General features: G+C 35.4%; 2 protein-coding genes and 1 long non-coding RNA gene across 3 annotated transcripts in view; all 3 read left to right on the plus strand.

The window, feature by feature from the left end:
• The first annotated feature begins 1,462 nt into the window (after positions 1-1,462).
• Positions 1,463-27,417, plus strand: LOC141518975 (vomeronasal type-2 receptor 26-like). Its single transcript, XM_074231398.1, has 6 exons — positions 1,463-1,707; positions 2,833-3,124; positions 9,557-10,363; positions 17,057-17,275; positions 19,177-19,300; positions 26,394-27,417. Exons 1-6 carry the CDS (start codon positions 1,463-1,465, stop codon positions 27,299-27,301), a joined length of 2,595 nt encoding a protein of 864 aa, XP_074087499.1. The 3' UTR covers positions 27,302-27,417.
• Positions 27,418-36,354: 8,937 nt separating this feature from the next.
• Positions 36,355-58,915, plus strand: part of LOC141519421 (vomeronasal type-2 receptor 26-like) — a 55,528-nt gene continuing 32,967 nt past the window's right edge. The window contains exons 1-5 of the mRNA XM_074231663.1: positions 36,355-36,599; positions 37,690-37,896; positions 37,960-38,176; positions 44,981-45,169; positions 49,397-49,460. Of these exons, the coding sequence (XP_074087764.1) occupies positions 36,355-36,599; positions 37,690-37,896; positions 37,960-38,176; positions 44,981-45,169; positions 49,397-49,460 (922 nt within the window). The remainder of the gene's footprint in view (positions 36,600-37,689; positions 37,897-37,959; positions 38,177-44,980; positions 45,170-49,396; positions 49,461-58,915) is intronic.
• On the plus strand, positions 51,891-58,710 carry LOC141518977 (uncharacterized). Its single transcript, XR_012477326.1, has 3 exons — positions 51,891-51,948; positions 56,785-57,002; positions 58,529-58,710. It is a non-coding gene; the product is annotated as an uncharacterized LOC141518977 (long non-coding RNA).

A 58,915-nucleotide genomic window follows, 5' to 3' on the forward strand; every position in this document is an offset into this window, starting at 1 on the left:
ACTGAACATAATTGAATATGTTCTATTTTTACCAGACTGTTCACTGCCATGGGGAAAGGGAGAGAAGGGAAGGTAGAAGAAAAGTGAAAAACTCAAAAACTTGCAAAGTGATCAATGTTAACAAAAAAACCCCTACTTTTGCATGCAATTGGAAAAGTAAAATAAACTTTGAATTAAAAATAAAAGTAAAAATAAATAAAATGGTAGTGGCAACTTTTGAAGTATTATTGAGATCCATTTATTCTTTTTTTGTGGTGTTGGGAGAACCTGGGGAAGAGCTAAGTGACAAGGGGTCATCCCCCATTGGAAAATTGATGGGAACACAGAGAACTGAGGCTATTGTATCAGAGTTGTGAATAAAATTATCAAAGAAAGCCCACAATGTGGAGACCATTCATTTATTAGGGTGAGACATGGTAATGTCAGTATAATCCTTGAAATAGTATTTGGCTATGATGCATGTTTAAAGAAGGTAAATAATTTAACTTATCAACTTTGAGAATGAAGAGTATGAATGCACTTCAAGTAACCTTGTTCAGTAAGAGTATACATGCTGTTATTTAAAGTCTCTCTCTCTCTCTCTGTCTCAAAATTTTGGCTACTTTTCTGTCCACAAGATTTTCAATAATGAGGTTATAGTCAGACTGCTAAAAAATGATTTAGCAAGCTAAATACTTTCTTGACAATTCTCTTTGGATTATTATTATTCATTCAGTTAGAAATGGTTCAATGTGCACATCTAATCACCAAACATAATGACATCAAGGCCAGAAAAAATGCATTTCATTATGGATACTTGTGGGCCTAGATCTTGTCACTATGATAGTTTCTTCTCTTGTCATGTCACATTGACCTCTGACTGATACAAAATCTGGTAATTTTGTGTCATTGCACAAAATTTAATATAGGGAGAATTTCAGCAGTACCGTACTACAAGGTCAATGCAACCTAATTTAAGGGAGATCAGAGAATCTTGTAGATATTTTAGAGCCTATGGAATGTATGAAACCTCCAGAAATTAAAGTTAGGGAAAGTATTTCACAATCATATTTTTCACAGGTGTTTTTGAAGTTCTGAAGAACAAGGATGCAGGTGCAGACTTGCTGATCAGGAAAGACCTCAGAGGCCCTCACTCAAAATATTTTTCACTTACACACAAGAGACATGAAGATGGAGGGCCTCTTCTTATCCATCCACAGGGAACAGAGAGATTAACAACCAGAAGGCAAAACTTTCCTATAAATAATCCCTGTTATGTCTAGCTTTTACCTTTGTCCTAAATAGAGTTCCATTTTATTGCTTCATATTCTATTTCCCATGAAAGAAGGGGTTTGAAACCTGAGCATTTCTTATAAAAGAAAAATCCTTAGCAAAATATATTCCTTTGGATGCATGGACAATGACCCCCAATCAGCTTACACCATCCTACTCTTTGACTCATTAGAAATTTAGACTATTTGCCATGGACCACAATCAACTAAGGTTCTTGTTCCTTACATTATGTGTGGTCCTAATTTTGCCTTTAGTACATTTTGAGTATCACATAGGGAAAAGTCCATGTGAAATAAACAGAGCTTACAATCCCACATATAGAAAAGAAGGTGACCTAGTCTTAGGGGGCTTCTTCTCCTTGCTTCAGAAGGCAGAATATAAAGTTCAAAAGAAAGACTTCAAATTTTTTCCTACCCTTACATCTGCAAACACAGGGTAAGCTATTTTATTATTTTTTCTGATTAATGAAATAGTCATCCATATTTCTGAGTGATTGTTTTGTTGGTAGTATTGTATTTTATTTAGACTTGCTTAATAGACTGAGTTCAGAATCAATTACTGTTTTCAAATAAGGGGAGAAATATTTCTTATTGTATGCATACCTGATGAAAAAGTTCTCTAGTTCACTTATGAATGCTATCCTCTGATGAGCTTTGCATAAGGGGAGCTTCTATGACTTACAGCACAATTTGGGAAAATAAACTAAAGATAGCCATCTTAGGCATTAGAAAAGAAAATTCATTAAGAATACTGCACTGAGTCCAGAGTTTTATCCAATATGCCTAAAGACAATTAGCTATCAGAAGAAAAAGACAAAATATTTATCTTTTTTTCATATTGGTTGATTGACTTTAGGAGCACATTGTTAAACTATGTCATTTTTGCCTTCTATGATTATAAGAATGAGATTAAACTATATCTAACTTATCAGTTAATCTAAAATTTACAGTGTCCAGGATAGTCACATAAATGAGAGGAATGAAAGGTACTTAAATTGCCCGCACTTTGCAATCATTTTATGTCTAGGAAATATTAATTCTAAGTTAGTTTATAATAAATAAAAAAATCAGAAGAATATGTGCAGGCCATGAGTTTGAGATAATAATGTCATGAATTGCTTTAATTCATATCATTTTATTGCTGACTATGTTAGAGAAAATCATTTATACTACTAATCCCACATCTGATTAAAGAGTTAATTAATTACATATTAATAATTAATATTCTGATTAATGAGACTAATTAATTAGTCTAATAACTAAAATGTGACATCAATTTTTTAAATAGGTGAGTTTTTTTTAATAATCTCTTAGAAGATATTTAGTGTTTAATTTTACAAATAGGGACAGTATTGGTCATGGTTACTCATGGTTGTTGATAAAATGATTTGCCCAGGCAACACTGTTGGGGGATGTTTGAGGCAGCATTAAAGAAAGGGGTTCCTGATTCCATATTCAAATTTAATGTATTATGACACATTGTTGTGTCCATGAACATAGAATATTGCCTATTTTATTGTTTTTTTTTGTTTTGTTTTGTTACATTTTCCTCTCACTTCAGGTTGGTGTTCGAAAATTATCAACCTTTCTTTGCTTTCCAATTTGCTGTGAATGAGATCAACAAGAACCCTCATTTGCTGAGCAACATCACTTTGGGATACCAGGTGGTCAGCAACTTCCAAAACAACCAACTAGCTGTGGAAAGCTCCATAATATGGATGGCAGGGAAAGGTCCAATCATCCTTAACTATGATTGTAGTGAGCAGTCCAATTCAGTGGCTGTCATTGGAGGCACGACATCTACACAGTCCATATCCATGGCCACCATTCTAAATCTTTATAAAGTTCCACAGGTAAGGGGATCCAATGCTGTCACTCATTTTCATACAAAATATTATTTAAAAAAACAGAAAATCTTCATCATCTGTTCAGTCCAGTGTTAGAGATTTGACTTTCATTTCTGCAGAAGTTCCAGGGACAGAACTCACAAAAAGCAATGCAAAAAGGGGATTCAGTCCATTTCCTCAGGGAACTTCTTCTGTCCTCTAGATGAAGACTTGCTAAATTAGATGAACTCTCATGGCTTTTAACAAATTCAAATTTGCTTCTAATTTTTCTTAATAATTGTAAGGAACTTTGATGACTTGATTTTATCTAACATTTATCTATTCAGGATTTTATTTTTCCAGGGATTCATGTCAACAAATTTTTTTATTCATTTCCAAATCTTCCAGTTCCAAATTTCCTCCCTTCCTCCCACCCAAGTCCCCTCATTTAGAAAGCAAGCAATTTGATGTAGGTTATAAGTATGTTGTCATGCAAAACTTTTCCATAATCATCATGTTATGAAAGAAAATATACATCCCCAGCCCATTAATTGGGGACTAACTGGGCAAATTATAGAAAATTAATGTGATAGAACAGAAGTGTGCTAAAAGAAATCATGAAGGACAGTACTACAGAGTAGCCCAGAAATACCTGCATGAACTGATGTTGAGTGAAGTGAGCAGAACCAGAAGAACATTGTCCACACTAATAGCCATGCTGTGTGATGACCAACCATGCTCTTGTTTATTTCAGCAGTACAATAATCAAAGAAAACTGCAAAAGAATCGTGTTGGAAAACATTACCCATATTTAGAGATAAAACTGTGGAGTGTACATGTAGACCAAAACTTACGGCTACCAATTGTTAAAAGAAGTCTGATGTATTCTGCTTTTGTTTTTCTGCATTTTGATTAGATTATTCTCCAACAATATAACAAATTTAGATCTATGATTAGAATCATTATACATGTATGACCTATGTGGAATTGTTTTCTCTCCAGAAAGGGGGAGGGAAGGAAAAGAGGGAGAAAAATGTAAAAATTCTAAAGCTTTCAAAAAATTGTTTCTTGAAAAACTACCATACCATATCACTTGAAAATTAAATAAATTAAATATCAAATTAAAATAAAGAAAATATGTGTTCCTCAAAAATAAGACATAAAGAAAAATAAATATGCAAAAAAATTCTTCATTCTATTTTCAGATAGTAACAGCTGTTTCTCTGGGAAAATGTTCATCAAAAGGGTAGTATGCATACTTTGTTCTAGGTTATGTCCCTTCTTTTTTTATTATCCCAAGTTCCAGGTCCACTTTTCTCTGGTACTGATGCCATACTGACTCGAACAAATAGGAGTTATTTCAGTTGTGCTTGCCATTTTATTTTAGTGGGTCCTGTGGAGGAGTTAGGGAACGGGGTTTACAATTTGTCTGACCCAAACAGGAGCTAGGTTATGGTATGCTGGGATACACTCCCTCCTAGGGATCCACAAGTGTTCAGATCTTTCAAGGTGATATTCATTAAAATAATGTGTTTCCTGCTCTCCTAGCATATGCACTCATCTGAGAATGATAAGAACATTTTTTTCGGTCCTGGAATTGGAACAGTTGTCCATGCTACCCTGCCCTAGAAAACTCTGGTGAGCTACTTCTGCTTCTGTTTCTTGAGATGGTGATCCAGCGTAGTGATCGAAATGCATTTATGAGCAAAGCAACGAGGTCTGCCTCAGAGATAGTAAAGTGACTTGTAATTCCCTTCTGATCTGTAGGCTGAGAGTTTGGGAGGAAACCATTGTCCACTGGCATGGGATAGACACTTCCTGCTGACCATCTTAATTGTCTTGTGAATCCATGGGCTGAAAGGTCTGGAAAAGTCCACTATTTCCTCTGAGGTCATAGATCCCAAGGCCTACTCCTGGATTGTTGGGAGCCTGTCAGCCTGGTTTGTCTTATTCTGCACTGCACTCTTCTCTAATTCTAGTGAAATAGATTTTACCTGTCAAACTGCAAAGTTGTCTTGGGCTTTATGTTTTTATTCTGCCTTCATCTGCCCTCTAGAATGTGTTTAGAGTCATTACTTAAAGCTATTTGGAGGAGTTTGGTGGGGGGAGTTCTGGTAAATCCCTTTCTCACTTTGCCATTTTGGCTCTTCCTCCTCTGACAATTTTATTTGAAATAAATAGTTCTCTTCCTCTTCTCAAATAATCCCCAGGTACAAGCTCTTTCCTTTTCATTTTAAAACGGCTTTGGGAATTTTTTTCAAAAAGGATGAGCCATTTGTCTTCACCAGTTTCTGGTAACTAGCAGCATGTAATTTTGTGTTTACAATGATCTTCCCATTTTGACTGAGAATTTGCTTCCTGTATGTATCTGGGCTTGATTGGCCAAATATATGACAGTATCCTTCTATTCAATCCATTTTTCCTATTTTTAATTTTTTTCAATTATGTGAAACAATAATTTTCAACATTTATTTTTGTAAAATATTCATTCTCTCACACTTTCTTCCCCCCTCACCATAGGTTTACAAGTAATCTGATCTAGTTCATTCATGTATAGGTATGTTACCCTTATTCAAATGAGTCAATTTCCCGAAAGATTCAGAAAGAAAAGAGAAACCATGGAAAGGAAGAAGCAATAGTCAAATTTAGAAAGGTGAAATGAGTAGGGTTTGATCTGCAATCAAATTTAAAATTCGAAATTCACATTTTTTTGGATGAGGTTGTAATTTTAAATAGGAGGTCTTTTAGAGTTGTTATGTATCACTGTACTGCTGAAAAGATATAAAACGACCAGTTGATCATCACACATTGCTGTTATTTTATTCAGCATTAGGAAACAAGGGAAACAAATATCTATTAAAGGTTTCATTTCTCAAATATGTATAAAATTCTGTATAATTTTCAAGTAGAAAGTCTTTCCATATTGATATGTCATTAAACATAGGCACAATCTGACATGCAAAGAAGGGCTCATAGCTATTTATAGAAATTTGAAAATTATGATAAATCGCTTTAAATTGGAGAAAAGCTGTAGAATGACACAATTGAGGAGTCACTTAACTTTTTTTAAACATTTTTTTCCATTTATTTACACATTACTAAAATATTCTTGTTGTAAGAGTAAACATAATACCACATCCCCCAACAAAAGTATAAAACCTCATCAGAAATTAAGTGAAAAGAAAGAGAAAAAAATATTCAGTCTGTGTTCTGATACCATCAACTCTGTCTTGGGTGAATTGCATTCTTGATCATAAATTCATCAAAGAAGTTTCTTCCAGTTTTTCCATAGTTGCTGATGCTGATTGTAATTCCCTCCATCCATTCCTCCCTACCACCACCATCTATTATATTTTCTCTTTCCTTTCACTCTGTCCCTCTTCTAAAATGTGCTGTTAGGGCAGCTGTGTGCTACAGTGGGCAGAGCAGCAGCCTTGGGGCCAAGAAGCCCCAAGCCTACATCCCACCTCAGAGACCCAGCAACCACCTGACCTCATAGTCCCAGACAGGCCACCCAATCCCACCACCATGCAAAAAAGAAAATGTGTTATATATGATTATCCTCTAATGTCCATTGTGCCAACTAGATGCCCCCTAATTGTTTTAAAAGCAGATCATTAGCAAGTATAATTAGAAAAATAAAATTAAAATTAATGCATTCCTTAAGCCTGTATAATTTAAGAACAGTATAATGCTTCAGCATAATACTTCAGACAGATAAATTGATTATGGAAAAACAATTCCCTAAGAATACTGAAAGAGAACTGTGCAGCAAAACTTCTTAAAAGTACAGATTTGGGTTTTTGAAATTATCACTGTAATGAAGACTATCTTTCAATATCACTGACTAGCTCAGGTATAGAGACACAAAAATGTGCAGGTCACAGGAAACTTAGATTTGTTTGGCCAATTTCCTTTCCAAAAATGAGATCAAAGATAATGTGTATTTTCAGTTTTACTAAATATATTCATAAGGCATATGCATGAAGTGAATCTTTAATATTACAACTTAATGTTTGGTTTTATTGGTTCTATTGTTTTCTAATTACTTTTACTTGTGTGTCTTGTTTATTTTACTGTGGGTGGCCTATTATTTGATTTACTATGTGTTCCACTGTGGGTGGCAAACTGATTTACTTTTATTTGATATATTTTCATGTTCCCTTAAGGAACAGGGAGTATGTGCTGTAGCTTATGTGGACTTCTAGTCACTGGCATGACCTATCAAATGTGACTTGGTTTTGGGTTATTTCTATTACAAATATTTTTGTTGTTCTTACTGTTGTTTTTAAGCACATATTTCCTACACTTAATATTATTTTTCATAAACTCCTGCTACTGTTCCTGTCTTGTCTGCTCTCCTGTCATGTGTATGCTGCCTTCTGTAGCAGTGTTCTCAGTTTTTGCATCATAATATCTCAGGTCATCTCAGGTACCCATAGAGGAGAAAGTATACTTTGCATTTTTTATTTTATAAGTAATAATTTCAATTTCAAGTGGTACATGTCACTTCCTTCCCACGTCCTCATTCCAGCAGAGCAACATTTGAGAGAGATTTACATATGCAACAATAAATAAATATTTCAGTTTATGAAATCTTTCTCTAGAGGTAGATAAGATTTTTCTTCATCAGTCCTTCTTATGTGACTTCAATGTATGATTACTCAGAATCACTTAGTGACTCAATAATTGTATTTGGAACATGCTTGCATTGTATTCAATCTTCTCTTCGATTTAATCTTAGCCCTCTGCAGCATTTCATGGCAGTTTCTCCATGTTTTTTTTCACTAACATCAATTTGTTTGTTTTTTCTTATACCTCAGTAATCCAATGTATCACAATAATAAATCCAATATCACAAAAATAATCCATTATATCACAATTTATTCATTTGTTCGCCATTGATGGACAACTATTGAATTTGAATTCTGTGCAATCCCAAAGACAGCGGCTGCAAATACTTTAGAATTTATAAACTTGTTTCAGTTTGTCATAATTACTTAATAATGTACCTAATTATTAGTATAGCTGGGTCAAATTGTACTGATTCTTTTATAGCTTTCAGTGTAATTTCCAGTAACTCCTCAAAATGGTCAGCTCACTTCACAATTCCAGCAACAGTATATTAGTGTCCCAATTTTTCCACTTCCTTCCCACATTCCTTTTTATCCATTTGATAGGGAGGGTAAAGAATCTCAGAGTTATTTTCCTGTATATTTCTCTAATCAATAAAAGAAGCTATGTTCTTGGCATATTGAAATCAGGACCATCCCCAAACTATTGATGACGGAATGTGCTTTCTGACTGGAGCTCTAAGACAGCATCACTTAAAATTACACTGCTGAGATCACGCTTACTATTATTGCTGGCTATATTCGTGTATTATAATCATAGATCTGAGACTAACTGCTTGTTACAAGTAGATGTGTCTTAAGTTCTCACTTTTCCACCAAGCAAGATGAAAGATGTTAGAATGAAGCTTTATTCTCTGAATCAGTTGTCTATGGGCTGGAGTGGAAGGGAAGAACAGTTCAGAAGGACATCATCTTGGGCACCTTTATCAGGGTATTCTTTCTGACTTGGTGACTGGGGTATGCCTTAAGTTACATTCCTGCACTATATATTTTATCTTATCTCTAGAAAATTGTAGAAGAAGGATAAACCAATGACAGTATATAAAACTTTCTCTTGCATTTCTTTCTTCTGACACTAGTAGATTATTTTGGGTTCAGATCAGACATTTGTGAGCTCAGTGAATATAGAGGAGTGAATCTTTCCTTAATCAATAGTGTTCTCACTAATAGTGTAAAGCCAATCTTGACAATAGATTTCAGCATGAGATCTCCATCACCATCTCTGATAGGGTTAGGACTAGAACAAATTTCCTCCTTGAACAAGCAGTAGGAAATAATTCTTAGTTTAAAGGAAATATTATTCTTTCTGGAATTATGTGAGGAATGGGAAATATGCAACAGAAAGACTGGATAAAGGAAATGGGGAGATGAGAAACAGCAGGCATCTATCTAGGCACCGAGAATTATCTAATCGTTGCATGAAGGAGACTCTAAGCATGTCCTTCTTAAATAAACACAAGAGAAATAGGAAGAAGTAAGTCGTTATTCCAAAGAGGCTGATTAAGGTACACAGTTACATAATAAGACACTAATGGATAGTATGTTCTAAAAGTGGACTTTTTAGGAGGGAGCTCAGATTTCAATCATTGGAAGCTTTCAAACACAGATTTAGTAATTGCTTGATGGAGGTATTGGAGAAGGGATTCTTCTTCAGGTAAAGTTTCAGAAATTCTTTCCTATCAGTGTAATTGTGTGACATGAAACTATAAATCAAAATCAAAAGCTATGGTTTATTGCCTGCTCTGTGTAAGTGATTAATATATTTGTTTATGGTAATGTGAAGAAACACAAATGACTATTCCAGTCTTCTTTATTTTTCTTGTAGATAAGCTATGGTCCATTTGATCTTCTCCTGACTGATAAGCTCCAGTATCCATATATCTATCAGATGGGCATCAAGGATTCCACGCTTCACCTTGCATTTGTACAAATGATGCTACATTTTGGCTGGACTTGGGTAGGACTAATTCTTGCAGACACCATAAGAGGGGAAAGTTTCTTCAGGGATCTGCAAGTAGAGATGGCCAGGAATAGCCTCTGTGTGGGATTTATGGAAATAATTTCAAGCACATTTGACCTTTATTCGGGTGAAAAGTATAGCATCCTTTCTAGGACCATTGCATCATCATCCAATGTGATTTTCACCTATGGAGATTCAGATTTCCTTCAGCATCTTTTGGTTACATTGGTTGAATATATCCTATATGGAAAGGTGTTGGTGACCACTTTTTCCTGGGAATTTTTTAGTGATCAACAGCCTGAACAGTTTATTAATTTACATGGAACAATAATACTTTCTCCTCCCCAGAAGGAGATTCCTGGTTTCATAGATTTTGTAGAAAGCCTGAATCAAAGTGTGATGTCTGAGAACATTTTTCTAAAAGCATTCTGGGAGGCAGTCTTGGGTTGCAAATTTTCAGAAAACAATAATCTAGATATGTTCATTCCTATTTGCCAAGAAGGTCTTTCCTTGGCTGATGTACAGGCTCCAGATTTTAATCTGATCATAAGAGAACTGAGTCTTAATGTTTACAATGCAGTATATGTAGTTGCCTATGCTGTGCAGGAGCTGTTCCAGACTGAGGTAAGGGAGACATCAGAACTTGCAAAAAACTCAGAACTCTCTTACAAGGTAAGATTTCTTTTTGATTCCTATGCTTAGCAGAGAGTACACACAACTTCCTATTGTTAATTATATGTTGTATGAATGATGCAGGAATGGTGAGAGTCTGCAATATGTTTTATTTCCTACCATTGCTCCTGGTATGTTTCTTAGTTTGTGCTTATAAGGAATCGTGGTTAAAAAAAAACAATGAAAGAGGCATTTATTTCAACTGATACAGCAATCATGGTGAAGTTGTTCCTTTTATACATCTCTCTGAGTTTTGGTAACTTCTTAAGGTCTCTTAAGACCTAGTAATGGTATTGATGGGAGAGCAGCTATCTATAGTTTTAGAACTATTTGGGCAGAGTTCCAAATTGTTCTCCACATTGTTTCGCTGAGTTCCCCACTGCACCATCAATGCATTGGTGTCCCAGATAAAGCATATCTCATTCAGTACTGATCATTTTCGTTTTTTGTCATCTTGTACAGTTTGATAGATGTGAAGTAGTTCCTCTCACTTGTTTAAATTTACATTTCCCTGATCAATAATGATTTCAAGCATTTTTTCATGTGAATAAAGATACCTTCACTTTCTCCATCTGATAACATACATTTTGACTATTTATAAGTAGGGCGACAATTTGAATTCTAATAAATTTGACTCAGTTTGCTATATTTTAGAAATGTGTTCTTTGTCAAGAACACTGTTTGTAAAAAAGACATTCCCACCATACTGATTCCTGTTTAATCATGGTTTCATTGTTTTTCTTTGCATAAGATCTTTTTAATTGATTGAAATCAAAATTATCCATTTTGTATTTTATAATGTTCTCCATCTTTTCTTTGATCATTAGCTTCTTCCATTTCCATATATCTGACAAAAAAATTATTCCTTGAAATTCTAACTGGTTTAGCTTAAAATATCACCCTTTATGGCCAAATTCGGACCTCATTGGACCTTATAGTGGTATAGAGTATGAGATGTTGGTCTATGCCAAATGTCTGCCATATTATTTCCCATTTTCCCAGAATTTTTTTTTTAAAGGAGTGAGTTCATTTCTGACAAGCTGAAAACTTTGGTTTTATCAAACATTTGATTGCTATAGTAATCTGCTATTCTTTCTTATGTGCCCGTACAACTCTGTTGAGCTAGAACTCTATTATTTATTCATTTTATCTCTCAATATTCTTCTTTTTGTTCCACTGTATGAATTTAGCTGTTTTTTCTATATCGATAAAATATTTTCTTTTGAAATTTGATTGATCTGGTTCTAATTCAGTAATTAAATGTAGACAAAATTATCATTTTTTCTATTAGCTCAGTCTAAGCATGAGCAACTGACACCTGTCCAGATATTTAGATATGATTTTATTTGTGCAATTATTGTTTTACATTTTTTTTCACATAGTCCCTGAGTCTGCCATTACTTTGAATGGAATTTCTCTTTGTATCTCTTGATGCTGACTCTTATTAGTTATATACAGAAGTGGTGATGACATTTGTCTTTATTATATATCCTGCAACTTTGGTGGAGTTTCTAATGTTTTCAAGGAACTCTTTTAGATAATTTTCTAGGATTCTCTAAATAAACTGTCATATATGAAAAGAATGAGAGTTGTATTTCTTCATTACATATTCTAATTGTAAATTTATTTTTCTTCTTTAGTGTTGAGGTTAATATTTCTAATGAATTACTGAATAAAAGTGGTGACAAAGATATCCTTGATTCAAAATTGATCTGATTGGGAATATTTCTAGCTTCCCTTCATTAGATGTAATGACTGGATTTTAGATAGATTCTGTTTATTGTTTTAAGGAACACTCCATTTATTCCTACTCTAGTGTTTTGAAAGGAATGTGTGTTTTATTTTGGCAAAAGCTTTTTCAACATCTATTGAAATAATGATATGTTTTCTGTTAGACTTTTTAATTATGGTCAGTGAATCTGGTCATTTTAATAATATTGAAGCAACCCAGCAATTCTCGTATAATTTGAACTTGATTATTGTGTATTATGCTTGTGAAAACATGCTGGAATCACAATGATAATATTTTATTTAAAATTTTTGCACTCACATGCATTGTGGAATTTGGTCAATAATTTTCTTTATCTGTTTTGCCTCTTTCTGGCTTAGTCATCAGCACATTAATGGTTTCATAGAACGAATTTAGCAAAACTGCATCACATGTTATTTCAAATAACTTAAAATAATTTGAAAAAAAATTGTGCCTTTGATATTTGGGAGAATTTGCTTGTGAATCCATCTTACAGAGGATATTTTTACTTAAGGACTTCAGTGATGGCTTTTTCTATTTATTTTTCTGTGATGGGATATTTAAATATTTAATTTCCTCTTCCTTTGACCTTGGTATTGGATTTTTAGTAAATATTTATCCATTTCACTTTTTTATCAAATTTATGGTCATACAGGTGGGCAAAAAGTATCGATATCATTCCTTTTTTTCTTCCTCATTGGTAATGAATTCAGCTTTTCTTTTTTTGATACTGGTAATGTGATTTTCTTTATTCCTAATCAAATTAAACAAACTTTTATCTATTTTATTGTTTTTTGAAAAAAACCAACAGTTTCATTTGTTACCTTAGTAGCTTTTTACTTTCAATTTTTTAATTTTTTTCATTTTCATAATTTAAAATTTGAGGAATTATTTGCTTTGTCTGCAGTTTTTTTGGTCATATGCAATTCCTTGTAATCCTCTTTCTCTATTTAATTCATGGATGCACTTGAAGATGTAGAAGTTCCCACAATAACTGCTTTGACTGAATTTCACAACTTTTGCTATATTGTCTCATTGTTTTGAATGAAATTTCAATATTTTGATGATTTCATGTTTGAAACTCTCAGTCTTTTAAATTAGATTATTTAGTTTACAATAAATTTTATGTCTATTTCTCTTTGACCCTTTATTGCAAGCAAATTAATCGAATCAATTTCTAAAAAGAATACATTTAATATTTCTTCCTTTATGCATTTGGTCATGAGGTTTTAATGCTCTAAAACAAGGTCAATTTTTGTGCCACAGAGAGAAGAAAAAGTATATTCCTAGGAATCTGCATTCAGTTTTTTCCAGAGTTCTATCATATCTGACTTTTCTTATATTCCATTCACCTCCTTAATTTCTTTCTTCTTGATGTAATGATTACATTTATCTAAATCTGAGAGTCAGAGTTTAAAGACCCCAACCAGTGTAGTTCTGATATATATGTCTTCGTGTAACTCATTTATTTTCTCCCTAACAATTTGGATGTTATCCCACTTAGTACACACATCTACTATTAAAATCACCTCGTGGTCAATGATACCTTTTAGAGAATGTGCTTTCCTTACTTATCCCTTTGAATGAGATCTATCTTGCAATTTCTTTTTTTTGAGGTAAGAGTTGCTACTGCTGCATTTTCACTTCAGGTGAAGCATAATATATTCTGCTCAGGGTTTTATCTCTACTCTGTCTGTGTCTCTCTGCTTCACATGTATGTCATTTAGCAGTATATCATAGGTTTCTGGTTATTCATCCACTCTGCTATCTGCTTGCATTTTTTGGGAGAGTTCATCTCCATTCATATTCACTATTATAATAACTAACTCTTCATTAGCCTTGATTCTATCTCACCCTTACTTATACTTTTTTACTCCCTTCATCCTTATTCCTCCTTATCAGTATTTTGCTTTTGCATGTCAGTGCCCTCAATTTGTTCCCCATCAACCAGTCACCTTCCATTTTCCCCCTCTTTCCCTATTCCCTTGCACACTTTTCCCCTTCTAATCTTTAAAGTGAAAAGTAAATTTCTGAACCAATTCAGTGTTTGTATCATTCACTCTTTAAGCCAAATCTGATAAGAGGAAGATTCAAATTGCAATTACCCAGCTCTCTTCTTCCCCTTTGCTGCAATAGATCATTTTGGCACTAGATGTGAAGTAATTTACTGCATTCTGACTCTCCCTTCCTCCAATCTCATCATAATCCCTATTTTAATGTCTTCTCTTTTAAAAATCATTCTATCAAAATCAACTGATGTCCATACTTTCAACCTAAGTACATTTCCTCTAGAGAGTTATGATTCTCAACAGCTTTGAGATGTACGCAAAAAACCAGTTTAATCTTATTGAATAGCAGTCATTTTTCCCCTCCTCTTTACCTTTTCATATATCTCTTGAGTCTTCTATATGAAAATAGTTGTTTTTTTCAGGGGGGGGGTGTCAGCTCTGGTCCTTTTTTTTCAGAAAAGTTTACAATCCACCTATTTCATTAACTATCCATATTTCCCCCTTAAAAGAGTGTGCACAGTTTTACTGGTACTTGATTCCTAGGTGCAATTCAAATCCCCTTGACTTTCAGAATATCAGATACCAGGCCCTTCAATCCTTAACATTACCATAGGAAGGTCCTTTGTAATTCTGATTGTGGTTCTTCAGTATTTGAATTGCTTCTTTGTGGTTGCATGCAGTATTTTCTCCTTTGTCTGAAACTTTTGAGTATCCTACAGTTTTCCTGGGCAGTTTCATTTTGGATCCATAGAGCAGCTGATCTGCAGATTCTTTCCATGACATTTTACCCTCTGATTCCAGGATATTGGGGCAGTTCTTTTTTTAAAAAATTTCCATCCACATGCATATGTAGACTTTTTAGGTTTTAATAAGGTTCTAATTCTAGCTATGAATTTTTTAAGCTATAAATTTCCTTCCACCCTCCCTTCCCATCCCCCTACCCTCAACTGTGATCAGGCAGGTTAACATTGGACACACATAATTTTGATAAAGGTTTACAGATTAGTTATTTTCAATATGAGGAATTAGGATTAAGGGAAAGAGAAACATAAGAGATAACTTTGATAAAGTGCTCTTCACATTCTGATGGGTTGGACTTTTTTGCTTTTTATTTTGTTTTATTTTCTTTCCTCTGGATAGAGGTAACATTGTCTATGGCTGGTCTAATATGGTTGTTTTCGTACTCTGAACTGCTGAGAGGAGCTGCTTCTATCAAATTTATTCACCTCACAATGTTGTTGTTAATGTGTACATTGTTTTCTTGTTTCTACTCCCTTCACTCAGCATCACATCCCTTAAGTCATTCCATGCTTTTCTAGAGTCCGACCATTTATGGTTTCTTATATAACAGTAGTATTCCATAGTATTCATGTACCATAACTTGTTTAGCCATTCCCCAACTGATGTGTATCCCCTCAATTTCCAATTCTTTGCTACTACAAAAAAGAGCTACTATCAATATTTTGGAATAAGTAGGAATTTTCCATTTTTTAAAATAATTTCTTCTGGATTTTGATCTAGAATTGGAATCCCTGGATCAAAGGGTATGAACAACTTTATTGCTCTTTGGCTATCATTCCATATTAATCACTAGAAATGTTGGATTCATTTACAACTCCACTAGAAATGCATCAATGTCCCAGTCCTCAAACAATCTCTCCTACATTGATCATTTTCCCTTTTTCTCATCTTGACCAATCTGGTAGGTGTGAGGTGATACCTCTTTATGGTTTTAATTTGCATTTCTCTAATGAATAATTATTTGGGGTATTTTTTTCCCAGAATTACACATAACTTTAATTTCTTCATTTGAAAACTCTCTTTTTATATCCTATGACTATTTATCAATTGGAGAAGTCAGGGAAGTTCTTGATAATTTTCTGTGAAATGGAGTCCAGGTCCCTTTTTTGATCATGGCTTTCAGATAGTACAATTATTTTTAAATTACCTCTCATGTATCACTTTTCTGCATCAGTAAATTTACCAATAAGTTATTTTGCATTTTCTTATATGTTTTTCAATTTTGTTTAATACATTCTTCATTTATTCGGAAATGATTAGCTTCAATTAATCCAACTCTTTTCCTCTGGGAGGGATTTTTTTTTCATTTTGGCTTTCCATTTCCTTTATTATTTGATCGATTCTATTTTTAAAATAGCTGCTATTTTTTCTAATTGCTCAACTGTATTTTTAATCATTTGTTTTCTTCTTTTAATTTTTGTGTTAATTTTTGTTAATTTTCTCTTACATTTCTTTCCACATTTTTTCCAGTTGCTTTTAAATTCCTTTCTGAGCTCTTCAAAGAAGTCTTTCTGGGCTGGAGCCCAACCTCCTTTAGAGGTTCACATGTAACCACTTCTGCTCTTCTTTTCTGAGCTTGTGTTTGTCCCATTCTTCTCTCCAAGGTACCATTCAATGATTCCTGGGGTGGGAATCTGTTCTCTGCCCTGTTCTCAACAATGATTTCCTGTGACAAATCTTGCTTGAAGATGTTCCCTTCTTTTTGCATTCTTTTGTGTATTCTGTCAATCCAAAATCTTTTAAGAGGCTTGATTCATGTAAGTTCTGGGAAAAGTGCCAAAGACTTTATAACAGAACCTGGCTTCTCTCTGTGATCTTGAGTCATGAACAAAAGTTTTCGTTAAGAATTGAGATTGCAAGTGATCCAAGAAATTTGGAAAATAAGAAGAAATGTCTCCTGAGGGAAGTTCAATACTGCTAATTCCTGAGTATCTGCGGATTCTGTGATTCTTCTGTTGAGCAATGTTTGCAACAGATAATGAGAAAATAAGTGCAGAACGATAAGTGGAGCTTAAGAAGAAAAAATAGAAAAAACGAGAGAATGTTAATTTATGATAGTGCCAAAATAATTTTCTGTTGATAATCAAATCTGGGTTATAGGCATAAATACTCCTTCCTTTGTCTTTGCTTTAGCTCCACCATTTTCTGAAGTGTAAAGTTCCTGTGAGTAGTGCCAGTGATGAGCTATGTGGAGATAGAGTCCCTGTGGCTGCTGAGTCATATGAGATTCTGAATTTTAAATCTTTTCCTAATGATATTGTGACACTGGTGAAAGTGGGTGAATTCCTCCCTTATGGTGAGGGATTCAGGATTAATCAAGAATCCATTGAATGGCCAGGAGATTTCTCTCAGGTAAGGGGACAAGTAATAATGTGCATTTTATCATTTTGCCTTCTTAGAATCCTGCACAGTGTTGTTTCTTTTTTAGCACCAGGAAATTCTCCATCGACATTAAAAATGACTGTGAGAGGGGTGGCTGGGTGGCACACTGGATAAAGCACTGGCCCTGGAGTCAGGAGTACCTGGGTTCAAATACAGTGTCAAATTACCTAGCTGTGTGGCCTTGGGGAAGCCACTTAAACCCCATTGCCTTACAAAAACCTAAAAAAACAAAACAAACAAACCCCACAAAAGTAATGTCTGGGACAAGGAGCTAGTATCTATTCAATCTTAATGTTCTGAGTAAGAGAGAACTCTGATTTCCCTATTTTCAATCCTACTTTTAGAATATTTCCAAGTTACAAAAAGTTCTGTGTATTCCACATTTAGAGAATCTTGAAATACATCAGTTGCATTTGTTGAAATTTGAAATATAACAAGGAATGCATAGTGGAGAAAAAAATTTACCAAATGAGACATATTACATGAAAAACTCTCCAATTTCTGGAATCCTGCAATTATATAAATATTTATCTTAAAATTTTACTCAGTTCTTTTCACAAAAAATGAAGACAAAAATTTGTATCATCTTGGATAAATCAAATGTACATAAACTTCTGATGATGTTTAAATTATTTTTGTTTTAGGTTTTTGTTTTTCGTTTTTGCAAAGCAAATGGGGTTAAGTGGCTTGCCCAAGGGCACACAGCTAGGCAATCATTAAGTGTCTGAGACCGGCTTTGAACTCAGGTACTCCTGACTACAGGGCTGGTGCTTTATCCACTGCACCACCTAGCAGCCCCTGATGTTTAAATTATTAAAACATTTTATACTTGTACGTTTTTTAGAAAGTTCTACATAAACTATTCAAATTAATGTCTCTAATATATTTTTCTGTTTTGATTTGTAAATAGAAATTCTTGTTGTATTAATTAAACATAATAAAATATAAATAAATAAATAGATAAATAAAAGATTTATCCTATGATTTGTCCCCAAATATGACAATGACTTTTAGAGACCCAATTTAAATTGTGGTTATGTAAAACATGGGTTTATGCAGTTTCATTTGCCTATGTTATTTGATAATCCCACCCCAGTCTTCATAGTTGTCTCCAGTGGAGGCTAAAAATGTAAATAAACAAAGAATAGTCAATGGGATCACCTGATACTTAATTAAACCTGTTTACTGTCATTATTACTGTCATTATTAGAATTTATATTATAGAAAGTCAGCATTCTCTAAAACTTTCAGGACTATGCAAATCCAAAACAACTGGAGTTTTGAGTGGAAGATTAAAAAATATATTCCCCTTGATTTATTTCAGCTTTACCTGTTTACAAATGAAGTGAAGTGTGGCAGCTAGGTGGCGCAGTAGATAGAGCACTGACCCTGGAGTCAGGAGTACCTGAGTTCAAATGAGGCCTCAGATATTTAATATTTACCTAGGTGTGTGGTCTTAGCCAAGCCACTTAACCCCATTTGCCTTGCAAAAACCTAAAGATAAATACATACATACATACATACATCAATAAACAAATAAAGATGGAGTGAAATTTAGAGATATACTGGTACTTCAGCTGTAGAAAAATATGTAAGTTAGAAATAGATTAAAGATAGATTTAAAAAAATTAACAAAATAATCTCAGGAAAAACAAAAGGTTTAATTTTGCCCAAGGGAGGATTTTGTGCAGGTTAAGTGGTCAACAGTCTCCACTGAAGAATAGATTAACCTTGCTCTGTTGAATTGCAAAAAAGTTTGTAATAAATGTCTTGCCTAGTAAAGAAATGAATTCCTTCTGGACTCAGCCTATCTATCTTTTAGCACTTGTTCTTACAGTGACTTTTTCTCCCTTTCTATGAGAGAAACATAGACTCCGATTGCCATATGCACCCCAAGCTGTGGTACTGGATTGAAGAAGACCATTCGTGAAAATGAGCCCATCTGCTGCTTTGACTGTGACCCGTGCCCTGAGGGACATATTTCCAATCAGACAGGTGATTTCCTACAGATGCACAGTACTTCTCTGAGAATAATAGACCTAATATTTTTTAAGGGGTTCAAGGAATCTTAACCTGGAGTGACTTTTACTTACCAAAATGATATTTCCTGAAATATAATAATACAGTACTCATTCAATCACTTTCATTCATTGAACTTTTAAGACATTCCTGTAACTAACAGGAGCACCCTCTGGTTCTATTTAACAATAATATATCCAATGAGAATCCAATAGTATTTTACTACTTTTGGATTTAATAATTCTTCCCTGCTTTTATAATGTACTCTAAACTCTGTATGTGCAAGAGAGCTTAATCTAATTTTTTTCCCTAAAATTCTTAGCCCACAAGGGAAATATTAATAAGCCAAAATATAAAATCTAAGCAATAACTAAGTACATTTGAATTTTGATTGAGAATAGGAATAGGCGTCCTGCTGGTGGAAGTATCTTCATGAAAATAATTTCTTTGCCGTTGCTGGGTTTATTGGTTTTTTTCTTTTGGACAAGTTGCTTTCCTAGCGGTCAACCAAGATTTGCCCCAAAACAATGTATAAGGGTGGAACCAGGATGACAGGCAGGAATTCTCATAAGCCCTCCTTCAGACCACTTCAAATACCTGTAAAATGATGATTTCAACTAAATTCTAGAGTGGCAGAACCCACAGAAAGACTGAATGAAACAATTTTCAGTCCAAGACAATTTTGAAGCTCTGTGGGAAGGGTCTATTAAACATGGTTAGTACAAGCCCACAGTATAGTGGAAACCATCTCCAGCCATCCAGAATAGCTCACAAGTGTGTCTCTGGCGGTGACTGGGTCTATGGCAATAACAGGGCAATTTCCTGACCTTTCAGTTCAGAGTTTGCCAAGGACAATTCATCAGGAAATCTCTGCCACACCAGAGTGAGAGCAGAACCCAGTCCACTGCAGGCTTCAGAGGAGACTCAGTCCTAGAACCAGCAGCAAAGTAAAAAAAAAAAAGAATCAGGCGTACACCTGGGGAGCTGTCAGGCAAGAAGTCAACTTGCAGCTGGTTCCAAAGCACTCAACCCATGGATTGTAAGGGGTTGGGGGAGGACTGCAGAGTCTTCTTTTCTTTCTATCCCCGAGGCACAACTCTGTTACTTTGCCCATTCTCATATCCAGGTCACAGTCTGGGGTGCTAGTCTCAGGGAAAGAAACTTTACTGACATATGAGAGAAGGGACCCAGGGCAGAGTTCCCTGGAGAACTCTGGGGCAGAGGGGTGTGCTATGGTCATCCAACAGAGTATAGGCCACGAAAGCAGTTAGAGTTACTCAAAAGTCTTTGAAGGAATTGAGGTCCCTGGAAACACTTAAAAATACCCTCAAATGCTTGACAAAGTGCATCTTCCACACTTGAAGCAGAGCCCCCACCTTAACAAAAGAATTAAAATCAAGACTTAAGAAATTAGCAAACAACAGAAGAAAAAAATCTGACCATAGACAATTACTTTATCCCTGTGACCTATGGAGGATCAAATTACCCACTCAGAACATAAGAAGATCAAAATTTCTATATAGAAATTGTCCAATAGAAATAGGAATTGGACTCATGCTGTGAAAGAGCCCCAAAAGATTTTGAGAGTCAAGTGAGGGAAGTAGGGGAATAATTGTGAAGAGTATTTAGTCTGATGCAGGTAAATCATGAAAATCAAGTCAGCCAAGAAGATACAACAAAATCCTAAAGCAAACAACATCATAAAAGCCAGTTTGGTTTAAATGGAAAAAGTAGTCCAAAAGACCAAGAGCCGAAGAATTCCTTACAGAGCAGAATTGGATAGATGGAAAAAAGAGATACAGAAACTGTTTGAAGAAAACAATTCCATCAAATGTAGAATGGAGCTAAGGGAAGTAAATCACTTTGTGGGAAATCAAGAAACAATAATACAAAATCAACAGAATGAAAAAAATAGAAGAAAATATAAGATATCTGATTTGAAAAACTACTGATCTGGAAACCAGAAAGAAAATTTAAAAATTATTAGACTACCTGAAAGTCATAACCAAAAAAGACCTTTCACTTCATTTTTCAAGAAATTCTCCATGAAAAATGACTTGATTTCCAAAAAGCAGAGGGTAAAATAGGAAATGAAAGAATCCACCAATCACCTACTAAAATATATCCCCAAATGAAAACTGTCAGGAATACTATAGTCAAATTTCAAAGCTTCCAAGTTACGGAGAACATATTAGAAGCAGTCAGATAGAAATGATACAATTATCTTGAAGCTACAGTCAGATAATGCAAGATTTAGCAGCTTCTACATTAAGGACAGGTAGGGCTTGAAATGTAACATGCTGGAAGGCAAAAAGACTTGGATCACAGCCAAGAATCAACTCTTCAGTAAAATTAAACTTATTCTTTCAAGGGGTGAAAATGGATATTTGATGAATTAGTGAGCTTTCAAAATTACCTATTGAAATGACTAGAGCTGACCAGAAAATACAATCTTCAAGCTCATGACTCAGTTAAAGCTTATTTAGAGGGAATGGTAAAGACAAATTAGGAAGGACTTAATGATATTGAACTTCTTGAGAAAATTATACTAATTGCTCATATGAACATCTCATTTATTAGGGCAGTTAGAAGGAGACTATATAGAGAAGTCACAGGAGCGAGTTGAATTTGAAGGTATAATACATTCAAAAGATGGAGTTGATAGATGTGAAAGGAATGTTGGGAGTTAGGGAAAGGAGAGAGAGAATGGGGTAAGTTATTTCATGTAAAATTCGCAAGGACAAGCTTTTTTAATGGAATGGAATGGGGGAATGGAATTAGGAGTGAAAGATAATTTATTCTCCTTGGAAGTGGCTCAGAGTGGAAATAAGATGCACACTCATTTGGAAATAGAAATGTATCTTAACCAAGAAGAAAATAGGGGAGGAAAGGGATGATGGAAATGTGACAAAGGGCTTGGAGTGGCAGTGGTTCTTTGTTAGAAGATAGGGAAGGTCTAAGGAGTAGATAGTTGGATACATCAAAGTTTTGGGGGTGGAAAGAGTAAAAGAAGGGAGAAAAGACAGTCAATGGGGGTGGGGAGAAATAGAATGGAGGGAAATAAAGTTAGCAATAGCAACTGTGTGAAAAATGTTGAATCAATTTCTCTCATGGCCTTTGGGTAAACAATATTTTCCATCCCCCCCCCCAAAATGTAAAAAATCTGACATCTCCCACATTCCTGATCTCTCTGCAATTGGGATCCAGTGTCAAAGCTGAGAGGTCTGGTCCAGATTTCTTATCTAATTTGCATACTAAATTTGAACTTATTGTTTTAGTGTCCTGTCTTCATCTGTTTCGTGACTTGCATTTTCCATTATAATATTACTTTACTTTAGTCTCTTGATGATGGCTACTATATCATTAATGTCAATCCAGGAGCATAGACTATTTTTACAGTCATTTAATTCGACATTTAATTCTTTAAAGAGATTTTTGCAACTGAATCAATAGGATTTTGAACAGTTCCAAGCATAGTGATATTTTATGCACTTAGCATTATTTTAATCGAATTTCCATTCCTCTTATAACCTCTTGGATTTCTCATTATGATTTTTATCAATTTGCTGATTTAATAAGATTGCAGATTTCTAGGTAGGTAAGTAAAATATTGTATCAATAAAAATAGTGAAAATCTTCTCAGTTCTTTTACTTTCTTTACATTTTAATGTTCTTACCATCATTCTGCCACTATACCAGTTATAAGGAGGAGATTTGTTATTTTAAATTCATTTTAATAGTTATTGGGAATGATCATAGTATTGTAGTGAATGCCTGTACATTAACTGTTTGTTACATAAATATATAATATTATACTATAAAAGTCCCATTTAACATTTATTTTTGCATTATTTTCATAATGAATAATTATATTTTGATAAAGTTTTTCTCAAATTTATGAGATAATTTTTGCTTTATTGATATTTTAAATTTAAGGTCAATCATTTTATGATCGACAATATATGCATGTATAATATAAATTGATCTTGGAGATGATCAATTCTGTCTTAGATAAATCACTTTAGAATATTTGACAGAAAATTCATGAAATTTTTCAATAAATATTTAGCATGATATTAAATGATGTTGCCTATGTTTTATGCTTCTGTACTTAAGGAATTATGTTTCATTTGCCTCATAAAATGATTCTGTAACTGTTGGCAAGTGATGGAGGTATGTAGAAAAAGAAGGGCATGCCATAAGTACCATTTTAAGATTCCTATGAGTGATAAGCAACACAAATTCCTGGGAATTTGTGTAAGTAGTCTGAACTGATTCATCAAAAACTTGCATGCCCCAAACTATGCTTTGTAGTTTCAACGACTATTGTGGGGCACTTCCTGCAGCCATGGGTCCCAACACAGGAAGTATATAGGTTGGCTTCTGAGTCCCCCAGTTCATTCCCTTTGGAATTCTAAAATTATTGTGATTTCTATTTATTTCTCCAAGGGCCTTCCCATAGCCACATTGGCAGTTTTCTCATGCTGCCACAGGGTGGAGTCACCCAATATGTTACTTTTCCTTACACACTTTTTTTTTTTGCAGGAGCAGTAAGCAAATCAACGATCCTTCCCAGAAGGTGATAAAAATCAGTTACTTTGACAACTACCTTGTACATATTTTCTTCCTATGTTGAAATGCAAGATTCTTGAGGGCAGCCTTTGTTTTTTTTTTATTCCTTTCTAAATTCTTTATAATAGGATTGTGGTATTGGTTCTAACCGATGCTGTAGTAATAGCCCCTTCCTTGAGTGATTCCTTTACAATTATACAAAATTCACATCTGATATCAAATTATTTAAGAGATTTAGTTGATCTTCTCATAGTCTTGTATTTAATACATTTTAGGAATTATTTGTATTTCAAAGGTTCTTTGAATTGACTAAAAGAAGGGTATCCCCTCCATTAAATCCACAGCAATGGCTAGATTTGCTACTCTGAACTTTTTGAGAAGAGAATTATTCCAATGGCAGCTGATTCAATGTTACTTATTAAATAACTCAGAGAAACATATTTTCCCACTACCTTTCACTCGTAATTATTTATGTTTCAGTTGTTGGTCCAATGTAATAAACATAAATATAATTAAAAATAAAAAATTTTAAATTTATTAATAGTCAGACAAATAATAAAAGGAACCTGCTCCTATGAAAAAATCTAATCATCCCTGAAGTTGAAGTAATTCATAAATACACAATAACATTATAACACTAAAGAGTTGCAAATATGAAAAATTTTTGAAATCCCCAGTAACTATTTTGTGAAACTTAGAAAATCATTGTCATTTGTGAACAAAATATTTTTTGAATTAAAAAACAGTCAATATCTTTATGGAACATACAATATTTGACAATTGTTTGAATTCCATAAACTGAAATATGTACCATAAAACCACAAGGATTTTTAGTACTGAGGTTACATTAAAAGAGACACATGAAACAGTTTTTTATGTAATTATTATTAATTCAAGGAAAAGGATAGAATTATGATTGTCAGTGTGTCATGTCTATTGTAAAAAAAGAAATTGGGGGCCGGAGCCAAGATACTGACACATCATGAACTTTCACATTTATAAGAGCTGTTAGAAGGAGCATATATAGACAGGAAATAGGAAGGAGCAGAATGTAATGGTATAATATAGTAAAAAAGAGGGAGTCAATGGGTAATAAAGGAAAGTACTGGGAGGAATGGAAAGGAGATGAAGAAGAAGCTAAGAAATTTCACATAAGGGTCAAGAAAAAGTTTTTTCAATGGAGTGGAATGGGGAAAGGTGAGGGGATTGAGTGAGCCTTCATTCTCATCATAAATGGCTCAAAGAGGAAATAACATACACACTTAATAAGGTGAGTAAATCTATCTTACCCTAGAGAGAAATGAGAAGAAAGGGCTGGGATAAGTGGAAATTGGGGGAGGGAAGGGGGGAATAGGTGATAGAAAAGAGAGAAGATGGATGGAGCGGGTACTCAGATTCAACACATTTTTGGACAAGGCCAGGATGAAAAGAAAGAGAGAATAGAATAAATGAGAGTGGGGTGGATGGAGGTACAGCTAGTAATATGATAAAGAAGGCAAATCACCCCAGAGACAGAAGCATTAGAATCTGAGCACATAGTGAAGTACATTTTTTTTTCTCTCTCTATTCTTGAGGTTTCTCATTTTTGTTTTTTTTGGAGGGGGTTTTGTTTATACATAGAACACATTAAATATCCATCAGTGTGTAACATGGAAACAATATAAAGACTAACAGACTGCCTTCTATGGGGAGGGGGGAAGGTATGGTGGTGGGGAAAATTGTAAATTTCAAACCTTTACGAAAAGGATAGGTAGATTCTACTATTGTATATCATTGGAAAACAAATAAAATGTTAAATTACTGAAAAATAAACACTCAGGGGGTACTGAACTCCTAGGATCTCAGTTTCAGAATACCAAACTTGATGCTGACACCTGATTAGTTCAATCCCATCACATCTTAGAAATTATGAGTGCAAGAGACCCACTAGCTTGAATTTACCTCAGTGGCTGGGTCTGTAGGCATGCGTTACCACACCAGGTAAATTAGCAATATTAGTATTAGAATTACAATTATTTCAAGATAAATTTAAAGATCTGTATTCCACAGTTACCACACATGGTATTACTACACAAAATACTTCATTCAACTGTCAAAGTAATCTTCCTAATGTAAAGAACTGACAATGTAGGCAACAGCCCCTCCATCCAATTGACTCCAAGAAAATTTTTTTTTCTAAAATGTGTCACCCAAGCGATCATTGTAAGAGACTTAACATTGGAATGGCTTAGAGATATTTAAATTTTTATTTGTCAAACATTTGAAAGAGAATAAATATGCTTCTCAAATTATTGTATTCAAATGTAAAGAAATGCAGACACTGAGATATGTATTCATCTTTTACATCCTCTAAAATTCTTGTTCTTGTGACTCAGAACACTGAACACAAAATGAGTCTGAGCTCAATGTGGAATGTCTAACAGTGTGCCTTACTGAAGGAGGAAAGCTGATCAACATGGGATTTACTGAGATTTTTTTGTTTTACTTTTGGTTGCAGATGCAGAGCAGTGTCTGCAGTGCCCTGAACATCAGTACCCAAGTCAGGAGAAGGACAGATGCCTTGACAAGACTAGGACCTTTCTGGCCTATGAAGAACCTCTGGGCATGACTCTGGCCTGGGCAGCTCTCTGCTTCTCTCTGCTCACTGCTCTGCTCCTGGGAGTCTTTGTGAAGCACAGGGATACCCCCATAGTCAAAGCCAATAACCGCAGCCTCAGCTACATTCTGCTCATCTCCCTCATCCTCTGCTTCCTCTGCTCCTTGCTCTTCATTGGCCGCCCAAACTCTGCCACTTGTCTCCTGAGACAAACCACATTTGCAGTTGTTTTTACAGTGGCCATTGCCTCCATTTTAGCTAAAACTATCACGGTGGTTCTGGCTTTTAGGGCCACACAGCCACGGAGCACGCTCCAGAGGTGGCTGAGCCCCAAAGCATCTTATTCTCTCATTGCTATATGTTCTCTAATTCAAATATGTCTTTGTGTCATCTGGCTTGGGACATATCCCCCATTCCCTGAGATGGACAATGACTCTGAGCCTGGCTTCATTATCATTCAGTGTAATGAGGGCTCCATTCTTGCCTTCTACTGTGTGCTGAGCTACATGGCTTTGCTGGCCTTTGGGAGCTTCACCCTAGCTTTCTTGGCCAGGAATCTGCCAGATACTTTCAACGAAGCAAAGTTCCTCACATTCAGCATGATTGTATTCTGTAGTGTCTGGATTTCCTTTCTGCCCACATATCAGAGCACCAAGGGCAAGGCCATGGTGGCCGTGGAGATCTTCTCCATATTGGCCTCCAGTGCTGGGATTCTCGCCTTCATCTTTGCTCCCAAGTGCTATGTGATCCTTCTGAGGCCAGATCGGAATACCCTGGAGATGCTTAAAAAGAAAGCTTATGTTTCCTGAAAAGTCAATACTTTTCTAAATCTACATGATCAAAAATTCTTCCATATCATTGAAATAAATATCATTCATGTCAGATATCCAACACCCTTCTCTGTCAAAAAGTTATGCTCATATCAGAAAAAAACCCACACTCCTCAATGACCATAGTAATATCAGAGTTCTAGGAATATCCTTACATTCCTTCACTTGAGACTCTTACTCTCAATTAGGTTGAGGTGAGAGCACCTTGAGTCTCCACTCTAAAACTCTACCCAACTTAATTTTATCACAGGTAATAACTCTCCTGTGGGCTTGCATAGGGATTTAGGTCATCCAGAGTGAGATGAGTTTTCCTGTTCATACTGCTGAGGCAGTTGCTTTCTTGTGAGGAGGGCTCACTTCCCATATAAGCCCTTGGCTTTTGTCCTCTTGAAAATATAGAAAGGTCCCAGTATAAAATGCAGTTCAAGTTTTTTCCTAAGTTTTCTTGTCAGACATCTAGGTACTAAGATTTGGGTGGACCACAGCTGGGGCTAGTGATCCTGTTATCTTCATTAAAGACACCTTTTCCCTCTTATGAGGTTTGATTCATTTGATTCATTCAATAAGCCAGCATATGTACACAGTAGTCAGTTAATAAATAGAGAATGACTAACTTTTGGACCCTAATGACAAAGTTCCAGAGATTTAAGTAGTAACAGTTTAGCAAAGGAAAGTGAGTACAGCAAAAAGATTGAGATAATAGTGAGAATTAAATGGGTTGTACTGAATCCTATTCTCTACCATTTCAGAAGGTCATTTCATTAATTACTGGGTTTATTTGCATAAATGATTATCTCAAAGATAACCAGTATTGCAATGATAGTAAATGAAATACTTCATCATTTAATTCATTGGTCATTTGGTAATCTCTAACTCATGACCTGCACATGGTCTTTGATAGTGGATTTTATTTTTCCTAAAGATAAAAGAATTGAAAGTTCCATGCAATAAAAGAACCTTTCACTGGTAAGATTTCCCTGGTACTTGTGGACATTGTAAAGCTTATATTATTTAGGTTTTAGATATATTTTAATCGTACGTTTATAATTATAGAACCCTAATATGGAGTGAATTAGTCAAAGTGCTCTTAAAACCTATAAGAGGTTTTAAGCAATCATAAACATTTTGTCCTTTTCTGCTGCAAACACCCATCAGGCAGATGAGGCTTCAAATTATACATTAGATGAAATTTTGAACTAAGTGGAGTATTCTGAATTCATTTTTTTTCTGGTACCTAAGATCATCAACATTAATATCTTCCCCCCAGTTTGTAGTATAAAGAACTTTTTCATCAGGTATGAGTACAATAAGAATATTGCCTCCCTTGATTTCATTACAATACCAGATTATGAACTAGGTCCATTCTGTGAGAATAAATAAAACATAAATCTACTAACATAATCATTAATAAGAAATATGGATGATTTTTGCAGGAATCAGAAAAACAAAATTAAACAATTATGGTATGGCTACAGAATTCAAGGAAGGATGAAATTTAGTCTTCCTTGAGAACTTTACTTTTCTGACTTCACAAACAAGGAAATAAGACACCTATAACTAGGTCTCCTTTTCTATATGTGGGACTGTAAATTCGCTCTATCTGATATGGACTTTTCACCATCTGGTACTCAAAAAATCCAGAAAGAAATGTAAGATCTAACATAATCAAGGGAACAAGACCCACAGTTTATCAAAGCCCATGGCCAATATGCTAAATATCTAAAGAGTCATTGAGTTGGATAGTGTAAGGTGACTGGGAGTCATTGTTCATGCATCTATAGGAATATTTGTGGTTGATAAGTAATTTTCTTTCCTAATAGATTTTCAAGCTTCAAACTTTCCCTCTCATTTCAGAAATAGAGCATGGAGTAATAAAACCAAGCTCTGCTTAGGAAAAAGGCAAAAGTTAGAGCAGAGATTATTTTTAGGGACTTTTTGCTCTCGTTATTACGCTCTTTGATCCGTATGGATGGATGAACGGATGAATGCAGTTTCATAGTTCTTTAGTACAAGTGAAAAATGTCTTGATCACTCAGTGAATGACTGTTTAGCAATTCCATGCCTGCAGCCTTCATCTTCAAAACTTTGAAAATTCAAGTGCAAAAAGATGATTTTGAAACTTCTTCTCTGCCTTCAATTTCTGGAGCCTTCACACCTTTGGTAGCTTTTGAGTTGCCCACAAGATGCTCTGATCTCTCTCAAGGAAGATTTCATTAACCTTCTAGATTACTGCTTCAAGTCTCCCAAAGCTAAATGTCAGCAGTGATTCAAAATTTCCAGATGTTGCATCAGTCAGAGCACAATGTCCTGTGACAAAAGTAGATGGTGTAAATGGTAGTGTTAAGACCCGTTAAGTCCTCAGACTGGAATGAATTTTCTACTTTTCTGGCCTTGATGACATTAAGTTTAGTGAATAGATTTCCACACTATACTATAGGTAACTGAATGAATATTAATAATCAAAAGAGAGCTCTCAATATATTTCAGGTGAGAAATATCATTTTTATAATCTATTACCTCATTAGTGAAACTTGTGACCACGAACAGAGTTCTAGTTTTGAGAAGGATAAGTAAAAGGATGTCATAACATACCCATCCAAGTTTATTTGGAATTCACTTAAACCCTTCTCTCAGAATGTTGCTATCACTAGACTAAAATCAAGATTAAATAATTTATCTGCAATAAACATTCATCATCCCCAGTATCACAAGCTATAACTACAATTTTATTTATTTATTTTTTTAATGTTATTTTATTTTTTCAGTTACATGCAAAAATATAGTTCAACATACATCTTTTTGCTAAGCTTTTGAATTTGAATTTGACATTTTACTACCTCTTTACCTTTGTTTCACCCTTCCCATGACAACAAATGATCTGACATAGGTTATGCATATGATATCGTGCTGAGCATATTTGACATATTGGTTATCACTACTACAGGGTAGCCAGATGGCACAACGGGGAGAGCGCAGATTTGAATTCAGGAGGACCTGAATTCAAATGTGACCTCAGACACATAGAAACTTTGGACAAGTCACTTATCACTGATTGCCTACATCTAATGCAATGTCCAGTCATCATGATTCTTATACGGCTACTAAATGCAGGAGGCTCTAAAGTTGAAAGTGAGATTTAGGCCTTAACAAAACCCCCCTCTTCATGAAATCCAATTCTCATCCTTGTGATGACATCAAATACCTAATGACTTCTTGAAAAATGAAGGGAAAACATTATTTTTATCCCCTTCTTAACATGTAATGCAACTTCCTCAAATTTATTCAATGCATTTAATAAATGGTTATGTTTTTAATGATTTTCCCTTCTTATAGCTTTTCTTGTATGTTTTCAACATCTGTTTAATATATATTTATATGAAAACAGCAATTCTAAATCATTTTGCTGTTTTTTATTATAGAGCTTGAATTAGATTTATAATCTTATAGCAACCCAAGCATCCAGTTTTATATAGAAATGGATGGAGGTAGTAAAAATAAGTCAAAGATTCTCCACAGACGTTGAGCTTTGGAAGTTCTTATGGTGAAGTGTTCTCCATTGTTCAGCCTTTTTTCCAGTTGGATTGATGACTCAAAGGGTAGTTTGTTGACTTTTCATCCCCAATGAACACTCTCCCTTCCTTCTCTGGCTCACATTTTCATCCTAGCCTTATAGCTCCTAAATGAAAATATTCTCTTCAGTGTCCTACCGTATCTCATAGCCCCAATTCAAAATCTATTTTTTTCTCATATTATTTTGTGGGAAGGGGAGTGTCTTGGGTAGGAGGACACACATTAAACAAAAGTCCTGAGACTCAATTCAATCTTTCCATTAAGGAAAAAAAAATAATTGAACCAAAAGCATCTTAGGAAGCAAGTTTAGCAAATCTTAGTGGATGAGATAGTAAACTTAGAAGTCGGTTTCTTAAGCATAATTTCTAGCTATTTTACAAACCTCATTCTCTGCATGAAATCCTAACATGCTCTGAGGAAGAAAAGTACATTGCATACTTCCACAACTTCTTGCAAGAAAATAGGAAGTGTTAAATATCTTTAAGGTATAAATCTCATGAAAGAACCTAGCAAAGTTCTGCATCTGAGTTACTTCTTCTTTTGTTCTTGTTTCAAAGTACCAGCAGTAGAGAAAGTTTAGCATCTGTCCAATAATCAGATTTCAGAGAGGAATGAAGAGAAATTCGGAAAGTTTAGACTAAGAAATTACCCCAAATGATTCTGTAGATCTTAAGATGTTTAGGGATCTTTGAATCCATCAATCAATCACCAAATATTTAAAAATATTAAATAAAGAGTTGGAGAAAGGAACTCAAATTGGAATGAATATTTGTGATCCTCTGGCCCAAATGTTTCTTTTTACAGAGAGAAGCAGAGATCAAATATACAGAAGTAAAATTTAAACACTGACTCAATAACTTCAAATCTGGATTCTTTCCATTTTACCATATTGTCTCTCCAGGGGCCCTTACTTGAAAAAAAGATTCATTGTGTCCAAGTTTTCTCACCCTATTTTGAGTTTTCTTGCCAAAGATTCTACAATGATTGGTCATATCATTCTCCAGTTAATTTGACAAATGAGGAAATAGAGGAAATATGGGTTAAGTTACTTGTTTCAGCTAATTCTAATTGTATCTAAGGGAAGATTTGATTTCCGGTCTTCTTGAAGTTAGGTTTGGTGCTCTGTCCACTGTGACATCTAGCTGTCCCTAAAAAATTATTTTCTTTTTCTTGGTCTCATGTTATAATGTTAGGATTTCATAGGTCAATGAATGTTCCAAGGACATGCTATTGATAAAGGATGACACCAGGATGCGAAATAGTTCCTTTTTTCAGAGCACTACACTTTCCATCCATTTCCTCTTTACAGAGCGTAGCAGAATTTCAAATTGATGGCCCTTTTTAATATTTTTTATAGAAGATGTCTCTCTTCTATATCCAGAAGAAATTTTTTAAAATGTGAAAACTCCTATATGCTTCAAAATATTCCTAGTAGCTCTTTTTGTAGTGTCATAGAATTCGAAGTTGAGGGTATACTACACAATCGGAGAGTGGCTAAACAAGTCATGCCCTCTGAATACTATCACATATCATTGTTCTATAAGAAGTCATAAATAATTGGACTTGAAAAGCATGGAATTATTTATAGGATCTGATGCTGAGTGAAGGGAGCAAAACCAAGAGAACAATGTTCACATTAATAAAAATATTGTGCCCATCAGTTGGGCAATAGCTAAACATGTTATGGAATATGAATACTATGGAATACTATTCTTGTATTAGAAACCATAAAGGGTCAGACTCTAGAGAAGCATGAAATGATTTACAGGATCTGATGCTGAGCAAAGGGAGCAGAACCAAGCAAACAACATTATGAGATGAGTAATGTTGATGGAAAAAACTCCTCTCAGCAGTCAAGAGAGCTAGGACAACTGTATTTTATTAGTTATGGAGTACATTATCCCCAAACAGAGGGAGAAAGACAAAATAAAAAGAAAACAGATAGAAAAAAACCCTTTCATATCTGATGAACACTATAAAAATTATCTCTTATGAATCACTTTCCCTTAATCCTAATTCCTTATCCCTAAAATGACTAATTTGTAAACATGTTTAACAATATATATATATATATATATGTATATGAAATGATAACCTGACTCTTCCTTGGGGAGGGGAGAGGGAAGGGAGGGTGTAGGGAAATTTTTAACTTGGACAAATGCCCGGTAATATGGATTAAAATTAATAAATAAATTTTAAAAAACCAAAAATAAAATAACAGCAGTGTGAGATGAGCTCCCTTGATGGAATCAGATCCTCTCTGCAGTTCAGGGAAGTCGGACAAACTGATTATACCTGTTATAGACAATGTTATCCTCACCCAGTGACAGAAAAACGACAAAAACAAAACAACAAAATAACCCCCCCCAACAATTCAGAACCTCATGAACACTTTATAAGAATTATCTCTAATGTATCTCTTTATCTAAATCTTCATTCATCAAAACAAATGTAATCAAGCAGTAAAAATGTTTATCAAACATATATATATATATATGTACAATGCTAACCTAACTGTTCACTGTTGAGTGGAGGGGGCAGGTGGGAAGGGAGGATCAAAGGGAATTTTGTAACTTAAAAATATACATGTGGATGAAAAAAGCAAATATAATTTTTTAAAGGATGAATGAAAAGGGGAAGGAAAAACAAATGAAGAAAACTCATATTAGTAGACACCATTAAATTGTATATAACCCTATAATGGAAATTATAACTTGTGCAAAATAAAAAAGAATATTTCTATCTGACACTGACAAAAGGGTAACAAGAGAATGAGAAAAAAAGGAAAAAAAACAAAGATAGAAGGGAACAATAGCACAATTTTATTAAGGCCAAGGATCTTCTTCATTGTGAATAATGAGAAAGAACTTGAGAAGTTTTGATTCCTCGAGGATTTTCAGAATCTTCAGGGTCTTTCTGCCTGAGCATAGAAGCATGTGAGAAACCCAGCCCTGTAGGTCAAAATTAAAAAACTTCCATGTCCATCATGGTTGTACCCATAGTGCTCTGATATATGGCCAGAAAGTGTATCCAGATATTGCAGAACACCAGTATATTGAAAGACAGGATCTTGGCTTTGCTGAAAGTGTCAGGTAGGTTCCTGGTCAAGAAAACCAGTATGAAGCTCCTGAAAGCTGCAAATTTATATAGCTTAGCTCACAATAGAAGGTAAGGATAGAGCTCTTATTACAGTGAATGACAAGGACACTAGGCTCAAAGTATATATCCATCTCAAGGAATGGTGGGTATGTCCCAAGGCATTTGCCACAGAGACAAATTTGGACTAAATAACAAAAAAAAATTGGAGAATAAGATACTGTGCAGCACAGACACTTCTTGAGTCTTCTCCCTTGCTATATGACTAAAAATCAGAACCACAATAATGCTTTTAGTTAAAATGGAGGCAATGGACGTTGGAAACACAACTGCAAATGTGCATTTTTCAGGAGAACAGTGGTGATATCCTGAATGAAGAGCATGGAGCAGTGGAAGTAGAGGGTGAGGAAGATAATCAGAGTATATATGAGTGAACGGAGCAAAACCAAGAAAAGATTGTATACATTACCAACAACATTGTGAGATGATCAACCATAATGGATACAGCTCCTCTCAGTAGGTTCACATGCAAAGGAGGGAAAACTAAACTATAGGATCTGAATTGCAGAGCAGTGAATACTATATTGACTTTTTAATGCTTCTTTTATGTTTTCTCTAGGTGGTGTGGTTAGAGCACTTACCTTGGACTCAGCAGGACTGAATTTTGAATTTGACCACACTTACATACTATGTAACCTTTGGCAAAACAGTCCAGGGACATTTCCAGTCATCCTCATTCATATCTGAGCACTGGAACAGATGGTTCTGGAGGAGAAAGTGAGTTTGGTGAATTAGCACAGTACCCTCTCACTGAATTCCAATTCATGAGCTTGTCATGGTCTCACCTCTATGACATCATAGGTTTTGAGAATGAAGGACTACTATTATTCATTCTCGTGCTTTTTCTTCTTTCTTCATAGTTGTAATTTCTCTTCTACAACACGATTCATGTGGAAATATATTGAACACAAGTGAACATGTTCTATTTTTACCAGACTGTTCACTGTCATGGGGAAAGTGAGAGAAGGGACGGTAGAGGAAAAACCAAGCAGTTATATTTTGCAAAGTGATCAGTGTTAAAAAAAAAAAAAAAACAACAACTACTTTTGCAGGCAATTGGAAAAGTAAAATAAACTTTGAATTAAAAATAAAAGCAAAACTAAATAAAATGGTGTTGGCAACTTTTGAAGTACTATTGAGATACATTTATTCTTTATTGTGATGTTGGGAGAAACTGGAGAAGAGCTTAAGTGACAAGGGGTCATCCCCATTGGAAAATTGATGAGAACACAGAGACCTGAGAACCCCAGGATAGACTAACTTATCAGAGTTGTGATCACAAATTATTAAGGAAAAGGCCACAGTGTCGAGTCCACTGATTTATTATAGTGAGCCAAGTGTTAATGTCACTATATTCACTGATATCATTTCTGTATCTGAAGCATGTTTAAAGATGATAAATTATTTAACTCCATGTTAACTTTGACAATGAAGAGTGTGAATGCACTCCAACTGAATTTGTACAGTTATAGTATAACATGCTGTTATTTGAAGTTTCCCTCAAAAGTACGACTGCCTTTTGAACCATAAGATTTATCCTAATGAGGTTACAGGTAGATTGTGAAAAATGTGATGTAGCAAGCTAAATACTTTACTGAGAATTCCCTTTGGATCATTATCATTATGATTATGATTATCATTCATTCAGTTATAAATGGTTTAATGTGCACATCTAATCACCAAACTTAATATCATTAAGACCAGAAAAAATTCTTTTCATTATGCATACTTGTAGGGCTAGGTCTTGACCCCTTAACCACTTCACAGATTTAGTATAGGGAGAATGTAAGTAGTAGTATAGTACAAGGTCAAGATCAGTGAAACCTACTTAAAGGGAGATCAGAGGGTCTTATGGATAATTGAGAGTTCAGGTATGAACCCTCCAGAAATTGAAGGTAGGGAAGGTGTTTAACAGTCATATTTTTTTTTAATCTCTGTTTTTGAAGTTCTGAAGAAGGGAGGTGCAGACTTGATGAACAGGAAAGTCCCTCACTCAAAATATTTTTCACTTACACACAAGAGACATGAAGATGTAGGCCCTCTCTTTCTCCATCTACAGGGAACAACAAGAATTAATAACCAAAGGGCCAAAGTTTGCCATAAGTAATCCCCGTTCTTTTTAGATTTTGCCTTTGTACTTAACAGGGGTCTGTTGTATTGCTTCACTTTCTATTTCCCACAAGAGGGACTGTCTGAAACTTGAGCATCCTTTATGAAAGAAAATTCCTTAGCAAAGATGGACAATGAGTCCCAATCACCTTACACTATCTTATTCTTTGGCTTATTAGAAATTTAGGATCTTGGATATGGGCCTGGATAACCTAAGGGTCTCGCTCGCAAGATTATGTGTGATCCTACTTTTGCCTCCAGTACATTTTGAGTATCAGATGGGGAAAAGTCTACGTCCAATAGAAAGAGCTTACAATCCAACATATAGAAAAGAAGGAGACCTAATCTTAGTAGGCTTCTTCTCCTTGCTGAAGAAGACAGAGGATAAAGTGCAAAAGGAAGACTTCAAATACTTTCCTATGATGATATATCCAAATATAGAGTAAGCAATTTTTTTTCTTTTTCTGGTTAATGAAATAGTCATCCATATTTCTGAGTGGTTGGCCTGCCAGTTCAGTTGCATTTTACGTAGACTTGCAGTATAGACTGAGTTCAGAATCAATTACTGTATCCAAATAAGGGAGGACTTATTTCTTATTGTATGCATACCTGATGAAAAAGTTCTCTAGTTCACTTATGAATGCTCTCCTCTGAGGAGCTCTGCATAAGGGGAGCTTCTGTGACTTTATAGCACAAATTGGGGAAATAAACTAAAGTTACCTATCATAGATATCATAAAAGAAAATGAATTCAGAATCTTCCACTTAGTCCAGAATTTCACCCAATCTTTGTAAAGGGAGTAGTAATCACTTTGTCTGATTGGTTGATTGAGTTTAGGAGTACATTGTTAAGCCACACCATATTTAAGAACTATAATTGGGAACATGATATTTAACTATAACTAAAATATCAGATAATCTAAAGTTTACAATGACCAAGATTGACACATAAATCGGGCCACTGAAAGATTTTAAATTGTATGGAATTTTCAACCATTTTATGTCTAGGTAATATTAAATCTAGGGCAATTTTCATGAATTTAAAAAGCAGAAGACTGTGCAGGCCATGAGCTAGAGATTACCAAATGACAAATGAATGGTGTCATGAATTCTTTTAATTCATATCATTGTAATACTGCCTACGTTAGAAATAATCATTTATCCAAATAATCCCTCATCTGATTAATGAGAGTCCTAGTCATATTCCAATGCCTAAAATGGGATAATAAAATTTTATATATGTATGTAGTGTTTTTTTTTGAAGACTAACAAAAAGCACTTTATTTGGAAGGCAAACAGGTTATTACAATGATGATGGCAGAGATCATGATGTTAAACGCTCATTACAAAATGCTTCAGAGGGATAGCAGAGAATCTTCCCTTTATTTCGCACCCTGAATTTCAAAATAAAATAATGTCCGCATACCATCTGAAATATAAAAATCTGTTTGTCCTCAAGCTGATGTCATTTCTATTCAAGGGAGCCATGAAGTGAAAGATTCAGCCAACAAAGTTCATGACCACAGGCTGTAGGATGGCGCTGGCCAAGAGGAAGTCAGCAAAAGCTCGTTCTGGAGCGATGCCCTGGAAATCTCCCTTGTTCTGTGGGTTGATCCGTACCCTCGGGCACGCCGCCAGGACGAAGCTCCCCACCCAGGAGATGAAGCGGGAGAGGACGGACCTGAAGGGAAGGTGCCCACGAGGGGGCAGTAGCCGCACTGCAGCGCTGCTCGGCAGGAGGTAGAGCAGGTAGGTGTGCAGGAGCTTCAGGCGCTGCGGCGCGGCGCTCACGTGGTCCTGCAGGAGGCGCGAGATCACCGACGCCACGGAGGCCCGCGTGGCTGTGCCTTCCTGCCCGCGGCCGGACCCCGCCACCCTGGGAGCCGCGCTGCGCCCACGCATGCGCACTAACGAGAACCGAGGCCGCCGTGCCGACGCTCGCGAGTCTTGGAGTCTGCGCAGTAGCCCCGAGGAGCTCCCCGCCCGCCCCGCCACGGCATTCCCGCCCGGCGCAGGCGCGGTAGAGTTCCCCGTCTACCCTATGTATGTAGTTTCAATAAGATCTTTGAAGAGGTTTACTGTTTCATTTTGCAGTTGGAGACGGTGATGCTCCTGGTGGTGAAATGATTTGCCGAGCCAACACTGTTGGGGAATGTTTGGGGTAACTTTTTAACCAGGAGTTCCTGACTCCGTATTAAATTTAATGTACTACACATTGTTGTGTCCATGCATAAAGAATATTGCCTGTTCCATTGTTCTTTGTATTTTTTGTTTTGTTACAGTTTCCTCTCATTTGGCGTCTCTTTCCCAACATTATCAACCTTTCCTGGCTTTCCTATTTGCTGTGAATGAGATCCACATGGACCCTCACTTGCTGAGCAACACACCCTTGGGGTGCCAGGTGGTCCCCAACCTCCACAGCCAGCACCGAGCTGTGGAAAGCTCCACAATACGGATGTCAGGGCAAGATTCAGTCATCCTTAACGGTCACTGTGGCGAGCAGGCCGATGCAGGGGCTGGCCTTGGAGGCAAGGCCGCTAGGCTGGCCACGTCCATGGCCACCATTCGAAAACTTTATAAAATTCCACAGGTAAGTGAGCCCAAAACTGTCACCCGTATTCTTCCAAAATATTTAACAACAAAACATCTTTATTATCTATTCTGGCTCAGAGTTAGCGACTTGGTTTTCCTTTATCCAGCAATTCCAGGCACAGATTTCATAAAAGGGAATCCAAAAAGGGGAAAACAATCGATTCCCTCAGGGAGCTTCTGTCCTCTATTGCAATATTGTTGAGCCAAATTATAATCTTTCCAAACAGACTTCTAATTCTTCTTTATACGTGTATAGTAGTTTGATGACTTGGTTTTATTTAATAATTATTTATTCAATATTTTATTTTTCCTGTGATTCATGTCAACAGCTTTTTTACTATTCATTTCCAAATCTTTGGGTTCCAAATTCTTTCCCTTCTGCCCACCCCAAGTCCCCTCATTGAGAAAGCAAACCATTTTGGTAATAAGGGTGTAGTCATGCAAAGCAATTCAAGAATAGTCATGTTATGACAGAAAACATCCATATTTTGGGGGCTATCACTGAGCAAATTGCAGTTTATTGATGTGATGGAACAGTACTGTTCTAAAAAAAATCATGTGGAACAGAGTAGCCTAGAAATACCTGCATGAACTGATGCTGAGTGAAGTGAGCAGAACCAGAAGAAGAAAGTTCAGCCGAACAGTAATACTGGATGATGACCAACCATGTTCTTGCTCGTTTCAGAATTATAATAAAAAAAAGAAAATTCTACAAGACTTGTGATGGAAAACACCATGTATATTTACATTAGAATTTATGCAGTTTACAAGGAGTTCAAAATTTAGCGTTTTCAACTTTTAAAAGTTGTATTATGTTTTTTCCTCTCTATGTTTTCTCCATTTTGATTTGATTATTCTCTCACAATATAACTAATATGGATCAATGTCTAGCATCATTATACATACATGAAGTACATTGAATTGCTTTTGCTACTGAAACAGGAGAGGGAAGGAAAAGTGGGAGAAAGATATAAAACTTCAAATCTTTCAAAAATGTTTCTTGAAAACTACCATTCCTTGTAGATTTAAAAATAAGGAAATAATATATTAAAGTTAAATAAAGAAAATATATATTCCCATATAATAAAATTAAAGAAAAATAAAATATAAAAAAATATGCTTCAATGGGTATTCAGATACCAGTAGCTATTTAGTCCAGGGAAAATGTACTTCATAAAATCTTCTTCAGACTTTGCTACAGTTCAAGTCCCTTCGGTCATCTTTAGTATAGAATTCTAGGTCCACTTCTTTGTGTTAGTTATTTCATATTGACTGGACTAAATGGGAGTTATTTCAGTTATACTTGAATTTCGATATAAATGGGGCCTATGGAGGTGTTAGGGAATTGGGGTTGCAAATTGTCTGACAAAAACAGGAGAGTTAGATTAGTGTGCTGGGGTCCACTCTACCCTGGGGATCCACAAGTTTTAAAGATCTTTCAAGGTGATATTAGTTAAAATGATGTGTTTGCTGCTCTCCTACCATATGCATTTGTTTGTGAATGATGAGAAACATTCTTTCCTGTCCTGGAATTGTAAGAATTGTCCCTCCTACCTTGCCCTAGTAAACTCTGGTGAGTTGCTTCTTTTGTTCCTTGAGATGATGATCCAGAGTTGTGATCCAGATCCATTTATCAGCAAAGCAACAAGGTCGGGCCTTAAAGATAGTAAAGAGACCCTTGTAATCTCTTTCTTACCTATGGGCTGAAAGCTTGGGAAGATGCTATTGTTCCCTGGCATGGGACACACCTTTCCTGATGACCTTCTCAACTGTCTTGCCATCCATGGGCTGCAAGCTCTGGAAACCTCCACTATTGTCTCCCAGGAAATGAATTCCAAGGGCTGCTCCTGGATTACTGGGAGCCAGTCTGAACTGATTTGTCTTGTACAGCACTAAAGTCTTCTCTTGCTCTTATCAGATTTTAGTTGTCAAATTGATCTCCAATCAAACTGCAGAGTTCTCTTTCTGTTTGAAGTTGGAAATTTTGAAGAGAAGTCTTTTAGAATTATCTCTCTTTTATTACTATATTGCTGAAAAGAGATAAATCTATGCTAGCTGATCATCATAAAATATTGGTGTTAAGGTTGCTACAAGGCAGTTCAGCTTCCAACTGTCTGATAACAGCACAGGTCCTGCAGTTATCCAGCAAGCAGGCAGGAAGGGTCCTAATCCCAAACAAAGTCTGAACCCTGGGAACACTAGGGCAAAAGACATGATCCAATTGGAAACAAACCATTGTATAATTAGAACCTGGACATAAAAGAGACATAAAAATCTGCAAAGGCAAGATCTTGACTGCATAGCGTATAGCTTGACCAAGGACAAGTCAGGGGTAAGAACCCAGGCCCAGAATAAAAAGACTGGGTCTAGACTCCCTCTACCCCAGATTTAGAGCTCAGACAATCAAAGGAAGGAAAAACTTAAAAGGATGTTTACTATAGAAAGTGACTATGCCATCTCAGAAAAAGAAAACAGTGAACAATAACCCACAGGGCTAGTCTCAAAAGAGCCTATGAATTGGACTCAAATCCAAAAGATCCCTGAAGAGCTTAAAAAAGAATGTAAAACAAAATAAGAGGGGCAGCTAGGTGAGGAATTGGATAGAGCACTGGCCCTGGAGTCAGGAGGACCTGAGTTCAAATCTAGTTCACATACTTAAAAGTTATCTAGCCATATGATCTTGGGCAAGTTGCTTAACCCCACTGCCTTGCAAAAAAAAAAAAAAGAGAGGAAAAAGAAAAATGGAGAAAAGAAATGAGAGTCATGTAGAAAAATTATGAAAAATTGACCAAAGAAATCAACTCCTTTAAAAGTAAAAATAACTCAGTGTGGCTAGGTTGCACAATGGACAGAGCACCATCCCTGGATTCAGGAGTACCTGAGTCCAAATCCAGCTTCAGTCACTTAATACTTACGTTGCTGTGTGGCTTTGGGCAAGCCATTTAACCCCACTTACCTTGCAAAATCCTTAAAATAAAAGAATCTTGTATTCCCACATAAGAAGACAACATATACAAGGTAGTGGTCATCAGGGTAGAGTATTTTTATTTTTATTTGAGAAGGCAGAGGTATAGTTGATGAAATCATAGTGCACCTGAGTGACATCATTTTTTGAGAATGGTAGTTGATTTGCTTACCACTATCAAAAAAGGCCAAGTAAGGAGTTAGTTGACGGTGTTCTGTAGCAGCATGATAAAAATGACATGGGTGATCTAGGAAGGGTGCAGGAGGCATCTATGAGTCATGAAGAGTGTAGAGCCCTGAAGCTTTGGATGGATGTTGGGGGAGCCAGCTAACATGCTGCATGGGTTGATCTCCAGGTCTGCAGGTACTGCTACACAGTACTCCATGTTGCAACTAGCAAGCTTAACTTTGGGGAACAAATGTTTGCGTAACCAGGTATTACTGATTAGATAATTGCAAAGAATTTCTTTTTCCAGGGATCTGTGTGACACGTCCCTCTTAGAAATCCTAAAATAGCAACTGAAGTGTTGCAGCTGATTTTTTTTCTTGGTTTCAGTTGTGCCCTGTGAGGAATTGCAACTTAGACTCGGGAATGCAGGTTTTGGAAAGAAAATAGAAATTTATTAAAGAAAGTGACAGCATATCAGGAAAAGGATAAAAATTTAGAAAGAGTTTTAAGAGAAGACCACATGGATTGCTTATCAAATTTCGGCCAGGCCAGCTGGCCAGGGTTCCACAGGAGATTAGAAGATTCGAAGAGGCCACCTCCCACCTTCTCTCCCAGAGTCCATGGGAGGGGGTGGTGACCTGGGCATGATCCAAGTCCCTCTTTGGAGATTTTGCACCTTGGGGAGGACTCTCTTTTTGGGTGGTCTTCTATGAACTGTGCTCCCTGGCTGCCCCACCAAAAGAGAATGGAACCCAAATCAGGTTGAAGGTCAGGCCCTCTGGTTTAGCCTAAATTAAATGATAAAAGAAGATTCCCTTTACACTGGGAGCAAAAGATTTACAAAGTTTGTCTCCAACTGATCTCATTATTCCCAGGCCTAGTATTTTCTACATCAAAAGCAAACTCTTGTTTTCCTACAGTTCTCCCTCCCTTGTCAGCAGTGACCAGGCACATTTTATGAGGCAAATAAAGCCCTCAGATCCCTTTAGGGACACAAAGGGCAGAATATCAGTTTAATCATACTCATGGAAAGTAAAATGTGGAGCTTGTGCTAAGTGATATGAAGGATTGTCCAAATTGGTTTTGAATGGTGTGAACCCAAGTCACCCCCAAATTGAAAATTATGAAGCCAATCATGATGGGAACTACCTAGAAGAACGTATAGAAATTGAGAGCCATTGCTCAGGGCTGAGTCACCTTTCTGTAATTTCTAACCTATTCACTTTATTCCCAATGCTAACCTGCACTATTCAGAGAGAGAGAGACAGAATTTTTCCCCCCAGATCAACCTGATACTTGTGATTTTGTTCCCACTACCTTCTTTTCCCCATGGCAGACTCCCAGCACAATCCTGGCTCCTCCCTGTAGTATTTCTTTCTGCCCTTTCTCCTTCAGTTTTCCCTGTCACCTACAAACATACCCAGATATAATGAGGAGCACATCTATTAAACCAGGCAAAGTTTCAAAATGTTCCAAGTGATTAGACCTGCAACACTGAAAACTAATATATTAAAGTAAAGGGAAATGGAAAGGGGGCATTTTCTGACTCAACAATACTGCTTTTCAAAATCATCCTCCCAGGTCTTCTTGCTTCCAATGGGTCCTCTTTCTAATTCACTCTCAAAATATTTCATAAATCACAGAACTGACCTTACAGTCCCTATGCCTCCAGGGAAAATGCAAATTACATTTGAAGTCCCTGATGATTAGCTGCAACCTACCTTTCCAGCAACAGCATACAGCATTCTACCTTCACTTATTCTACAACCTCGACAAATAGACCCTTTTTTTTGTATTTGAAAATTAGTCTCCTAGTCGAGAAAGCCCTCTCTCCTGTCCTTTGCCTCTTTGAATCTCTAATTTCCTTCAAATCACAGTTTAGCCATCAGCTTCTACAAGAAGTCATTTTTGATGACCTGAGATGCTCTGTACTCACTTATAAACGTTTCCTTATACAATATGTATGAACATGTAATCTCTGCCCTGTAGGGCAGGAGCTGATTTGTCTTCTTCATATAGCCCAGCCTATAGCACAGAACTAGGCTCCTAGACTACACTTAATTAGTGCTTCTAGAATGAACAAATAGGGTAAAAGACCAGCTCTCATTTTCACTCTACCTAATCCACATCCTTTGTCATTCTCTGAGGCTTTCACAGAATCAGCCTCTGCAAACCTTTCCCTCTTCTTGACTTCTCCATTACTATTGTTCACACTGCTATTGTCCCAGTTAGTCATGCTTCCAGCTCTGTCATTCCCAAGTCACTACTCTCATTCACTCCACTTAACCAACCAGTGGTGAAATATGACCATTTCTGTCTCTTATTTATCCTTTTTTCATATTGGTTGACTGACTTTAGCAGCACATTTTCAAACTACGTAATTTTTGCCTTCTATGATTATAAGAATAACATTGAACTATGTCTAATTTATCAGTTAATCTAAAATTACAATGTCCAAGAGAGTCACATAAATCAGATGAATGAAAGGTACTTAAATAGCCTGAAGTTTGCAATCATTTTATGTCTAGGAAATATTAATTCTAAGGCAGTTTCCAATAAATGAAAAAATCAGAAAATTATGAGCAGTCCATGAGTTAGTGATTATAATCTCATGAATTGCTTTAATGCATATCATTGTAATGCTGCCTATTTTAGAGATAATCATTTACTCAATTAATCCCACATCTGATTAATGAGAATCCTGTAATCTAATGACTAAAATTTTTTAAATAGCTGAGTTCTTTTATTAATGTCTTAGAAGATGTTTAGTGTTTCATTTTAGAGATAGGGACAGTATTGGTCATGGTTGCTCATAGTTGTTCATAAAATGATTTGCTGAGGCAACATTGCTGGGGGATGTTTGAGGCAGTATTAAAGAAAGGGGTTCCTGATCCCATATTCAAATTTAATGTATTATGACACATTGTTTTGTCCATGAACATAGCATATTGCCTATTTAATTGGGTTTTTTTTGTTACATTTTCCTCTCACTTCAGGTTACTTTTTGAAAATTACCAACCTTTCTTTGCTTTCCAATTTGCTGTGAATGAGATCAACAAGAACCCTCATTTGCTGAGCAACATCACTTTGGGATACCAGGTGGTCAGCAACTTCCAAAAGAACCAACTAGATGTGGAAAGCTCCATAATATGGATGGCAGGGGAAGGTCTAATCATCCTTAACTATGATTGTAGTGAGCAGTCCAATTCAGTGGCTGTGATTGGAGGCATGACATCTACGCAGTCCATATCCTTGGCCACCATTCTAAATCTTTATAAAATTCCACAGGTAAGGGGATCCAATGCTGTCACTCATTTTCATGCAAAATATTATTTAAAAAAACAGAAAATCTTCATCATCTGTTCAGTCCAGTGTTAGAGATTTGGCCTTCATTTCTCCAGATGTTCCAGGGACAGAAATCACAAAAAGCATATGTAAAAAGGGGAAAAAGTGCATTTCCTCAGGGAACTTCTTTTATCCAGTAGATGAGGAATTGCTGAATTGGTTGAACTCTCATGGCTTTTAACCAAATTCAAATTTGCTTCTAATTTTTCTTAATAATTGTAAGGAACTTTGATGACTTGATTTTATCTAACATTTATCTATTCAGTATTTTATTTTTCCAGGGATTCATGTCAACAATTTTTTTTATTCATTTCCAAATTTCCTCCCTTCTTCCCACCTAAGTCCCCTCATTTAGAAAGCGAGCAATTAGATGTAGGTTATAAGTATATTGTCATGGAAAACTTTTCCATAATCATCATGTTATGAAAGAAAATATACAACCCCAGCCTATTAATTAGGGACTAACTGGGCAAATTATAGAAAACTAATGTGATAGAACAGAAGTGTTATAAGAGAAATCATGAAGAATGGTACTACAGAGTAGCCCGGAAATACCTGCATGAACTGATCTTGATTGAAATGAGTAGAACCAGAAGAAAAATGTCCACACTAATAGCAATGCTGGGTGATGACTGACCATGCTCTTGTTTATTTCAGTAGTACAATAATCAAAGAAAACTGCAAAAGATTCGTGTTGGAAAACATTACCCATATTCAGAGATAAAACTGTGGAGTGTAAGTGTAGACCAAAATTTATTGCTACCAACTTTTAAAAGATGTCTGATGTATATTATTCTCTCACAATATAACAAATTTAGATCTATGTTTAGAATCATTATACATGTATGCCCTATGTTGAATTGCTTTCTCTTCAGAAAGGGGGAGGGAAGGATAAGAGGGAAAAAATACAAAACTCTAAATCTTTCAAAAAATTGTTTCTTGAAAACTACCATTCCATGTCATTGTAAAAATAAATAAATTAAATATCAAATTAAAATAAAGAAAATATATCTTCCTCAAAAATAAGACATCAAGAAAAATAGAAATGCAAAAAAAAAAATCCTTCAGTCTATATTCAGATACCAACAACTGTTTCTCTGGAAAAATCGTCATCAAAAGGGTAGTAACCATACTTTGCTGTAGGTGATGTCCCCTTTTCAGGAGTTATTTCAGTTGTACTTGCCATTTTCTTTAATGGGTCCTATGGAGGAGTTAGGGAACTGGGTTTGCAAATTGTCTGACCCAAACAGGAGTTAGGTCATGGTATGCTGGGATACACTCCCGCCTAGGGATCCACAAGTGTTCAGACCTTTCAAGGTGATATTCGTTAAAATAATGTGTTTTCTGCTCTCCTACCATATGCAATCATCTGAGAATGATAAGAACATTTTTTTTTTCTGTCCTGGAATTGGAACAGTTGTCCATGCTACCCTGCACTAGAAAACTCTGGTGAGCTACTTCTGCTTCTGTTCCTTGAGATTGTGATCCAGGGTAGTGATCCAGATGCATTTATGAGCAAAGCAAAGCAACAAGGTCAGCCTCAGAGATAGTAAAGTGGCTTGTAATACCGTTTCTGTTCTGTAGGTTGAGAGTTTGGGAAAAAAACCATTGTCCACTGGCATGGGATAGATACTTCATGCTAACCACCGCGATTGTCTTGTGAATCCATGGGCTGAAAGGTCTATTTCCTCTGAGGTCATAGATCCCAAGGCCTGCTCTGAGATTGTTGGGAGCCTGTCAGCCTGGTTTGTCTTATTCTTCATTGCACTCTTCTCTCATTCTAGTGAAATAGATTTTGCCTGTCAAACTGCAAAGTTGTCTTGGGCTTTATGATTTTATTCTGCCTTCATCTGCCCTCTAGAATGTGTTTAGAGTCATTACTTAGAGCTATTTGGAGGTTTTTGGTGGGGGAGTTCTGGTAATCCCTTTCTCACTTTGCCATTTTGGCTCTTCCTCCTCTGACAACTTTAGTTGAAATAAATATTTCTCTTCCTCATGTCAAATAATCCCCAGGTACACGCTCTTTCCTTTTCATTTTAAAGCGGGTTTGGGAATTATTTTCAAAAAGGACGAGCCATTTGTCTTCACCAGTTTCTGGTAACTAGCAGCATGTAATTCTGTGTTTACAATGATCTTCCCATTTTTGACTGAGAATTTGCTTCCTGTATGAATCTGGGCTTGATTTGCCAAGCATATGACAGTATCCTTTTATTCAATCCATTTTTCCTATTTTTTAATTTTTTTCAATTATGTGAAATAATAGTTTTCAACATTTATTTTTCTAAAATATTCATTCTCTCACACTTTCTTCCCCCCACCCTATGTTTGCAAGTAATCTGATTTAGGCCATGTATAGGTATGTTACCCTTATTAAACTGAGTCAAAGTGCAAAAAGAATCAGAAAGAAAAGAGAAACCATGAAAAGGAAGAAGCAATAGTCAAATTTAGAAAGGTGAAATGAGTAGGGTTTGATCTGCAATCAAATTCAAAATTCCAAATTCCAGATTTTTCTGGATGAGGTTGTCATTTTAAATAGGAGGTCTTTTAGAGTGATTAGGTATCATTGCACTGCTGAAAAGAGATAAATCTCTCACAGTTTATCATCACACATTGTTGTCACATCACTCAGAATTGGGAAACAAGGGAAACAAATATCTATTAAAGGTTTCATTTCTCAAATATGTATAAAATTCAGTAAAATTTTCAAGTAGAAAGTCTTCCCATATTGATATGTCATTAAGCATATGCACAATCTGACATGCAAAGAAGGGGTCATAGCTGTCTATAGTAATTTGAAAATTATGATAAATCAATTTAAATTGGAGAAATGCTGTAGAATGACACAATTGAGGAGTCACTTAACTTTTTTTTAACATTTTCTTCAATTTATTTACACATTACTAAAATATTCTTGTTGTAAGACTAAACATAATAACACATCACCCAACAAAATTATAAAACGTCATCAGAAATTAAGTGAAAAGAAAGAGAAAAAAAAATTCAGTCTGTGTTCTGATATCTTCAGCTTTGTCTTGGGTGCATTGCATTCTTGATCATAAATTCATCAAAGAAGTTTCTTCCAGTTTTTCCATAGTTGCTAAAGCTGATTGTAATTCCCTCCACCCATTCCTCCCTACCACCACCATCTATTATATTTTCTCTTTCCTTTCACACTGTCCCTCTTCTAAAATGTGCTGTTGGGGCAGCTGTGTGCTACAGTGGACAGAGCAGCAGCCTTGGGGCCAAGAAGACCCAAGCCTACATGCCACGTCAGAGACCATGCAACCACCTAACCCAATAGTCCTAGACAGCACGCCCAATACCACCACCATGCAAAGATGAAAATGCGTTATATATAATTATCCTCTCCTATCCATTGTCCCAACTAGATGCCCCCTAATTGTTTTAAAAGCAGATCATTAGCAATTATAATTAGAAAAATAAAATTAAAATTAATGCAATCCTTAAGCCTGTATAATTTAAGAACAGTATACCACTTCAGCATAATACTTCAGAGAGATAAATTGATTATGGAAAAACAATTCCCTAAAAATACTGAAAGAGAACTGTGCAGCAAAACTTCTTAAATGTACAGATTTGGGTTTTTAAAATTATCACTGTAATGAAGACTAACTTTCAATATCACTGACTGTCTCAGGTATAGAGACACAAAAATGTGCAGGTCACAGGAAACTGAGATTTGTTTGGCCAATTTCCTTTCCAAAAATGAGAACAAAGATAATGTGTATTTCCAGTTTTACTCAATATATTCATAAGGCATAAACATGAAGTGAATCTTTAATATTAAAATTTAATGTTTGGTTTTATTGGTTCTATTGTTTTCTAATTTCTTTTACTTGTGTGTCTTGCTTATTTTACTGTGGGTGGCCTATTATTTGATTTACTAGGCCTTCCACTGTTGGTGGCAAACTGATTTACTTTTATTTCATATATTTTCATGTTCCCTTAAGGAACAGGGAGTACGTGCTGTAGCTTATGTGGACTTCTAGTCACTGGCATGGTCTCTCCAATGTGACTTGGTTTTGGGTTATTTCTGTTACAAATAGTTTTGTTGTTCTTACTGTTGTTTTTAAGCACATATTTCCTACACTTAATATTATTTTTCATAAACTCCTGCTACAGTTCCTGTCTTGTCTGCTCTCCTGTCAGGTGTATGCTGCCTCCTGTAGCAGTGTTCTCAGTTTTTGCATCATGATATCTCAGGTCATCTCAGGTACCCATAGAGGAGAAAGTATACTTTGCATTTTTTATTTTATAAGTAATCATTTCAATTACAAGTGCTACATGTCTGTCCGGGGTCTTCTTCCCCGGACTCCTGAGTGAGCTCCTCAGTGGGCACTGCTTCAGGCGTCCCTGGTGTTTTCCCTCCCCCGGGGATCAGTGAGGAGGGACTCAGGCAGACACTTCTTCAGGAGGCATATGTTTTATTAGGTGCAGAGGGATCCCCCGAATAGCTCAGGGCGATGGCTAATATAGGGAGTTCGTTCTGGGCTGCCACCCTGATCCGCCCTGAGGGCAGAACCTACCACCCGATTGGAGCAATGGACACAGGCCAACCAGGTGAAGCCACTGCTCCCCTTAAGGAACCGTGTCTTCTTTAGATTGGCCTGACCTCACTCTCGGGGAGGTCCTATCCACTCAGGCGGTCAGGGCCAACCCCCGACACATGTCACTTCCTTACTAAGTCTTCATTCCAGCAGAGCAACATTTGAGAGAGATTTACATATGCAACAATAAATAAAAAAAAATTTCAGTTTATGAAATCTTTCTCTAGAGGTAGATAAGATTTTTCTTCATCATTCCTTCTTATGTGACTTCAATGTATGATTACTCAGAATTACTTAGTGACTCAATAATTGTATTCAGAACATGCTTGCATTGTATTCAGTATTCTCTTTGATTTAATCTTGGCCCTCTGCAGCATTTCATTGCAGTTTCTCCATGGTATTTTTCATTAACATCAATTTCTTTGCTTTTTCTTTTACCTCAGTAATCCAATGTATCACAATAATAAATCCAGTATCACAAAAATGATCTATTATATCACAATTTATTCGTTTGTTCCCCATTGATGGACAACTATTCAATTTGAATTCTGTGCAATCCCAAAGACAGTGGCTGCAAATACATTAGAATATATATAAACTTGTTTTAGTTTGTCATAATTACTTAATAATGTACCTAATTAGTAGTATAGCTGGGTCAAATTGTACTGATTCTTTTAGATCTCTTTCAGTGTAATTTCCAGTAACTGCTCAAAATGGTCAGCTCAGTTCACAATTCCACCAACAGTATATTAGAATCCTAATGTTTCCGCTTCCTTCCCATTTACATTTTTATCAATTTGATAGGTAGGGCAAAGAATGTCAGTTATTTTCCTATATATTTCTCTAATCAATAAAAGAAGCTATGTTCTTGGCATATGGAAATCAGGACCATCCCCAAATTATTAATGAAGGAATGTGCTTTCTGACTGGAGCTCTAAGACAGCATCATTTAAAATTACCCTGCTGAGATCAAACTTACTATTATTGCTGGCTATATTGTGTATATCATAATCATAGATTTGAGCCTAAGAATAACAGGTTTTTACAAGTAGATATGTTTTAAGTTCTCACTTTTCCGCCAAGTGAGATGAAAAATGTTAGAATGAAGCTTTATTCTCTGAATTAGTTGTCTATGGGCTGGAGTGGAAGGAAAGAACAGTTCATCATCTTGGCCACCTTTATCAGGGTATCGTTTCTGACTTGGTGACTGGGGAATGACTTAAATTACATTTCTGCACTATATTTTTTATCTCATTTCTAGAAAATTATGGAAGAAGGATAAACCAATGACAATACATGAAACTTTCTCTTGCATTTCTTTCTTCTGTCACTAGTAAATTCTTTTGGGTTCAGATCAGACATTTGTGAGCTCAGTGAATAGAGAGGAGTGAATCTTTCCTTAATTAACAGTGTTCTCACTAATAGTGTAAAGCCAATCTTGGCAATATATATCAGCATGAGATCTCCATCCCCATCTCTGATAGGGTTAGGACTAGAACAAATTTCCTCCTTGAACAAGCAGTATGACATAATTCTTAGTTTAAAGGAAATATACTTTCTGGAATTATATGAGGAATGGGAAATATGCAACAGAAAGACAGGATAAAGGAAATGAGGAGATGAGAAAGAGCAGGCATCTATCTAGGCACCGAGAATTATCTCATAGTTGCATGAAGGAGACTGTAAGCATGTCCTTCTTAAATAAACACAAGAGAAATAGGAAGAAGTTAGTCGTTATTCCAAAGAAGCTGATTAAGGTATAAAGTTAAATAATAAGATACTAATGGATAGCATGTTGTAAAAGTGGACTTTTTAGGAGGGAGCTCAGATTTCCATCATTGGAAGCTTTCAAACACAGATTTAGTAATTGCTTGATGGAGGTATTGGAGAAGGGATTCTTCTTCAGCTAAAGTTTCAGAAATTCGTTCAAATCAGTGTCTTTCTTAAGAGTGTAATTGTGTGACATGACACTATAAATTAAAATCAAAAGCTCTGATTTATTGCCTGCTCTGTACAAGCCATTACATTTTTTCTTATGCAAATGTGAAGAAACATAAATGACCATTCCGGGCTTCTTTATTTTTATTTTAGATAAACTATGGTCCATTTGATCTTCTCCTGACTGATAAGCTCCAGTATCCATATATCTATCAGGTGGGCAGCAAAGATTCCACTCTTCATCTTGCATTTGTCTAAATGATGCTACATTTTGGCTCGACTTGGGTAGGACTAATTCTTGCAGACAACATAAGAGGGGAAAGTTTCTTCAGGACTCTACAAGCAGAGATGGCCAGGAATAGTCTCTGTGTGGGATTTATGGAAATAATCTCAAGCATGTTTGACCTTTATTCGGGTGAAAAGTACAGCATCCTTTCTAGGACCATTGCATCATCATCCAATGTGATTTTTACCTATGGAGATTCAGATTTCCTTCAGCATCTTTTGGTTATATTGCTTGACTATATCCTATATGGAAAGGTGTTGGTGACCACATTTTCCTGGGAATTTTTTAGTCATCAACATCTTGAACAGTTTATTAATTTACATGGAACAGTAATACTTTCTCCTCCCCAGAAGGAGATTCCTGGTTTCATAGATTTTGTAGAAAGCCTGAATCAAAGTGTGGTGTCTGAGAACATTTTTCTAAAAGCATTCTGGGAATCAGTCTTTGGTTGCAAATTTTCAGAAAACGATAATCTAGATATGTTCATTCCTATTTGCCAAAAAGGCCTTTCCTTGGCTGATATACAGGCTCCAGATTTTAATCTGATCATAAGAGAACTGAGTCTTAATGTTTACAATGCAGTATATGTAGTTGCCTATGCTCTGCATGAGCTGCTCCAGACTGAGGTAAGGGAGACATCAGAACTTGCAAAAAACCCAGACCTCTCTTACAAGGTAAGATTTCTTTTTGACTCCTATGCTTAACAGAGAGTACACTCAACATCCTATTGTTAATTATCTGTTGTATGAATGATGCAGGAATGGTGAGAGTCTGCAATACTACGTTTTGTTTCCTACCATTGCTTCTGGTATGTTTCTTAGTTTGTGCTTATAAGGAATCCGGGTTAACAAAACCAATGAAATGATCTCCTAGAGGAGGCATTGATTTCAGCTGATACGGCAGCCATGGGGAAGTTGTTGTTCTTTTTACACATCTCTCTGAGTTTTGGGAACTTCTTAAGGTCTCTTAAGTCCTAGCAATGGTGTTGATGGGAGAGAAGCTATCCATGGTTTTAGAAACATTTGGGCACAGTTCCAACTTGTTCTGCACATTGTTTTGATGAGTTCCCCACTGCACCATCAATGCATTTGTGTCCCAGATGAAGCATATCTCATTCAGGATTGATCATTTTCCTTTGTTGTCATCTTGTACAGTCTGATACATGTGAAGTCGTTCCTCACACTTGTGTAAATTTACATTTCCCTGATCAATAATGATTTCAAGCATTTTTTCATGTGCTTAAAGATACCTTTACTTTCTGCACCTGGTAACATCCATTTTGATTATTTATAAGTAGGGCAACAATTTGAATTCTAATGAATTTAACTATGTTTGTTTATGTTTTAGAAATGTGCCCTTTGTCAAGAACACTGTTTGTAAAAAAGACATTCCCACCATATTGATTCCTGTTTATTCATGATTTCATTGTTTTTAATTGATTGAAATCAAAATTTTCCATTTTGTATTTTATAATGTTCTCCATCTTTTCTTTGATCATTAGCTTCTTCCATTTCCATATATCTGACAAAATAATTATTCCTTGAAATTCTAACTTGTTTAGCTTAAAATATCACCCTTTATTGCCATATTTGGACCTCATTGGACCTTATAGTGGTATAGAGTATGAGATGTTGGTCTATGCCAAATGTCTGCCATATTATTTCCCATTTTCCCAGAATTTTTTTTTAAAGGACTGAGTTCATTTCTGAAAAGCTGAAACCTTTGGTTTTCTCAAACATTTTATTGCCATAGTAATTTGCTATTCTTTCCTATCTACCTAAACAATTCTGTTGTGCTACAACTCTATTATATATTCATTTTATTCTCTTAATAAACTTATTCTTTTGTTCTTCTGTATGAATTTAGCTGTTTTTTCTACCTCGAAAAAATAACTTTTTTTGAAATTTGACTAACCTGGTTCTAAACAAGTAATTAAATCTGGGCAAAATTATCATTTTTTTTCTATTAGCTCAGTCTAAGCATGAGCAATTGACACCTGTCCAGATATTTAGAAATGATTTTTTTTGTACAATTATTGTTTTACAATTCTTTCACATAGTCCCTGAGTCTACCATTACTTTGTATGGAATTTCTCTTTGTATCTCTTGATGCTGACTCTTATTAGTTATATACTGAAGTGGTCTTGAAATTTGTCTTTATTATATATCCTGCAACTTTGGTGGTGTTTCTAATGTTTTCAAGGAACACTTTTAGATAATTTTCTAGGATTCCCTAACTAAACTGTTGTATATGAAAAGAATGAGAGCTTTATTTCCTCATTACCTATTCTAATTGTCAATTTTTTTCCCTTCTTTATTGTTTAGATTAACATTTCTAATGAATTATTGAATAAAAGTGGCGACAAAGATATCCTTATTTCAAAACTAATCTTATTGGCAATACTTCTAGCTTCTCCTCATTAGATATAACGACTGGATTTTAGATAGATTTTGTTTATTGTTTCAAGGAACACTCCACTTAGTCCTACTCTAGTCTTTTGAAAGAAATGTGTGTTTTATTTTGGCAAAAGCTTTTTCAACATCTATTGAAATAATGACAAGTTTTCTGTTAGACTTTTTAATTATGGTCAGTGTATCTGGTAGTTTTAATAATAATGAAGCAACCCAGCAATTCTCATATAATTTGTACTTGATTATTGTGTATTATACTTGTGTAAACATACTGGAATCACAATGAGAACATTTCATTTAAAATTTTTCCACTCACATCCCTTGTGGAATTTGGTCAATAATTTTCTTTATCTGTTTTGCCTCTTTCTGGCTTAGGTATCAGCACATTAATGGTTTCATAGAAGGAATTTGGCAAAACTCCTCCATCACATTTTATTTCAAATAGCTTAAAAGAATTTGAAAAAATATTTGTTCCTTTGATATTTGGGAGAATTTTCTTGTGAATCCATCTTACAGAGGATATTTTTACTTAAGGAGTTCATTGATGGCTTTTTCTATTTATTTTTCTGTGATGGGATATTTAAATATTTAATTTCCTCTTCTTTTAACCTTGGTATTTGATTTTTAGTAAATATTTATCCATTTCACTTTGTTATCAAATTTATTGTCATACAGGTGGGCAAAACTTATCTATATCATTCTTTTTTTTCTTCCTCATTGGTAATGAATTCAGCTTTTCCATTTTTGATACTGGTAATGTGATTTTCTTTTTTCCTAATCAAATTAAACAAACTTTTATCTATCTTAATTGTTTTTTGATAAAAACCAACAGTTTCATTTGTTACTTTAATAGCTTTTTTACTTTCAATTTTATCAATTTTTACATTTTCATAATTTAAAATTTGAGGAATTATTTGTTTTGTCTCTAGTTTTTTGGTCATACGCAATTCCTTGTAATCCTCTTTCTCTATTTAATTCATGGATGCACTTCAAGATGTAGAAGTTCCCACAATAACTGCTTTGACTGAATTTCACAAATTTTTCTATATTGTCTCATTGTTTTGAATGAAATTTCAATATTTCAATATTTTGATGATTTCATGCTTGAAACACTCAATCTTTTAAATTAGATTATTTAGTTTCCAATAAATTTTAGGTCTATTTCTCTTTGACCCTTTATTGCAAGCGAATTTGTCAAATCATTTTCTAAAAAGAATGCATTTAATATTTCTTCCTCTATGCATTTGGTCATGAGGTTTTAATGCCCTAATATGAGGTCAATTTTTGTGTAGGTGAGAGAAGAAAAAGTATATTCCCATGAATCTGCATTCAGTTTTTTCCAGAGTTCTATCATATCTGACTTTTCTTATAATGTTATATTCTATTCACCTCCTTAGTTTCTTTCTTCTTTATGTTATGATTAGATTTATCCAATTATGAGAATCAGAGTTTAAGGACCCCTACTAATATAGTTCTGATATATACATATATATATATATATATATATACATATATATATATATATATGTCTTCCTGTAACTCATTTAGTTTCTCCCTAAGAATTTGGATGTTATCCCACTTAGTACACACATCTACTATTAAAATCACCTCGTGGTCAAGGGTACCTTTTAAGAGAATGTGCTTTCCTTACTTATCCCTTTGAATGAGATCTATTTTGCAATTTCTTTTTTTGAGGTAAGAGTTGCTACTGCTGCATTTTCACTTCAGGTGAAGCATAATATATATTGCTCAGGGTTTTATGTTTACTCTGTGTGTGTCTCTCTGCTTCACATGTATGTCTTTTAGCAGTATATCATAGGTTTCTGGTTTTTCATCCACTCTGCTATCTGCTTGCATTTTTTGGGAGAGTTCATCTCCATTCATATTCACTATTATAATTACTAACTCTTCATTAGCCTCCACTCTATCTCCCCCTTACTTGTACTTTTTTCCTCCCTTCATCCTTATTCCTCCTCATCAGTGTTTTGCTTCTGCATGCCAGCTCCCTCAATCTGTTCCCCATCAACCAGTCACCTTCCATTTTCCCCCCTCTTTCCCTATTCCCTTCCACACTTTTCCCCTTCTAATCTTTAAAGTGAAAAATAAATTTCTGAACCAATTCAGTGTTTGTATCATTTACTCTTTAAGCCAAATCTGATAAGAGGAAGATTCTTCTGTTGTGCAAAGTTTGCAACAGATAATGAGAAAATAAGTGCAGAACTCTAAGTGGAGCTTTAGAAGAAAAAAATAGAAAAAAGAGAGAATGATAATATATGAAAGTGCCAAAATAATTTTACGTTGATAATCAAATCTGGGTTATAGGCATAAATACTTCTTCCCTTGTCCTTGCTTTAGCTCCACCATTTTCTGAAGTGCAAAGTTTCCATGAGTAGTGCCAATGATGAGCTATGTTGAGATCGAGTCACCGAGGCTGCTGAGACATATGAGATCCTGAATTTTAAATCTTTTCCTAATGATATGTGACACTGGTGAAAGTGGGTGAATTCATCCCTTTGCATGAGGGATTCAGGGTTAATCAAGAATCCATTGAATGGCCAGGAGATTTCGCTCAGGTAAGGGGACAAGTAATAATGTGCATTTTATCATTTTGCCTTTTTAGAACCCTGCACAGTGTTATTTCTTTATTGGCACCAGGAAATTCTCCATCTACATTAGAAATGATTGTAACAGGGAGCTAGTATCTATTCACTCTTAATGCTCTGAGTAAGTCAGAACTCTGATTTCCCTATTTTCAATCCTACTTTTAAAATATTTCCAAGTTACAAAAAGTTCTGAGTATTTCACATTTAGAGAATCTTGAAATACATCAATTGCATTTGCTGAAATTTGAAATATAACAAGGAATGCATAGTGGAGAAAAATATTTGTCAAATGGGACATATTACATGAAAAACTCTACAATTTTTGGAATCCTGCAATTATATAAATATTTATCCTGAAATTTTTCTCAGTTCTTTTTAGAAAAAATGAAGAAAAAAATTTGTATCATCTTGGATAAATCAAATGTACATAAAAGTCTGATGATGTTTAAATTATTAAAACATTTTATACTTATACATTTTTTAGAAAGTTCTACATAAACTATTCAAATTATCATCTCTAATTTATTTTTCTCTTTTGATTTGTAAATAGAAATTCTTTTTGCATTAATTAAACATAATAAAATATAAATAAATAAATAGATAAATAAAAAGATTTATCCTATGATTTGTCCCCAAATATGACAATGACTTTTAGAGACACAATTTAAATTGTGGTTATGTAAATCATGGGTCTATGCAGTTTCATTTGCCTATGTGATTTGATAATCCCAACCCAGTCTTCATAGTGGTCTCCAGTGGAGGCTACAAATGTAAATAAACAAAGCATAGTCAGTGGGATCACCTGATACTTAATTAATCCTGTTTACTGTCATTATTACTGTCATTATTAGAATTTATATTCTAGAAGTTCAGGATTCTCTAAAACTTTCAGGACTCTTTATGCAAATCGAACACAACTGCAGTTTTGAGTGGAAGATTAAAAATATATTCCCCTTATGTAGTCAATGATTTATTTCAACTTTACCTGTTTACAAATGGAGTGAAGTGCAGCAGCTAAGTGGTGCAGTAGATAGAGCATGGACCCTTGAGTCAGGAGTACATGAGTTCAAATCTGGCCTCAGATATTTAATAATTACCCAGGTGTATGGTCTTAGGCAAGCTGCTTAATCCCATTTGCCTTGCAAAAACCTTAAGATATTACATACATACATACATACATACATACATCAATAAATAAATAAAAATGGAGTGAAATTTAGAGAGATATACTGGTACTTTAGGGTTAGAAAAATATATGTCAGAAACAGATTAAAGATAGGTCTAAAAAACTAACAAAATAATCTCAGAAAAAACAAGAGGTTTAATTTTGCCCAAGGAAGGATTTTTTGCAGCTTAAGTGGGCAAATGTCTCCATTGAAGAATAGATCAACCTTGCTCTGTTGATTTGCAAAAAGTTTGTAATAAATGTCTTGCCTACTAGAGAAATGAATTCCTTGTGGACTCAGCATTCTATCTTTCAGCACTTGTTTGTACAGTGACTTTTTCTCCCTTTCTATGAGGGAAACATAGACCCCGATTGCCATATGCACCCCAAGCTGTGGTCCTGGATTCAAGAAGACCATTCATGAAAATGAGCCCATCTGCTGCTTAGACTGTTACCCGTGCCCTGAGGGACATATTTCCAACCAGACAGGTGATTTCCTAAAGATGCACAGTACTTCTCCCAGAATAATAGACCTACTATTTTTTAAGGGATTGGGCGAATCTTAACCTGGAGTGAGTTTTACTTACCAAAATGATATTTGCTGAAATATAATAATGCTGTAATCACTCAATCACTTTCATTCATTGAACTTTTAAGACATTCCTGTAATTAACAGGAGCACCCTCTGGTTTTATTCAACAAAAATATGCAATGAGAA

Source organism: Macrotis lagotis, chromosome 3 (genome assembly GCF_037893015.1).
Source record: "Macrotis lagotis isolate mMagLag1 chromosome 3, bilby.v1.9.chrom.fasta, whole genome shotgun sequence".
NCBI lineage: Eukaryota > Metazoa > Chordata > Mammalia > Peramelemorphia > Peramelidae > Macrotis > Macrotis lagotis.

What these genes read in the sequence shown, in the direction of transcription:
- LOC141518975 (XM_074231398.1), top strand. Translation starts at nt 1,463, where the DNA reads ATGGACCACAATCAACTAAGGTTCTTGTTCCTTACATTATGTGTGGTC. An exon ending in ATCTTTATAAAGTTCCACAG is followed by an intron (nt 3,125 to 9,556) that starts GTAAGGGGATCC and finishes TTTTTCTTGTAG; the next exon opens with ATAAGCTATGGTCCATTTGA. An exon ending in GGCCAGGAGATTTCTCTCAG is followed by an intron (nt 17,276 to 19,176) that starts GTAAGGGGACAA and finishes AGAGAAACATAG; the next exon opens with ACTCCGATTGCCATATGCAC.